This window comes from Eleutherodactylus coqui, chromosome 1 (assembly GCF_035609145.1).
Source record: "Eleutherodactylus coqui strain aEleCoq1 chromosome 1, aEleCoq1.hap1, whole genome shotgun sequence".
In the NCBI taxonomy this organism is placed as follows: Eukaryota; Metazoa; Chordata; class Amphibia; order Anura; family Eleutherodactylidae; genus Eleutherodactylus; species Eleutherodactylus coqui.
The window spans coordinates 75,321,527-75,393,615 of record NC_089837.1 but is presented as its reverse complement, the minus strand read 5'-3'; the positions used below and the strand labels follow the sequence as shown (position 1 = coordinate 75,393,615).

General features: G+C 44.3%; 1 protein-coding gene across 3 annotated transcripts; it reads left to right on the top strand.

The window, feature by feature from the left end:
* The first annotated feature begins 34,665 nt into the window (after positions 1–34,665).
* On the top strand, positions 34,666–71,364 carry GRHL1 (grainyhead like transcription factor 1). Of its 3 annotated transcripts, none has more exons than XM_066597379.1 (16): positions 34,666–34,825; positions 46,236–46,422; positions 46,504–46,574; positions 46,882–47,269; positions 47,840–47,916; positions 49,206–49,362; positions 50,391–50,502; positions 51,807–51,901; positions 59,670–59,828; positions 62,514–62,565; positions 64,147–64,286; positions 64,432–64,469; positions 65,723–65,811; positions 67,367–67,452; positions 67,900–67,964; positions 68,922–71,364. In XM_066597379.1, exons 1-16 carry the CDS (start codon positions 34,806–34,808, stop codon positions 69,034–69,036), a joined length of 1,851 nt encoding a protein of 616 aa, XP_066453476.1. In that variant the 5' UTR covers positions 34,666–34,805; the 3' UTR covers positions 69,037–71,364. The 3 variants fall into 3 exon arrangements, with proteins under 3 accessions (XP_066453476.1, XP_066453468.1, XP_066453484.1); XM_066597371.1 differs by having other exon boundaries at positions 62,514–62,598; XM_066597387.1 differs by lacking the exon at positions 34,666–34,825 and adding an exon at positions 34,889–35,044 and having other exon boundaries at positions 62,514–62,598.
* The last annotated feature ends 725 nt before the right edge of the window (positions 71,365–72,089 follow it).

Here is a 72,089-nt window from a genome sequence, read left to right as displayed (position 1 = left end):
GAAGCGCTGGGCCAAGTGCATTGATCCCCAGCCACGATGATGCTGTGTGTTTACTACTATGTACAGTAGTGATGACCTTTTAATTTCCCTTTCAATTTATACATTACGTTGCATTGTAACCTGACCCAAGGATGTTGTAGGCTTCATACCTGGTCACCAAAAGCCTCCCATGAAGATACATTGGATTACAATAGTGTGACAATAAAATAATTGCCTAGACGGTGTACAGTTGTCAGGGCGAAAACTAGAAAACAGAAATAAGATAAAAACAGTGAAAAATGCTAATGAGCCAAAAAAAACTGTGGGATAAAATCAAAAAAGAACTCTGGAACACGTTTTGGGGGGTATAGCATAACATTCCCCCTTTTTCCTAGTAGTAGTCATAAGTGTCCACATGACAGATATATATAGTAGAAGGCCAATAATGGGGAAATGGCCATTATTATATTGGCTTAAAATTCCAATAAACACCTCAAATAGTAATCTGTCCATCTGAATTGAGCGTTCCTGTACCTACTTAGATCACCAATTTTTTGTATATAGGCAGCCAGCAGAGGTCCTCTTCGACCTACTGCTGTAGGATCACCGCATTTCTAGATATATGAAGTTGGTGGAGGTTCTCCTGGACCTACTAGGATCACCGCATTTCTAGATATAAGGAGTTGGCAGAGGTTCTCCTGGACCTACTAGGATCACTGCATTTCTAGATATATGGAGTTGGCGGAGGTTCTCCTGGACCTACTAGGATCACCGCATTTCTAGATATATAGAGTTGGCGGAGGTTCTCCTGGACCTACTAGGATCACCGCATTTCTAGATATATGGCGTTGGCGGAGGTTCTCCTGGACCTACTAGGATCACCGCATTTCTAGATATATGGAGTTGGCGGAGGTTCTCCTGGACCTACTAGGATCCCCGCATATCTAGATATATGGAGTTGGCAGAGGTTCTCCTGGACCTACGTACCTCCCTGGTGAAGTAAGTGAGCTATCTAGTTGTTTTCCACTGATTGATTGGCTTGGTACATGAAGGATGGTCCTTGAGCGTTGTCCGCCTCTTTTCTTGTATTCACCCTGCTTTCTAACCTGGGCTACTGTTTTGGATCGGACGGCTGTGACTGGTGCTCTCCATGGTGGATGTCCGCATTGGACAAGGCCTTCCAGGCTGTCAGGTGTCGCGGTGCACCCTGGATTTGCACACCAAAACCATAGCAGATCCTATTTTTGCGCATATTGCATACAAGAATAGGACATAATAAACTAATTAAATTTAATTGCCCACTGAAACCAATGGGGGCATGCTTGCATGTTTTTTGCACACGCGAATATGCAGGGCATACGTGTGCAAAAATACAGTAAAATACTTCACACACGTGCAAAATCGCAACACCCATCACACAAACACACAGCCCAAATGCGCACGTAAATGTGCTTACGTCTAGGTGAAGCCAGCCTCATACTCAGAGACAAATCCTGCATTACAAATGGACCTGCGGAGCAGATTTTAAATCTGACGCATGTTAATTTATGCTGTGGATTTTCAGAGCAGGTTTCACCTCTTTAACCCTCTAATGTCGTGTGACTTAAGTTTACATTCTGGATGAGTGATACTTAACGCAACAGGATGTAAACTTATGTCCTGTGCATGGCATGGGCTTAGAAGCTGAGCCTGCGCCATCCTGCAGCGGGAGCCAGTTGTGACTGATGGCCGTCCTTCTGCTGCAACAGCGGGGATCGATGAAAACACCTGCTCAGCAAAAATTGAAAAAATAAATGAATACATAGAAAATTGGATCCAAAATGCTTATTTTGTTCATTTCGCCTCCCAAGAAAAGGGAATAAAAGTGATCAAAAAAGCTGTATGTACCCCAATATACTACCAGTAAAAACTACAGATCATCATGCAAAAAACAAGCCCTCATACAGCCACGTCAACAGAAAACTAAAAAAGTTCTGGCATTTGGAAAGTGGAGATGAAAATCCCTAAAAAATCTTTGCGCCCCTATGGTCAAAATAGGCCGCGTCATTAAGAGATTAAGGCCATTTTCACATATCAGAATCAACGTCAGCAAAATCTGTAGTGGACCTGACACACAGCTCCTCGTACAAAACGGCAGTTGAGTCGTGGCATTCTGCTCGGCAGGCAGATTTTCAATGCAATTTCTGCATCAAGAATTGCCAAATCCTTGTGCGGAAAGCATTGTGTGTCGTGTAAACTATGGCACAGATTCCCATTAAAATGAATGGCATACTTAGCGGCAGAGAATTTGCTGCGCATTTAATGTGACACCTCTTCGGAATCCATGAGGGTCGGCAGCAATATCCGCCTGCCTTCGACCTAATTGTGTCTGATCTTAGACAACTCTGTGAATTTATTCCATTTTCTCGTTTATCCATCGATAACCCTGACTCCTAATTGCGTAATGTGTCCTTTAATTTGTAGGAAGGCAATAAATCTTATATGGGCAGCAACAGCAATTACAGCTTTTACAACAATTAGACATCTGACAGATTCCAATTGTGTATCAGTCAACATTAACCTTAATTATGTTACTGCCATTACGCAAAGCATGAAGCATGAAGTCAGACATGAAAATCTGGCTCTCATAATAGAAGCCTGACAAATGCAATCATCAAACAGAAGCTGTCTACTCTATTGTCGCCGCACTGTGACAGATCCCGCCGTGGGCATGAAGCACAGGAGTCAGCTTACCACCTCTTGGATAAGCTTCACACTGATTTTCTGCATTCTCACCTCATGTTCATTGACCAATCATCTGTGATATGTTATAACACTCCATATATGTGTATAATGAATATTCTTAGACAAGAATCGAAATATATTAGTGCTAAGGGATCTTTCAGAAACCCAGAGGTGTAGCTCCATACTCCTTGGCCCAGTAGGTATACCTGTGCCTTGGTTGGCATCAACAGCTGGAAAACCTGTGCAGGGGCTTGGAGATAAGGATTCTCAATGGTCCATCAAATTCCATTGTCTAAATAGTCATTGTGATGAGATATTAGATGGAATTCCTCTTTAACCCCTTGAGTGGCACTCCCGGAAATTTTCCGGGAGGAGCTCCACTGCTCATAGTGACATAGCCCGGAAGATTTCCGGGCTATATATCACTATGGGAGCTGCAGAGCACAATGCCACAAGCTGTGACAGTGTGCTCTGCCTGCACAGACCCGGAGAGAACAAAGCAAGGGCTTTGAAAAACCAGCAGAAGATATTGCCGATATGTCGGCAACCTCCTGCTTTGTTTACAGGTTGCCATAGAGACCATCGGCTTGTCAGAAGCAAGCCGATGGTCTCTGTGGCAGGGAGAGCTTGGTGCTTGTCTGTGAGAGGACAGCTAGGTACCTGCTCTTACAGCAGAGATCAGAGAAAACCTCCGATCTCTGCTGTGTTAACCCTTTACATGCTGCAGTCTATGTGACTGCAGCATGTAAAGGGCTGTCACTGCAGCATGTAAAGGGCTGTCACCATCGGACCCCTGGAATGTGATCAGGAGTCCTGATGGGTCCCTGTGGAAGTCCCCTAAAGGGACAAAAAAAAAAATTAAAAAAAAAAAAAAGGTAAAAAATTATAGAAAAAATTATAAAAACACTTGTCTCCCTTTACTTTGTAAAAAATCAAAAATACAATCACACATGTGGTATCCATGCGTCGTAATGACCCAGAGAAGGAAGTTTATACATTATTTAACCCCTTAATGACATGGCCCCTTTTTTTCTTTTTTCCCCATTTCTTTTTTTCCTCCCCCCTGTTTAAAAAAATCACAACTTGTCCCGCAAAAAACAAGCTCTCATATGGCCGTGTCAATGGAAAAATGAAAAAGTTATGGCTCTTGAGACGCAACTGCAAAATTAGTTGAAATTCAATGATTAGACCATTTTAAAAAACCTGCCCTGGTGGGCATGACAGGGTGGTAGGAAACCCGCCACTCAAGGGGTTAAAGGGGTGCTCTTCTTTGGACAATCCCTTATGGTAATGTCTAGTTGCTTGGGGGGTGTTAAAGGGGTTGTCCATTTGTAAACTATTGATGGCCTATCCTTAGGACAGGCCATCAATAGTAGATCAGCGAGGGTCTGGTAGGTCGTCCTTGCATTCGAATGAGCTGCGCATGCACAGGCACCTGGGAAGAACATCAGCGCATGCGCAGTACATCCAAATGCAAGGATGACCCACGGAGGGTGAGTTTAGTGGAAATTCACTGGTTTTAACATTAAGGGCATGTGACTATACTGCGGATCTGTGAAATGGCACATATTTTTGATAATAAGATACAAAGATCTTCATGGTAACATAGATAGATGAATAAAGACTGGCCATGGGTCTCTGACAACCCCTTTAATTTCCTCTGCCATTGGTGAAATGAAGCACAATTGCTATTGAAATCAATGCTCTGTCTGTGTAATGCATGGGCAGGTCGGGTTCTGCAGAGCAAGAGACAATCTTTGTTGAGATTTTCCACTTTGGTTAATAGTTGAGGGTCTTGAATGGAGGACCCTCCATTTATAAACTCAAAATCCCCTATAGTAGGGTGTCGGAAAATAGTTTTTCTAAAGCAGATAAACCCTTTAAGCGTTTGTAGGAGTAAACATGCCGGCACTAGCCAACTTCTAGTTGTCTGGTTCTACCAGTTAGGAGTCTGATCTGGAGTTACATGTCCTGTTTTACTTGTAACGCTGAAATGTAATATTTGGATCCAAGGTGGATTGTGTGTTTTATGAACTTTATGTGACCTACTGTAAACCGGAATGACTCCTTATACCACAATAGCTGCCAGTTCACTCTCAGATGACATTATTATTTCTATTACTAGAATTACTGTTGTTGTCATAGTACTTTACAAAAAGGGAATACCAAGTACATAAAACGTAAGATGCCATAGATAATTTATGCCCCAAATATGCTCCAAGCAGTGGGACATGAGAAGATACTATAGAGCGCCAATTTCTAGAGAAATGGCGGTCATAAAAGACGTGCCATAGATCTCTAGTGTATGGCTAGTTTTAGTACAACCGGTTCCTTAAACTGGTCAAAAACATGAGATTTCTATAAACAGACCATTGGCTGATCCAGTTAAAGTTGCCCATATACCTTGACTTCATTAGCTTACTGCCCATGCCTAATGCTGATGTCAGATGGTAAGGAGGGCTTGTCAATCACACAGGAATGGGTGTAATTCCAAACCATGACTATATGACTCAGCACCGCTGTGCCCGTCCCAAGTACTTAATTTGCATACAAAATGGCCCCTCGTTAAACCCAGTTTTCTTCAAAAACACTAACCTGAACATTTTACCATGATCGGAATACTGTTCACAAGTCCTATTCCACCATGCCTTTGCTTTAATTTCCAAAAACGTACTAAGAAACTGTCTTAAAGGCCCTTTTTAATGGGCCATTGGCTAGGAGATGTCAACTCAACCCTCTTCTGGTGGCATCGCCTGAAGTGAGGTATATTGACCCCGGCTTCATCTGTGCATGCTTTGGATGCCATCAGAGCAGCCATGACATGGGGTATCACAGATTCTGGGATATCAAAGAAGTTATAGTGGGTGTGTTTAGGGTACAGAACCATGATTATTCATCCAAGCAGGCCCACCTCTGCAACTATGTTAGTAGATAATCTGTATACAATGCATTTTGGGATAAAACGTCTTATTTTACATAATGCAGTTATTGATAAAACAGATAGGGACACATTTAATAAGTTAAAAACCTATAGCATAAGCCAATGGGGGGTTGTTTAGCGATGTACAAGGAAATAGCAGGTTTCCTTCAAAGATTAGTTTGATTGACCTAGGAAGAGCATTCTAGAATAGTGATGCAGCACTGGAGAAATTTCTTTTATACATAAGTGGAAATTTACAAAAAAGGGGGGTAATAACTATAGGTTATTAGCAAAATGGAAGTGACATGATATATACCATACATGAGGGATACAGTAATGACTGACCAGACTGACGGTTTCTGTGCTTGCCATTCACTATAATGGAGAGAGTCTAAACATGCATGTTCACTTTTTCACCGGGTATACTGACTTGGCACCCTTCTTCTTAGGATCAAACATTATGGCATACGTAATTGATATTGCTATGGGTTCTTTCAAGAACCTGCCTCAGAAAAAATTTGGTAATTGAACAAACCTTACTGACTTTAAAGCACCCTACGATTCCGGAAAAAGATTGGTTTGGGGACCAGAGGATGGGGAGTTATATTACCTGGTGCCACCTTTTTGCTCAGTTTAGTTGCCAATCTGTTTGTTTCTGGGGGCCTTCCTTATTTTTCCAATATGGCTGCAGCTGTCCTGTCACTACTTAAAGGGGTTGTCCCGCGAAAGCAAGTGGGGTTATACACTTCTGTATGGCCATATTAATGCACTTTGTAATATACATCGTGCATTAATTATGAGCCATACAGAAGTTATTCACTTACCTGTTCCGTTGCTAGCGTCCTCGTCTCCATGGTGCCGTCTAATTTCAGTGTCTAATCGCCCGATTAGACGCGCTTGCGCAGTCCGGTCTTCTCCCTTCTGAATGGGGCCGCTCGTGCCGGAGAGCTACTCCTCGTAGCTCCGCCCCGTCACGATTGCCGATTCCAGCCAATCAGGAGGCTGGAATCGGCAATGGAACGCACAGAGCCCACGGTGCACCATGGGAGAAGACCTGCGGTCCACCGTGGGTGAAGATCCCGGTGGCCATCTTCGCAAGGTAAGTAAGAAGTCACCGGAGCGCGGGGATTCGGGTAAGTACTATCCTTTTTTTTTTTTTTAAACCCCTGCATCGGGTTTGTCTCGCGCCAAACGGGGGGGCTATTGAAAAAAAAACAAAAAACGTTTCGGCGCGGGACAACCCCTTTAATGCACATTGGTAGTCAGTCACTGCATGCTGATTTCTGATTGGCCAGCACTGATCACATGAGTAGCACTAGCCAACCAGAACAGTGTGCAGTTTCTTAGACTTTCAATGCATTACCAGTACTCAATGTGCATCAGGTAGTCTAAGAATCAATGTGGCCATGTTTGATAAATGAAGATGATCCTAAGGAATAGTCAGATCGGTGGTTGAATTTGGCAAAAGGTTGGCACAAGGTGATATAACTCATACCCACCGGCCTCTGGACAAGTTGTGTTCTGGAACCAGAGGGTCATTTTAAGCTATTGTGTCTTGGCTGGAATCATGAAGTGAAGATGCAATACAAACCTGTCTATACTTGTGTGATGTTTAGGAATAGGCAGTTGTAAGTGTTCAATTCAGGACTTTAGTGGAAGTCAGAGCAGTCGTTACATTAGACCTATATGATATCCATTTCATTATGTGTTATTAATAAAAACCCAACAAGAGTTGAGTCGTCTTACCATATTGGTAGGTGATCAGTGGGAAGAGTTTTCTGGGGCTGAACAGTTGGATTAGATTAATAATGGCTCGTTGCTTGTGAAAGATAACGCCACACCTACACTATCTTACCACTACAACCAACAAAGCGAGACCATGCCACGTAAAACATCCCCAGACCATAACAGAACCTCAACCGTACTTAACTTTTGGCACAACACACTCAGGTAAAAAGTATTCCCCAGGCATCCTCCACACCAGGTACGTCCATCTGATTTGAAGATGTAGTAGCAGGATTCATCACTCCATAGCGCAACTGTCCAATGATGATAATCCTTGCACAATTGTAGAAAGGCTGATGCATCTTCTTTGAGAGAACTCACCAGATATTTGCAGGATGGATAGAGGGAAATACCAGCTGAAGTGTATCAGATATTAGTAGATAGTATGTCACAGAGAGTATCCAATGTCATTAGTGCCAACGGAGGCCCCAGTAAATGTTAATGTATGGAAATAAATATTGCTTTTGATTCTTGCTCAGGTGTCCAATTACTTTTGGTAGGAGAGTGTATATCCAATTTTGTGAAGACCAGCTGCATTCATGTGTAAGATTCTGGGGTGATTTTAGAATACACTGTGTGAATGATCACAATTACCAGTGGCCAACATTAATGTCTGATTGTCAACAGGCAAAAAGCCGGCAATTATGGCTATGAAAAAAAGACAATGAACTTGAGTCTTAATTAGAGATGAGCGAACGTACTCGGATAAGCACTACTCGTCCGAGTAATGTGCTTTATCCGAGTACCTCTCTGCTCGTCCTGAAAGATTCGGGACGCGCTGCGGAGCGGGGAACTGCAGGGGAGAGCGGGGAGGAACGGAGGGGAGATCCTTCTCTCCCGCCCGCTCTGCCAGGCCCCCGCTGTGACTCACCTGTCAGCAGCGGAGCGCCCCGAATCTTTCAAGACGAGTACAGCGGTACTCGGATAAAGCACATTACTCGGACGAGTAGTGCTTATCCGAGTACATTCGCTCATCTCTAGTCTTAATATACATTAGCATGTTCTTTGGAATGTATTAGAGGTATTCTATAATACTTTGTAGAACAATGCAGTATAGACACTTTGGGCATTTTTGGGACACTGGAATCTGTGCTTACTTCCTGTTGGATCCACTTGCAGATTAATTATGTCTATAAGTTCCAAGGACCTTGGCACGGTGACTTGTTTTGAGGACATCAACACCCTGAAGCGCAGAGTCTCAGAACAATGGGACACTGATGCTTAGGGGGCCAAAAAGTTTCAAAACAAGTAGCATTTAATATTTCAGAAAAATAAATCTCTGGCGCTCATTATTGGACTTCGGCATTAGGCATCCTGGAGTAGTATAGTATATAAAGACTTGGCATGAAGAATAAGCTGGTCATCTTACAGTTGTCCTTTTTTTCAATTTTTTTGTCTCTCCTCCCTACTTTCAAAAAAATTCTAACTCTTTTATGTTTCCGCTAACATAGCTGTCTTTTTTTTTGCGGGAAGAGTTGTATTTTTCATTAGTACTATTTAATGCACCATATATATAATGCACTGAAAAACATTTTAAAAAATAAAGCCGACTGAAATGGAAAAAAACTAAATTTTACAATCTTTAGGGTTTTTTCCCCCTTGTTTTTATGGCATACAAACTGTGTCAATAATGACGTGATAACTTTATTCTGTGGGTCAGTACGATTACGATGATACCAAATTTACTGTGCTGTACTAGTTTAAAAAGTAAAATATCTTTAAAAAAAATTCTGTCACCATCTTCTGATCACCATAACTTTTTTATCTTTCCGTCGGTGGGATCACCTGTGGTTTATATTGATAGCATTTTGAGGCACATACAACTTTTGAGCGCTTTTTATTACATTTTTTCTTGAAGATGTAGTGACCAAAAAAACCCCTGTAATTTTGGCATTGTGTGTTTATTTACTGACAATGTTCACCATGCAGGGTAAATTGTGCATTATTTTGATATCCTTGACTTTTACGGACGCGGTGATACCAAATATGTTTTTGTTTTTATGTATTAAAATTATAAATATGGTAAAATTATGTTTTTTTAAAATTTAGAATAATAATATTTAATATTATTTTTACAATAATAAAAAAAAAATCACTACGTTTTCCTTTTTTTTTTTTTAAGGCCCCACAGTGGACTTGAACTTGTGATCAGTTAACTGCTTATAGCCTATACCGTAATACTTTAGTATTGCATAGTATTTTTGCAGACAATCTATTAAGACAAACCATAGACATATCTTAATAAGCAGAAATACATTGCAGCCCTGGGGGCCTTCAGAAGGCCTTGCGCTACCATGGTAACCACATGGCATCTCATGTTCTCATTGTGGGGGTGTTAGGGAGCCCCAAATGCTGATCGGGGGCATTTAACACTAACCATGGCTGTTGCAGCTGAGTATCAACTGTCCAAGATGGCTTACACTAGCCATGTATGGAATGGACTAGGCTCCAAAAAAACCCACACACGCAGGACGTACATATATGGGTATTAGTGTAATATGTCGACACTGGAAGTGTGGGCGTGACTGGGCTGAGTTAAAGGTAACGTCCAGGTCACGCCCAGAGCTCAGAATGGCTGTAAGAAGCATACGCAAGCATACGCATTCACTGAGCTGCAGAGAGTGAAATGGATAGCTTGGTGGAATCGATGGCAAAGCTGGATACCTGTATCTGGCGTCCTGTTGGCTTGGCGACCCATCGGCACGCCCCAATTGTTTTTATCGCAGGGGTGCAATAATGAAAAAAAGATCTGTGAAAACCCTTTACACACCGCAATCAACATACATTGCAGCATGTAAGTGGTTACCGGCGTCCCTATGATGCAACGAGCTCTCGCAGCCCGGTAAAGCTGTGTATGCCCCAGCCAATCAGGAGCTGTGGGCATGAGCTGGACATTACCTGTAGCTCAGCCGGGCCACGCCCACACTTCCTGTGTCGACATATTACACTAATACACATATACGTCCTAGGGCATTAAGGGGTTTAAAATGGGTCTGCCTTTTTTTCCCTGGAAACAGCACCACTGTTGTCCATGGGTTGTGTCTGGTATGGCAGCTCAGTCCTAAACAAGTGAATGGGACTAGAAATCTCAGACAACCCCTTTAACCTCTTCCCGCTATATGAAGTACATTTACGTCATGCAGGTGCAGGGTATGTATGAAGGGAGATCGCAGGGCGAATGCTCTTCATACAGCACGGGCGTCAGCTGTTTATTACAGATAACACCTGCAAGCAATAGCTGTAATCAGTCGTGCGGCTGACCGTGGCTATTAACTCTTTAAATGCCGCTGTCGATGTTCGAGGGTCCCGTACGGGCCCCCCACGTGAGATCACAGAGAGCCGTACGGGTCTGAAAGGCCCCAGGGCTGTCTCGGCAGACTGCCTATCAAGCCGTCTCGGTCGGGTGGCTTGATAGACTGCCTGTCAAATCGCAGTATGATGTAATGCTATACAATTATATTATACTGCAGGAGCGATGAAAGCATCGCTCTTTGTGGTCCCCCATGGGGCTAAAAGTAAAAATGCGATTAATAAAGTTTTATTAATTGTAAAAAAATTTAAAAAATTAATAAAAGTTGAAGTCACCCCCCTTTTGCCATATCTATAATAAAAAAATCTAAATCAGAAAACAAAAATACATATTTGGTAACGTCGTGCCCGTAAAAGTCCGATCTATCAAAGTAGCACATTATTTACCCCGCACGGTGAACGTTGTCCCAAAAAAATATATAAAGAACGCCAAAAATGCACTTTTTCAGTCACCCTGTTTCCCAGAAAGAAATGCAATAAAAAGCGATCAAAAAGTCGCATGTATTCTGAAATATTATGTACCAACATAAACTACAGGACATCCCAGAAAAAAATGAGCCCTCGCACAACTATATCAATGGAAAAATAAAAACGTTATTGCGCACAGAAGAAGAAAATAACTTTAAAAGATTCAATGTCTTTGAAAAAAAAAATAAAAGTAGTACAGCTAAAAAAAAAAAACTATACAAGTTTGGTATCGTAGTAATCGTACTGACCCATAGAATAAAGTTATCATGTCATTTTTGTTGCAGTTTGTGCGCCGTAGAAACAAGACGCACTGAAAGATGGCGGAATGTCATTTTTTTTTCATTTTACTCCACATGGAATTTTTAAAAAGTTTTTCAGCACATTATGTAGTACTTTAAATAGCACCACTGAAAAGTACAACTCGTCCCGCAAAAAACAAGCCCTCATACAGCGACGTCGATGGATAAATAAAGGAGTTACGATTTTTTTAAAGGGGGGAGGAAAAAACGAAAATGGAAAAATAAAGGGCCATGTCCTTAAGGGGTTAATGAGCTATATAGAGAGAGAGGGCATTTCAAGAACTACCTGGGGCAGGGTTATAGAGAGGTAGTAGGGGTGAACTTGTCACTTGATGCAATATAATGATAACTTAATACGTTTACCTGCAGTCCTATGCAAAACAGATAACACTGTGATATCATGAGTTGTACTAAATGACAAACTAAACTCTGCTACATCTATTTGCAGTTTGTGGTCTGTAACTATGGTTTCTATTAAAACTGACCCGCAGAATACAACTGGATGGTTATGAAGAGCTGTTAGGGTGGCCAAACCAGTTAAAGGCTGTAACCACAACAAACCACCTTGCCCTTAGGGGACGCCTGTGGCCAGTTCACAGTAGTGACAGTGTAAACTTGTATATATACTAATTCTGTACACAGACACAATGCGCTCTGGAGCCAGCAGGGATATGAGACAACATGTCCCATTCCCTCTGGGCTGATAAGACGTTGGTTAAACTACAGACAGATGTCTGAAAAGGTGGGTTGTAAAATGTTAAATTATGTAAAAATTTGCAGGGAGATCAGTAGGAATGCAAAAATTAGGTGAAAGAGAACTGAACTGAACTAACAACTGAATGTGTATGGGGCAGCTTGGCAGTCCCCCCAGTGTCAGTTTATAGGAGAAAGAAGGAACAGGCATGTTGGATTTCCACATATCTCCTAGTCTTATGCCCCTCGGCAAGTGTGCATATTTAAGAATGAGCTTAGTTGACCCCGATGCCGGCCTGGTTCCCCCCTCCACAGTCATAAGAAAAAAAAGCTATATATATAGCACTAATAGGCAGTCTGCCTATATGCTGCAGGTGTAGAAAACAGCAAGATTGCAGAATACCCACAACAGAACAGCTCAGTGAATACTGTACCACAACCATGTTCATACCATAAATGCAGCACCAGAACCAGTCTTGTAACATAAGACCAACCAACCTCAGTAGTTAAAATACTAGAAATTAGCTCAGCATATAAATACAACCCCAGAACCAAGCTTAGAACATAAATACAGCCCCAGAACTAAACTTGTAACATAAATATGGCATCAGAACCAAGCTCATAACATACATGCAGCACAAGCCAACCTCAACTCATAGATAAAATACTAGAAATAGGGTCATAACATAAATATAGCCCCAGAACCAAATTCATAACATAAATACAGCCCCAAAACCAAACTTGCAACATAAATATAGCACCAGAACCAAGCTCATAACATAAATACAATACAAGCCAACCCTAGTATATAGATAAAATACTTGAAATAAGGTCATAACATAAATTCAGCCCCAGAACCCTGCTCAGCACATGCGTACAGCACCAGAACCACGCTCAGCACACACGTACAGCACCAGAACCAAGCTGATAACATACATACAGCATCAGAACCAAACTCATAACATAAATACAGCACTAGAACCAAACTCATAACATTAATACAGTAGCAGAACTAAGCAATTGTGTTGTGGAGGTATCAATTGGCTACAGCGGTGCCTGGGAAGATCAGAGATTAGGAGTCAGGAGGAAGATGATTCATGAAGCTCCACAAGAACTTGACATACAGAGGAAGAATATCATCTGGCCAGGCAGACATAAGGGGGCGATCTCCCCCGCCTGCATCCACCTGGTGCTCCCCCTATAAGCTGGTGGCAAGCGCTCTGTGTGACTACATGGGTCACACACAGCTAAGGACAGCCAAGGCTGTTTTGATCTGTTACATTATTACTCCACTTCTTTAGTGATATGATAGCTATTAAAACTGTGTGGTACTTATACACGGTTATACAATGGTAAATACCCCACCACTCCTTAGCAGCATAAGTGGTTTAACAGATTGTTCTGTTCAGGCTGCTAGGAAGCTCAGGTGAAGATCTTTTTGGGAAGTGCAATGACAGCTATGTTGAATGTCAACAGAGCGGTGGCCACACATACACACTACTGGTCTATTCACTGTCAGACTGACGGTGACAGCCAAGTACAGTACTTGGCTATCTCTGTCAGTCCAGTGAATGGATTACTAGTGTGCATGGGTAACCAATGCTCCCTTCCAACATGGGACTTGGGATCCCCATTCTTGTGATTTTTTGGCGTCCCAGTGGTTGGACTGCTCAACAATCATACACTACCGTTCAAAAGTTTGGGGTCACCCAAACAATTTTGTGTTTTCCATGAAAAGTCACACTTATTCACCACCATGCGTTGTGAAATGAATAGAAAATAGAGTCAAGACATTGACAAGGTTAGAAATAATGATTTGTATTTGAAATAACATTGTTTTTACATCAAACTTTGCTTTCGTCAAAGAATCCTCCTTTTGCAGCAATTACAGCATTGCACACCTTTGACATTCTAGCTGTTCATTTGTTGAGGTAAGCTTGTGAAATTGCACCCCACGCTTCTAGAAGCATCTCCCACAAGTTGGATTGGTTGGATGGGCACTTCTGGCGTACCATACGGTCAAGCTGCTCCCACAACAGCTCAATGGGGTTCAGATCTGGTGACTGCGCTGGCCACTCCATTACCGATAGAATACCAGCTGCCTGCTTCTGCTGTAAATAGTTCTTGCACAATTTGGAGGTGTGTTTAGGGTCATTGTCCTGTTGTAGGATGAAATTGGTTCCAATCAAGCGCTGTCCACTGGGTATGGCATGGCGTTGCAATATGGAGTGATAGCCTTCCTTATTCAGAATCCCTTTTACCCTGTACAAATCTCCCACCTTACCAGCACCAAAGCAACCCCAGACCATCACATTACCTCCACCATGCTTAACAGATGGCGTCAGGCATTCTTCCAGCATCTTTTCATTTGTTCTGCGTCTCACAAACGTTCTTCTTTGTGATCCCTAACACCTCAAACTTGGATTCGTCCGTCCACAACACTTTTTTCCAGTCTTCCGCTGTCCAATGTCTGTGTTCTTTTGCCCATCTTAATCTTTTTCTTTTATTGGCCAGTCTCAGATATGGCTTTTTCTTTGCCACTCTGCCCTGAAGCCCAAAATCCCGCAGCCGCCTCTTCACTGTAGATGTTGACACTGGTGTTTTGCGGGTACTATTTAATGAAGATGCCAGTTGGGTACCTGTGAGGCGTCTGTTTCTCAAACTAGAGACTCTAATGTGCTTATCTTCTTGCTTAGTTGTGCAACGCAGCCTCCCACTTCTTTTTCTACTCTGGTTAGAGCCTGTTTGTGCTGTCCTCTGAAGGGAGTAGTACACACTGTTGTAGGAAATCTTCAATTTCTTAGCAATTTCTCGCATGGAATAGCCTTCATTTCTAAGAACAAGAATAGACTGTCGAGTTTCAGATGAAAGTTCTCTTTTTCTGGCCATTTTGAGCGTTTAATTGACCCCACAAATGTGATGCTCCAGAAACTCAATCTGCTCACAGGAAGGTCAGTTTTGTAGCTTCTGTAACGAGCTAGACTGTTTTCAGATGTGTGAACATGATTGCACAAGGGTTTTCTAATCATCAATTAGCCTTCTGAGCCAATGAGCAAACACATTGTACCATTAGAACACTGGAGTGATAGTTGCTGGAAATGGGCCTCTATTCACCTTTGTAGATTTTGCACAAAAAACCAGGCATTTGCAGCTAGAATAGTCATTTACCACATTAGCAATGTATAGAGTGCATTTGTTTAAAGTTAGGACTAGTTTAAAGTTATCTTCATTGAAAAGTACAGTGCTTTTCCTTCAAAAATAAGGACATTTCAATGTGACCCCAAACTTTTGAACGGTAGTGTATATGTATAACCTATCCTGTAGATAGGTGATAAATCTCATTTGTACACCAACCCCTTTAAGTATGAAATTAATGAATAGAATACAGAATGCATCAATAAAAGAGGATGACTTAAGGATTTCTGTTTATTGGTGACTCTATTAGGGAAAATGCTTTAATGCTTGCGATACCTGTTTAAGGATATTTCTCCAGAGAGACACAAAGTCTCTCGAACCTCCCACCCCCTTACAAAAAGCAGAAAAATAAAACCTTGCCAAGAGAACCAGCATCCAAGTTAAGGCAAGGGCGTAACTATAGGAGATGCAGAGGATGCGGTTGCACCCAGGCCCAAGAGCCTTAGGGGCCCATAAGGCCTCTCTTTTTCATATAGGAACCCCAGTACTATCGGTATAAATAAAGCATTATAGTTGGGGGGCCTGCATTGGAGCCCAGAAGCTTCAACTTACTGTCGCAACTTGTCGGTCGCGACAGCGTCGTGGCATGGTGGCCTCGATGCAGGCCAAGACCTGTCACCTTGTTATGCAGGACAAGGGTTAATGCACCATGTGCCAAGACTACTGCTGCATGAATGCACGCCGATGATTAGTCATTCTTGGGAGAAGGTTGGGGGTGTGGTTCTCTAGTTGCTCTGCCAATCATCAGGAGCTTTATATTCTTAACCCTCCCTTTGCTCACCACTGCTTATTCTGTTCCATAGAGGAGTAGTTGGAGAGGGGTGTTCCTCTGTGCTGAGTGTATTGCCACTTATCCAGATAAGTGCTGCGGTTTCCTATTCAGTTGTATTTGGTTTCATTTTTGTATTGCTTTGCTGTGTCGGTTCATCCCTCCAGGGGCTCCTATAGGGACAATCAGGGCCCAGGAAGAAGACAGTGGGGCCGCCTTTGTCGAGGCGATGACTCCGCTTTTAGGCAGGGACCCTTCACTTTCCTGCTAGGTTAGGGCCAGGCTTCCTTCTCCCTGGAGTGGTGCTACTGATCAGCATAGCGTGGTGTTTTACTATATTCAGCAGTGTGTTCATTATCCTACGCCAGGCTGAGCGTGGTACTCTTGTGCCGCACGGGCTTTACATACAGGCTTTCATATTCCTGGTGTGGCTCGCACTGTTCTACAGTGCATAGTGTTAACAACTGCAGTAAATGTGAACGTCACCCTGTGTCTGTGCTGAGCATGGTGCTCGTGTGCCGCACGGACATGACACTTACGCTTCTGAGTGATGGGTTCCAGGCACTATCTTTCTCTGCCCTTAGTACCGGCTATATGTGGTGCATGTTAATTAATATCCCTCCCCCAAATTATGGGTAGCACCTGCAACCTCGATTACCACACATAGTTTTGTTGCAGAGATTTCTTAGACAGTACCATCCCTTCTATTTATCTGGATGGGACTGTACTAGCGGCAAGCACATGCATTTCTGCACGCCCTATTCAAATCAATGCAATAGAAGCAAACATTTCTGCAATAAATCTGCCTGGTTTCAACATACCGTATGTAGCCTTAATGTTCCTGATTTATGACATCAAATGAATCTGACCTACATATTTGCAATGTTACTATGTCTTGTAAAGATCTTCTGTGACCTGAAAGTTTGTATGACCTGTACTCAATAACTGCATTAGTAACCACCAGGATTAATGACTATACTGGTACCTGGACCTATTTTTAGGTAAAAGGTCATTAGATAGCCAAGAAGTAATAACTCCAAAATGGCAGCCATAATGGATCCAAGGAAATTTGCCCATTTGAGGTTAAAGCTGTATTTTTGGTCCGTATGCTGTCCATGTAATTCCAATGACAGCACACAACCCCATTGTAGCCTATCAGGCTATACACATGAGTGATTTTTCACAAAGATCGATGGTCCTCTTGAAAAAAACATGGCATGTCCTATTCCTGAACATATTCACAGAGGAGAGCAGAGCATTCCAATGTGCTGGGTACATGAAGATAGCCTTAGCTGTACATGACCCATGTGGTTGTGCAGGGAATCAGCAGCCAGCTTGTAGGGGGGCTCCAGGCAGATGTAAGCCCTTCTTAGGTCTACCTAGTCAGATGATCTTCTTCCTCTGTGCAGCAATGTCTTGCGGAACTACATGAATTATCCTACTCCTGGCTCTGTCTTCTCCCTTCTGATGATCCAAGGTCTGCTGTCAGCCCAATGGCGCCCTTGCAATACAATTGTTTAGTTTTGTGACTTTATTTAGGCTATGAGCTTGGTTCTGGTATTGTTTCTATGTACTGAGGTTGTTTAACGTTAAGAGTTTGGTTCTGTTTGTTGTTTGTGTTTGGTTAAAAACTTCCTTTGCTACTGACATGAAGCCACCATATTCAATAAAGTGCTGTGGAGTTTTAAAAGTTAAGGTCCATTTACACTCAAAGATAATCTTCCAAACAATTGAAAGTTTTTGCAAACTTTTTGCATAAAGTGTTAATGGCTACTGATGGCCATTAATACTTTACTTTCTTCATTTGCATGTAAAAGGGCCTCCATGAGCTGTTTGCAGAGCCCAGTTGGTGATTAATTACTGTGCGCCCAGCTGCATTGTTCTCCTCGCGGGTGTCGGCAGAATACAATGTTACCTGCCAACTCCCCATGGAGATAACATCCTGCGGTCCCATGACAGATAAAGGTGTTTGCTTTATCTCCAGTAGCTGAACGATGGATTCGAAGTTCACCTTAAAATCATCGTTTTAACAAAGAGTGCCTGATGCCCGCGTTTACATGTAAGGATTTCGCTCAAATTCGGTCGTCTGAACGACTTTTGAGCGATAATCATTGCATGTGAATGGGCCTTTAGCTGTTGGTTGTGATGAGTCTGGCCAGCCTGGAGTCTGCTGAACCGCGGCTCGTCCACACTTGACATTTCGTGGGAAAGTAGGAGCTTTAACCCTTTCCAATCCAATTTTGGATTCAGGGTTTCCTAAAAGGCTTTCTCTTTCTACTGTTATACAGCAGTGCCATCTGCTGGCCAAAGTCAGTGTGTGTGCGCCAGAGAGGCTCCGACAGCGGAGTGGCTGGCAATAAACGGTAAGAATACCCTGTTGGACGTCTTCTGAAATTGGAGCTGTTCAAGCTTCAATCAGAATGTAGGAAGACGTCAGACAGTGGATTGGAAAGGGTTAAAAGAAAAAACCCTCTACTGTGCATGTGTGGCAGCGCGCCAACTGGCATTTCCACCCACATCCGCAGTAGAGAAAAAAGAAGACCCGGATGGGTAAGCAGGGTTCGCGGGCAGGGTCGGATCTGCTGTGGGCACCCACATGTGGAATTTGACACGCCCGTGGACATGAGTCCTAAAAGATTTCAGATTGTTTTTCAACAGAATTGTACCGATACGGGTCACACTGAAGGTGGAAATAAATCTGGAATAATTCATCTTTGTTGCATTTTTTAACATGACAAAGCCTGGCATTTTAACAGGGGTGTGTAGACTTTTTATATCCACTGAATATAAATTAAGATATCACCCCAAAAAATGTTTGCAGAGTGTGCCATCAAACCTAAGGCTGGCATCGAACACATGCGCAGGTATCTGCATGCTGTCTAATGCGAATTATGTCAGAGTCCCTTGGGCACAACTTGCAGTCATGGCCGTGTGCTTCTAGCCTAAGATAATCTCTGTGTTATATGTCAAGACTAGAGATGAGCTAGCACCAAAATGCTCGGGTGCTCGTTACACGGGATGAAAATTTTGCGATGCTCGAGGGTTCGTTTCGAATAACGAACCCCATTGAAGTCAATGGGCGACCAGAGCATTTTTGTATTTCGCCGATGCTCGCTAAGGTTTCCATTTGTGAAAATCTGGGCAATTCAAGAAAGTGATGGGAACAACACAGCAACGGATAGGGCAGGCGAGGGGCTACATGTTGGGCTGCATCTCAAGTTCCCAGGTCCCACTATTAAGCCACAATAGCGGCAAGAGTGGGCCCCCCCTCCCAACAATTTTTACTTCTGAAAAGCCCTCATTAGCAATGCATACCTTAGCTAAGCACCACACTACCTCCAACAAAGCACAATCACTGCCTGCATGACACTCCGCTGCCACTTCTCCTGGGTTACATGCTGCCCAACCCCCCCCCCCCGCACGACCCAGTGTCCACAGCGCACACCTAACTGTCCCTGCGCAGCCTTCAGCTGCCCTCATGCCACACGCTGGCCTCATGCCACACCACCCTCATGTCTATTTATAAGTGCGTCTGCCATGAGGAGGAACCGCAGGCACACACTGCAGAGGGTTGGCACGGCTAGGCAGCGACCCTCTTTAAAAGGGGCGGGGCGATAGCCCACAATGCTGTACAGAAGCAATGAGAAATAGAATCCTGTGCCACCGCCATCAGGAGCTGCACACGTGGGCATAGCAATGGGGAACCTATGTGCCACACACTATTCATTCTGTCAACGTGTCTGCATGCCCCAGTCAGACTGCGTTTTTTTATAAATAGTCACAGGCAGGTACAACTGGGAATCCCCAACTCCACAATGGGAATTCCGTGTGCACCCACAGCATGGGTGGCTCCCTGGAACCCACCGGCTGTACATAAATGTATCCCATTGCAGTGCCCTGGACAGCAGAGCTAACGTCAGATTAAATGCAGGTGGGCTTCGGCCCACACTGCTGCCCTAACCTGACCGGGCTTTTTAATTCATAGACGCAGGCAGGTACAACTCCCTATTGTGAAGTCCCTGTGGACCGACAGCATGGGTGGGTGCCAGGAAGCCACCGGCGGCACATAAATATATCCCATAGCATTGCCCATCACAGCTGAGGTAATGTCATGTTTAAAGGGGTTGTCCCGCGCCGAAACAGGGTTTTTTTTTTTTCAACCCCCCCCCCCCCCCCCCCGTTCGGCGCGAGACAACCCCGATGCAGGAGTTAAAAAAGAACACCGGACAGCGCTTACCTGAATCCCTGCGCTCCGGTGACTTCTTACTTACCTGCTGAAGATGGCCGCCGGGATCTTCTCCCTCGGTGGACCGCAGGGCTTCTGTGCGGTCCATTGCCGATTCCAGCCTCCTGATTGGCTGGAATCGGCACGTGATGGGGCGGAGCTACACGGAGCCGGCATCCTGCACGAGCGGCCCCATTGAGAAAAGAAGAAGACCCGGACTACGCAAGCGCGTCTAATTTGGCCATTAGACGCCGAAAATTAGGCGGGCTCCATGGAAACGAGGACGCTAGCAACGGAGCAGGTAAGTGAAAAACTTCTTATAACTTCTGTATGGCTCATAATTAATGCACAATGTACATTACAAAGTGCATTAATATGGCCATACAGAAGTGTATAGACCCACTTGCTGCCGCGGGACAACCCCTTTAATGCAGGTCACACTGGGGTTCTTTAGAAGTGGACACATGTAGTTACAACTCCGTGTGGACCGACAGCATGGGTGGCTCCCTGGAACCCACCGGCGGTACATAAATATATCCCATTGCAGTGCCCAGCACAGCTGATGTAACGTCAGCTGTAATGCAGGTGGGCAAAAAATTAATTGGATTACACTGTAGGCGAGGGCCCCAAAAAATTGGTGTACCAACAGTACTAATGTACCTCAGAAAAATTGCCCATGCCCAACCAAGAGGGCAGGTGAAACCCATTAATCGCTTTGGTTAATGTGGCTTAATTGGTAACTAGGCCTGGAGGCAGCCCAGTTAAAATAAAAATTGGTTCAGGTGAAAGTTTCAACGCTTTAATGAGCATTGAAACGTATAAAAATTGTTTAGAAAAATTATATGACTGACCCTTGTGGGCCTCAGAAAAATTGCCCGTTCGGCGTGATTACTTGAGGTTTCAGGAGGAGGAGCAGGAGGAGGAGGAGGAGGAATATTTTACACAGATTGATGAAGCAAAAATGTCCCCGTTTTTGATGGTGATAGAGAACGATGCTTCCATCCGCGGGTGCAGCCTACGTATTGCTTAGGTATCGCTGCTGTCAGCTGGTGGAGAAGAGAAGTCTGGGGAAATCCAGGCTTTGTTCATCTTGATGAGTGTAAGCCTGTCGGCACTGTCGGTTGACAGGCGGGTACGCTTATCTGTGATGATTCCCCCAGCCGCACTAAACACCCTCTCTGACAAGACGCTAGCTGCAGGACAAGCAAGCACCTCCAGGGCATACAGCGCGAGTTCAGGCCACGTGTCCAGCTTCGACACCTAGTAGTTGTAGGGGGCAGAGGTTTCATGGAGGACGGTCGTGCGATCGGCTACATACTCCCTCACCATCCTTTTACAGTGCTCCCGCTGACTCAGCCTTGACTGGGGAGCGGTGACACAGTCTTGCTGGGGAGCCAGAAAGCTGTCAAAGGCCTTAGCGAGTGTTCCCCTGCCTGTGCTGTACATGCTGCCTGATCTCCGCGCCTCCCCTGCTACCTGGCCCTCGGAACTGCGCCTTCTGCCACTAGCGCTGTCGGATGGGAATTTTAACATCAACTTGTCCGACAGGGTCCTGTGGTATAGCATCACTCTCGAACCCCTTTCCTCTTCGGGTATCAGAGTGGAAAAGTTCTCCTTATACCGTGGGTCGAGCAATTTGTACACCCAGTAATCCGTTGTGGCCAGAATGCGTGTAACGCGAGGGTCACGAGAAAGGCATCCTAACATGAAGTCCGCCATGTGTGCCAGAGTACCTGTACGCAACACATGGCTGTCCTCACTAGGAAGATCACTTTCAGGATCCTCCTCCTCCTCCTCCTCAGGCCATACACGCTGAAAGGATGACAGGCAAGCAGCATGGGTACCCTCAGCAGTGGGCCAAGCTGTCTCTTCCCCCTCCTCCTCATGCTCCTCCTTCTCAATGCGCTGAGATATAGACAGGAGGGTGCTCTGACTATCCAGCGACATACTGTCTTCCCCCGGCTCTGTTTCCGAGCGCAAAGCGTCTGCCTTTATGCTTTGCAGGGAACTTCTCAAGAGGCATAGCAGAGGAATGGTGACGCTAATGATTGCAGCATCGCCGCTCACCATCTGGGTAGACTCCTCAAAGTTTCCAAGGACCTGGCAGATATCTGCCATCCATGCCGACTCCTCGGTAAAGAATTGAGGAGGCTGACTCCCACTGCGCCGCCCATGTTGGAGTTGGTATTCCACTATAGCTCTACGCTGCTCATAGAGCCTGGCCAACATGTGGAGCGTAGAGTTCCACCGTGTGGGCACGTCGCACAGCAGTCGGTGCACTGGCAGATGAAACCGATGTTGCAGGGGGCGCAGGGTGGCAGCGTCCGTGTGGGACTTGCGGAAATGTGCGCAGAGCTGGCGCACCTTTCCGAGCAGGTCTGACAAGCGTGGGTAGCTTTTCAGAAAGCGCTGAACCACCAAATTAAAGACGTGAGCCAGGCATGGCACGTGCGTGAGGCTGCCGAGCTGCAGAGCCGCCACCAGGTTACGGCCGTTGTCACACACGACCATGCCCGGTTGGAGGCTCAGCGGCGCAAGCCAGCGGTCGGTCTGCTCTGTCAGACCCTGCAGCAGTTCATGGGCCGTGTGCCTCTTATCTCCTAAGCTGAGTAGTTTCAGCATGGCCTGCTGACGCTTGCCCACCGCTGTGCTGCCACGCCGCGTGACACCGACTGATGGCGACGTGCTGCTGCTGACACATCTTGATTGCGAGACAGAGGTTGCGGAGGAGGAGGAGGGTGGTTTAGTGGAGGAAGCATACACCGCCGCAGATACCACCACCGAGCTGGGGCCCGCAATTCTGGGGGTGGGTAGGACGTGAGCGGTCCCAGGCTTTGACTTTGTCCCAGCCTCCACTAAATTCACCCAATGTGCCGTCGGGGAGATATAGTGGCCCTGCCCGCCTGTGCTTGTCCATGTGTCTGTTGTTAAGTGGACCTTGGCAGTAACCGCGTTGGTGAGGGCGCGTACAATGTTGCGGGAGACGTGGTCGTGCAGGGCTGGGACGGCACAGTAGTGGCAACTGGGAACTGAGTAGCGCGGGGCCGCCGCCGCCATCATACTTTTGAAAGCCTCCGTTTCCACAACCCTATACGGCAGCATCTCCAGGCTGATAAATTTGGCTATGTGCACGTTTAACGCTTGAGCGTGTGGGTGCGTGGCGGCGTACTTGCGCTTTCTCTCTAACACTTGCGCTAGCGACGGCTGGATGGTGCGCTGACAGACATTGGTGGATGGGGCCGAGGACAGCGGAGGTGAGGGTGTGGGTGCAGGCCAGGAGACGGTAGTGCCTGTGTCCTGAGAGGGGGGTTGGATCTCAGTGGCAGATTGGGGCACAGGGGGAGAGGCAGCGGTGCAAACCGGAGGCGGTGAACGGCCTTCGTCCCACCTTGTGGGGTGCTTGGCCATCATATGTCTGCGCATGCTGGTGGTGCTGAGGCTGGTGGTGGTGGCTCCCCGGCTGATCTTGGCGCGACACAGGTTGCACACCACTGTTTGTCGGTCGTCTGCACTCTCAGTGAAAAACTGTCAGACCTTGTAGCACCTCGGCCTCTGCAGGGTGGCATGGCATGAGGGGGCGCTTTGGGAAACAGTTGGTGGATTATTCGGTCTGGCCCTGCCTCTACCCCTGGACATCGCACTGCCTCTTGCAACCTGCCCTACTGCTGCCCTTGCCTCCCCCTCTGAAGACCTGTCCTCGGTAGGCGTAGCAAACCAGGTGGGGTCAATCACCTCATCGTACTGCTGCTCTTCCTCCGAATCCTCTGTGCGCTCCTTTCTCAGACTTACTGCCCTTACTACTACCTCACTGATGGACAACTGTGTCTCATCGTCATCGTCCTCCTCACCCACTGAAAGGTCTTGAGACAGTTGCCGGAAGTCCCCAGCCTCATCCCCCGGACCCCGGGAACTTTCAAAAGGTTGGGCATCGGTCACGACAAACTCCTCCAGTGGGAGAGGATTCGGAACCCTTGCTGCCCATCCTGGGCAGGGGCCAGAGAACTGTTCCTGGGAGTCTGCCTGCTCCTCAGAATGTGTCATTGTAATGGAGTGAGGAGGCTGGGAGGAAGGAGGAGCAGCAGCCAGAGGATTCAGAGTTGCAGCAGTGGACGGCGCAGAACTCTGGGTGTTCGATAGATTGCTGGATGCACTTTCTGCCATCCACGACAGGACCTGCTCACATTGCTCATTTTCTAATAAAGGTCTACCGCGTGGACCCATTAATTGTGAGATGAATGTGGGGACGCCAGAAACGGGCCTCTCTCCTAATCCTGCAGCAGTCGGCTGCGATACACATGGATCAGGAGCTCGGCCTGGGCCCACACCCTGACTTGGGCCTCCGCGTCCTCGCCCGCGTCCACGTCCACGTCCTCTAGGCCTACCCGTACCCCTCAGCATGGTGTATTACCAGTAGTGCAGAAACAGAACGCTGTAATTAAATGTGCCGCTTATGGGCCTGTGGTTGGAGGCTGACTTCGCTTACGGAACGCACAGCAGAGCCAGGAAAGAATTTTGCGCAAGCCTGCTGTAACACTTAGCTGGCTGCGTATGAATTAGGACAACTACCCCCAGCACAGACCCAGTACACTGAGGACGGTCACAGTCACCCTAAATAGATTTTTTTTCCCAAATGTTTTTGGAAAGGCCCACTGCCTATATACACTGTATATGTCTTCTCTCTCTGCGTCACGACTACTGGCCCTGGAGTATGTAAAATAACTGCAGACTGTTGCACTGTGGACAGGAAGACAGCGGTGATGTAACAGCCAACACAGAGCCAGGAAAGAATTTTGCGCAAGCCTGCTGTAACACTTAGCTGGCTGCGTATGAATTAGGACAACTACCCCCAGCACAGACCCAGTACACTGAGGATGGTCACAGGCAGCCCAAATAGATTTTTTTCCCCAAATGTTTTTGGAAAGGCCCACTGCCTATATTCAATAAATATGTCTTTTGTCCCTGCCTCACCACTATTGGCCCTGGACTATGTATAATTACTGCAGAGCGCAATGCTCTGCACGGCCGATATACAAAAAAAAAAAATGTGCAACACTGCAAAAAGCAGCCTCCACACTACTGCACACAGTTAGATGTGGCCCTAAGAAGGACCGTTGGGGTTCTTGAAGCCTAAAATACTCCTAACGCTCTCCCTATAGCAACTCCAGCAAGACAGCACTTTCCCTGATCTCTGTCAGAACGCATCTGTGGAGAGCCGCGGGAGGGGCCGATTTATATACTCGGGTGACACCTGATCTCGCCAGCCACTCACTGCAGGGGGGGGTGGTATAGGGCTTGAACGTCGCAGGGGGAAGTTGTAATGCCTTCCCTGTCTTTCTATTGGCCAGAAAAGCGCGCTAACGTCTCAGAGATGAAAGTGAAAGTAACTCGAACATCGCGTGGTGCTCGTCTCGAGTAACGAGCATCTCGAACACGCTAATACTCGAACGAGTATCAAGCTCGGACGAGTACGTTCGCTCATCTCTAGTCAAGACCCCTTCTGTTAGCATGAGTGGGGAGCACCTTCCGCTCTGGAAGACATAACCTATTCATATATTACATGTTTGCCCATTTATTTCTGCAGTTTCCATATAATACAGAATTTCCCCTGCAGTGGCCCAAAGTCAACAAATGGACCTGCAGAGATCAGCTGATTGTCATCAGCATCTTATGGAAAAAGGGTTAAGCAGTTGGACTAACCTCTAAACCTTTAAGAATGCAGCCATTTTTAGTTTCAAGTATAAGACAAATTTTTAGTTTTTGCATTTTAGGCCTCTTTTTCACTGAGCTTCTGAATTCAGCTGTTTGGCTTTATCATGGAAGTTGAACAATGAGAATAGCGGTGTAGTGACCCAGAGTAGGGTCCCTCTATCCTTTGTAAGTCTGTTTGCATTTAAAGGAGATGTCCCGCGCCGAAACGGGTTTTTTTTTTTTTTAACCCCCCCCCGTTCGGCGCGAGACAACCCCGATGCAGGGGTTAAAAAAACCACCCGCACAGCGCTTACCTGAATCCCGGCGGTCCGGCGTCTTCATACTCACCTGCTGAAGATGGCCGCCGGGATCTTCTACCTTCGTGGACCGCAGCTCTTCTGTGCGGTCCACTGCCGATTCCAGCCTCCTGATTGGCTGGAATCGGCACGTGACGGGGCGGAGCTACACGGAGCCGCTCTCTGGCACGAGCGGCTCCATAGAAGACTGCTGAAGACCCGGACTGCGCAAGCGCGGCTAATTTGGCCATCGGAGGCCAAAAATTAGTCGGCTCCATGGAGACGAGGACGCCAGCAACGGAGCAGGTAAGTATAAAACTTTTTATAACTTCTGTATGGCTCATAATTAATGCACAATGTACATTACAAAGTGCATTATTATGGCCATACAGAAGTGTATAGACCCACTTGCTGCCTCGGGACATCTCCTTTAAGTAAGTTTGTTTGTCTCTCTGTCCTATGAGTGTGTGGCAATTGGTAGTTTGGAAGAAGGGGAGGAGCTATGAGTGCGAAAGTTGGAGGAGTGTGTCTTGTGTGTGGTTGGAGAAGGAGGTCTGCGCAGGAGAGATTCTTCTGCCGCGGCTAGGCCGCGGTTATGTCTCTGCTGCTAGAAGGCTTGTTTCCTTCTGCATGTATGTGAAGCTCCTGGTTTTCAGTTGGTTCTTTCAGGCTACAAAATATCTCTCCTGTGAAAGAACTCATTGGAATCCATGGGCTTCACGTACAAGCGTTTTGTAGTGGTGATTTTGTAGCCGTGTGAAACAGGCCTAAGAGTTGATTTGGGAATGCAAGAGCCACACGCGCCCCCGCTGAACTGCATCTAGAGGGGAAGCGCAGAAGCCCGTAACAGCCCACAGCCAAAGTAAGAGTGATTTGAAAGACCGTGTAACACAAGAAAGTGTCCTTCAGATAACAGCGACTGAGGATGTGTGCGTTTTGGGAAAAAGTCAAGTGTGTTCAGAAAGGTAGAGCTCAGAAATCTGTTCCGAAGCCTGTATCTTCATGTTGAGAAGTACGAGTAATTTACCTGTGTTGGAAAATCAAAGTTGGATCGTGAGTAAAAAGAAACATTGTGTCCACAGTTTTGAAAAGCATTTTGTGTTTGTGTACTCATTTATTTATTGCGAGAAACTTATGGCTTATATAGGGACACTGGCGTCACGACAATAATTCAGGACTGATCTGTGGTATTTAAGTCTGCTAAAATCTAATCTCCCTTTCAGATGACTGAGCTGGGCCATACTTCAGCCTATGGGAAAGGAGACGGTAGCGCCACCGTGAACCGCTGCCATTTTGTACCTTGCTGTCTCCTCGGCTAAGGGCCTGGTTTCTGGTCGCTGGTGGAAACACCAGATCCAGCACATACTGAACCTAAATAGCACCTGATGGATCCCATTGGCTACAATAGGGTCCACCAGGCTTCCCACATGTTTTCTGGTATTTTTCCAGATGAAATAGTACAGCATGCTGCACTATTTTGTCCAGAATTATATGCCAGCAACCAACTGGTGCAGATGTGAACATGACCTATAAAGTATATACGAATTGAATATATATATATATATATATATATATATATATATATATATATATATATATATATATATATATGTGTGTGTGTCCCAGAATATCATTCTGGACCCCTCCATAATTGTCATACATGTTTGTCTTATGTAGATGCACTGTGCAAAACTGTCATGTCTAATTTTCTGTATGTATGTTGCACAGCTGCAGTGTCTGAAGGTTTACCTACCTTAAAATCATTGCTGTGAGTTTGGTTGCATGTACGTTGTACCTATCTTGCTATGTCATGTGACGTGGTGTGCATGAATCTATAAGTATGAGTGATCGGGTTCCAGAGAGCAGATCCATCTTGTCTGCCGAGGAGCAACCATCTACCACCTGAGGGTTTTCTACCACAGAGGCGCATGAAGGCACCATCAGCGCTTGTGCAGCTGAAGATGGAGGAGAGGGAGAGACTGTAGGACAGTATGTAAAGCGCATGGGAGCAAGTGAGCCTAAATGTTTTCCCCATGAAGTCCCCACACAAGAGAAAGCCGTAATGAGTAATTACCCTTGCAAACGACAAGAAGTGATACAGTTATATAACAGTGCAGAAGTCTACTGAACCTCTGAAGATAATACTGAGATTTATTGATGATTCCTATGCGGCCGTCTGGAGTCTAGATCATCGTATAGTGGTACACCCGTAACTGACCTCTATGCGTGCTGAAGTCTATGAGAGCGCTGTGATTATTATAGCCATTCTGTGGCCATTGACTTTCATGTTCAGTAATTGCTGAATACGTACTAAGTTTTCCTGCACCGTAAACTCTGCATACTGAAGTCTACTGTTTGATATTGAGAAGTCACTAGTAGAGATGAGCGAGCGTACTCGCTAAGGACAAATACTTGAGCGAGTATTGCCTTTTGTGAGTACCTGCCCGCTCGACTCAAAAGATTCGGGTGTCGGCGGGGGCGGGCAGCTGTGGGGGAGAGTGGGAAGATCTCTCTCTCACTCTCTTCTCCCCGCTCCCCTCTGCTCACTCCTGCAACTCACCGCTCACCCCCGCCGGCACCCGAATCTTTTGAGACGAGCGTGCAGGTACTCGCAAAAGGCAATACTTGCTCACATATTTGCCCTTAGTGAGTACACTCGCTCATCTCTAGTCACTAGTAAAGTCTTACCGGGCTTCCCCCATTCCGGAGGACCCGAGGTACTATGCACTTGTCCAGTGTCATTAATGCGCCAAATGTGGATGTCGGTGTATCGAACGGTGGCATCATAAACTGACAACTACAACCCTCATCATTGCCTGCCGTTACAGGTAATAAGAAGATTGTATATAGTTTATACCTCGGCCCCGTGTACAATTCTTGGCAATCACGAACAGGATTTATATATATTTATATTTGTAACCTGCTCGTTACAAAAGTTGGCGTCATCTATAGGGATATATGTATATATTTATAATGCACGTTGCATATATATATATATATATATATATATATATATATATATATATATATATATATATATATATATATATTATACTTTCAAATGGTACGTGAGACAGCACATGTGTGTGTTTACAGTAATTTGTATACACTAAGTATACTTATTATTAGTGTTTTTACTATCGCAAAGATGCCAGATGGGAGGGTTTCTTTATTAAACATTCAGTATATGATTTTTTATATTGCTTTGTGTCACTTCTTTTACTGTATTTACAAAACATTTGAGCATTCTCTACTACGCTCTTTCATTTTTCCATTTAAGAATATAGTTGTGGCTCTACATAATTTTTTTTGCAGACCTGTGTGATCGGTCGCTTTTCGCTCATCATTCATTTTATCCAGGCATAAAAATTATTGTAAGATTATTCACTTATGGTTCGGTTTAAACAGCGCTCGTTCAGGCCCTCTCATTCACTTATACAGCGAATGTGAAACACTGAACAGTTCTGAACGATTTCTCCTTTGAATCAGCTTTGCTTGCTGTGCTGGCCCTTTTCCTTGTACAGTGTGCAGCCTTGTTTGATTAGAACTCCAAAGCTGTTACCTGTCTGGACTGGAGTATTCTTCTATAGCGGCAGTAGTGGCGGGGGCAGAGTGGTGTATTACACTTGTATTTATGCAGCTGATCTCCTGGGTACACTGGCAGGAAAATGGTGCATCAACTGCCTATGATGTACATTTTTGTTATGGGATGTGAAGAAGTCGATCATTTTGGCTTCTTTTCATGGTGAATATGTATTCAGGCAGGAGATTGATTTATACCATGGTCTAAAGATGTGTGCTCATTAAAGGCATACCTAAACACACTTTCACGCACACCAGAACTTTCTGCAAGACACTGCGGAATATTCCACTATTACACCGTCAAAAGTTTGAGAATTTTCTAATATGTCTTGTGTTTTATTTCTTCACCATTTCTAAAATATCTGATTGCTGTCTGTGGATTGAAACGGTCTTGTGTACATGCAAAGGGCGCATGAGACGAAAAGCTTTGACACACAAATGTGTTAGTCGGGCATGATCAAGAGTGATTTTCAGCCTCTAAGGTCACTCTCACACATGCATTCAGTTAAACGCCGCTTGAAAGCTCAGCATTTCACAGCGATTTCAATCAGCACTTTTGAACGCATGTCAAAGCGCTTGACAGCACTTTTTAAGCACCCCATTGAAATATAACCCCCCCCCCCCAAAAAAATAATACATGACTTTTGAAAAAAAAAAACTAGTACATCAAATGGGAAGCACTGTCATCTCCAGCGCGTCTTCTTGCAGGTGCCGTCACTCTTCTTCTCCTTGTCTTCCGGCCACGAATCTAAAAATCCCCGCCCTCTGAAAGCGCTGCCTGTGATTGGCTGAGCGCTGTGGCCAATCAGAGGCAGCACAGAGCTGTCATTCATTGAATAAGCGCTGCCTTTGATTGGCCACAGCGCTCAGCCAATCACAGGCAGCACTTTCCACCGGTAAAACAAGGAGGAGTAGAGTGTCGGCACCTGCAAGAAGACACGCTGGAGAGGACAGTGCTTACCAGGTGATGTATTAGTATTTTTTTTTCAACAGTCATGTATGTAAACACCTTGCATCCAGGGCTTCAAGAAGGATTGCGAGAGCGATATTGGGGCATCAATCACATCCCGATATCGCTCCCGCCAGCGCTGCTGCCGGCCCCATTGAAAGCAGTGGTTTTGTGGCAACCCCCACAGCATGATTTTCGGGGAAGGGCTTAAAATATAAGCCCTTCCCTAAAAATCATCGCTAGCTAGTTAAAAAAACCAAAAAAACAACTTTATTAACCTCTCCGCTGCTCAAGCGCGTCCTCCGGCTGGTTCCCCTGCACTGCTGTCCAGCACTTTCAGCAGGCAGGGATTTAAAAATCCCCGCCTCCTGAAAGGGATGTGCTGATTGGCTGAGCGCTCAGCCAATTACAGGCAGCGCTTAGCTATTCATCAATTTTTGGTGACAAAGGTGGCAACTTTAGGCACCAGTGGCTTATTATGTGATATTCATCAATGAATAGCTAAACGCTGGCTGTAATTCGCTGAGCACTCAGCCAATCATCACAGCCCTTTCAGGAGGCGGGTATTTTTAAATCCCCGCCTGCTGAAAGTGCTGGACAGCAGTGCAGGGGAACCAGCCGCAGGGCGCGCCTGAGTGGGGAAGAAGTGAGTAAATTTTTTTTTTAACCAGCTAGGGAGAATTGGCAGCAGCACGGCCCCATTAAAAGCAATGGGATAGCATCCTGGACTGCTGCCACATCTGGGGCACAGGATTCCTTCATCCACGTGGTCCCCGTGGCAGAGGTCCGCGATATACTCGATATTTTCAACGGGGCCATCGCTGCTGCCGCTGGCCCCATTGAAATCATTGGCGATATCGCTGCGATTTTTGCGCTACGAGGGGAGTGTTTTCACGCGCTCTTGCAGCGCAGGAAATAAAAACGCAGGTGTGCAGGAGCCCTTTAGAAATAGGATTTATATGGAGCTGGTCCAGGAATCGAGCCTGCTGCATAAATGTCGCAACAGCTGCAATCTGAGATAATTCTGATTGCAGCTGTTAGCCATTTAGCTGCTGCTGTCAAATCTAACAGCGGCATTTACATGGCCCGACAGAGGGAGTGACCTCCCTCTGTCTCCCAAACACCGCCCTCGGCAATGAGATCATGGGGTGCCATTTAGGTGTCATGGCAGCCGAGGGTCTTGTGAAAGACCCCAAGGCTTCTATGTATTTCTGCCTATTAAATCTTCCATGAGGCAAGTGTTAATAGAATGCCTGCAGAAATATAGTACAATACTAAAGTATTGCAGTATATTGAATAAGCAAGCAGATGATCACCAGTTCGATTCCCCTTTGGGGACTGAAATAAAAGTAAAAAAATAGCAGCTGTGGCAGTTGGACTGGCCCTACTTCAGTTAGTAACTACTTGCTGCCATTGTTGTTGTTCAGGGGTGAAAAGGGCCCAATATTACTATTGGGGCAACTAAAAGGGGCAATATTACTTATGGGGCCACTAAGCAGGTGCACTATCACTATTGGGGCCACTAATAGGGGCGCAATATTATTATTGGGGTCACTGATGAGGGCAAATTATTACTGTTGGAGCCACTAATAGGGGTGCACTATTATTTTCAGGGCCACTTTTACATTGTCCGGTATTTTTTGGTGACAAAGGTGGCAACTTTAGGCACCAGTGGCTTATTATGTGATATTATTTATGCCTGTGTCCCAGTGTGATTCGCTCTATGCCAAAGTCCACTTGATATGTGATATTTTGTTGGCATGCTGCAGGTGATCTCTAGTACTGAGTTTCCAATTATAACATTATGTATTGGCAACAGATTTCTTTGGTGGTGATGGCAGGTTGAAATTTGATCCACTATGTGCCTCTGCCTTAGTTTCTAAGTAGCTTGCAGTGCCAGTTTATAGATGAGATGTCTGACTCCAAACTGCCAATGTGCTTTCAGTTCTCATGCTTTGTCTTATGTGCCAATGTCCATTTCTCTCAATGCCAAGCTCTCTCAAAGCTGAGGTGCACTAGAATTACAATGACTCTAATTCCCTATATACTAATGTCCATTAGAGTATGATGCCCTACATGCCAGAGTCAATCTCTAATTGCCTATGTGCAGCTGAACTGTGATGCCCGGAATGCCAGTGTCAAATCTGAGTGGCAATACCTTGCTGAAATGTGACTTTCTTAATGCCAAAATCCAGTTCTTGTAGTGCAAATGCCCAGATGAGATGTTATGTCCGAAATGCCAGTGTTAAAGTGACATCACCTGGATGAGATGTGGCTCCCTAAATACGGGAGTTCAGTTCTCTCAGTTCCAGGGTCCAAGTGAAATGCAATGTTCTGAATGTCAGAGTGAATTTAGTTCTCTTTGTGCCAATATCCAACTGAGAAATAATGCCCTGAATTCAAAGGCCAGTTCTTTCATCGTCAATGTTTAGCTGAGATGTGATGCCCTGAATGCCAGTGTCCAGGTATCTTGGTGCCAGTGACCAGTGGAGAAATGATGCTCTGAATGCTATAGCCCAGATCTCTCAGTGCCAGTGTCCACCTGAGATATCAAATCCTGAGTGACAGTGTCCAGATGAGACACATGGGAATACTATCGCTATTGACCAGTTCTTTCAGTGCCGGTGAAACCCTGAATGCCAGTGTACTTTCTTCTAAGTGCCAGTGTCCAGTTGAGAAATGATGCTCTGAATGCTATACCCAGTTTTCTCTGTGACAGTGTCCACCTGAGATATCATATCCTGAAAGGCAGTGTCCTGTCTTCTCAGTGCCACCGTCCAGCTATGATATGATACCCTGAATGCCAGTGTTCAGTAGAGACATGATACTCTGAATGTTAGTGCAAAGTTCTCCCAGTGGTGATGATGCCATGAATGCCAGTGTCCTTCTCAGTGCCAGTGCACTGTTGGGATATGATGCACTTAATGCCAGTTTCCAGGTTTCTCAGTGTCAATGCCCAGCTGAGATAAGTTGCGTCCAATAACAGTGTCCAGGCCTCTTAATGCCAATGCCAAATAAAGAAACGATGCCTTGAATGCTGATGAGCAGTTATCATAGTGTCAGTGTGTCCACAATGGATAGCATATCCTGAATGGCAGTTTTCTGTCTTCTCTATGCTCAATGGAGACATGCTGCTCTGAATGCTATTACCAAGTTTTCCCAGTGATGTCCTGAATGCCAGTGTCCTATCTCTTCAGTGCCAAACTGAAAGATGAATCCCTGAATGCCAGTGTCCAGGTCTCTAAATACCAGTACCCAGCGAATAATACTGCTCCTGCCCACTTCTTTCAATGCAAGTGATGCCTTGAATGCCAGCGTGCTTTCTTTTCAGTGCGAGTGCACAGTTGAAATATTATGCCCAGAATGCCAATGTCTAGGTTTCTCAGTGCCAACGCCCAGTTGAGATCGGATGTCCAGATGGCACTGTCCTGCTCTCTCAATGCCAGTGCCCAGTTAAGAAATGATGCTCTGAATGCTACCGCCCAGTTCTCTCAGTGCCAGTGTGTCCACCTGGGATGTCTTACCCTGGATGACAGTGTCTTCTCAGTGCCCAACAGGTATATGATGCCCAGAATGCCAGTGCCCGGCGGAGATGTGATAAGTCCAGGTTCGCAGTCAGACCCGCACACCTCTTCCAGGTCTCTGACAGCGCGCTGCAGGAAACACGATCCCCTTTGGAACGTTGCACCGTTCTACCTGCGTCCACGACCAATCAGCGCGCAACACAGCATCCCCGCCCCCTGCAGAGGGGAAGCCGCCGGCCAATCAGAAGTTTGGCAGTCAGTAAACCTCCCTCTCAATCACAGCCAAGCTCAAAAAGCGAGAAAAGCCGACTAAACCCGTTTGTGCGGCGCCCGGGCTCCCCGTCCCCAGCACACATCTGTCCCAACTAGAAAGTCCAGTTCCACCGACGCGGGCGACAGCATGACACAAGACTACGACAAGTAAGTGATGCGGGCCGTGTGTGCCAGCTGGCCGGGGATGATGGAGGGGGACGCGCACCGTCCTGATCAGCTGCACCTGCTGCAGCTTACTGACAGCGCCGGACTCCGGCTCCTGACATGCCGCTTCATGGAGTCCAGGAATGCAGCCGGAGTTCTAGATCGGCGGGGGGCACGGCAGATCTGTAGACACTGTGTGCTGTCTTAGGGGCACCATGGATGGTGGGTGATGGCTGCTGGTTAGGTGTGTCAGTGCTGGCAGGTGGCTGTTCCTAGTATGGGATCCGGCATTGTGGTTAATAGGTCTGGATGCTATAGATCTTCAGTATGTCCAATGACTCTCTAATATGTGTAATATGCCTCCATATACCTATAAGTGGTGCAATATATCCGATAGATCTGTAATATCTTTCTCTACTAGGTGTAATACAGGATGTCTCATGAATCAGAAATGTCTCCATGCACCTATAATGTCTGCACTATGTCCCCATGTATCTATACTAAGTGTAACATGCCCCATATATCTAACAGGTGTAATGCAGTATGTCCCTTAGAGCTACAATATGCCCCCATATATCTATAATGTGTAATATAATCCTATATACCTTTTTAAGCGGTATGTCCTATATAGCTATAATCGCTATATACTTCTATACTAGGTGTAAAATATCCCACGTATCTGCAATATGCTCCCATAGATCAATAATGTATGCATTATGTCCTATAGATCTGTAACATGCCCCATACATCTGTAATAGGTGCAATATGTTCCATAGAGTTGTAATATGCTCCTATACACCTGACAGGTGTAATCTGTCTCATAGATCTACAGTATACTCCCATATAACTATAATGTGCATAATATATCCCCATACACCTTTTTAGGAGATGCAATATGTCCCATAGATCTATATCTTTCCTTACATCTATAATAGGTGTAATATGCCCCCATACACCTAGACTTTGTAAATTATGTCCCATAGATCTGCAATATGCCCTCATATGTCTGTAGCAAGTGCAGTATATAATAACTTTATACATACGAGATGCAATATGTCCCTTAGATCTATACTTTCTCCATATATCTATACTACATATGTCCCAATATACCTAATAAAAGGTATATGTTCCAACGAGTTGCAATATGCTCCAATACATCTATAATGGGTATAATATGTCTGTGTAATGTGTGTAATGTCCCCCTATAGCTATAAGAGATACAATATATCCAAAGGATCTACATTGTTCTGGATATCTATACTAGGTATAATGTCACATAGGTCTGTAATATGTCTCCATACATCTGTACTAGGTGTAATATGTCCCATAAATTGTAACATGCCTCATGGGATAGACTACTAGAGTATCTAGATCTTTCTTCCAAATTATGTGTGACTGGAGATTGTTGAAATCTGACATATCTTCCAGTAAATGCATGTATATGTCTTTCTTTGCAACCAGCTGTTCTTTATCTAGCCCTTTATCCCATCTCCTTATTACGTGCACACTTTCTGCTCCTGTCATATAACTGGCACCTGCAGTAAAGGAAAGATTACTGGTACAGATGTCAAACAGGTAAATTCCCTATAAAAGGAAACTCCTTCAAAACAACTATTACTGTGTGCGCAATAGATCAGTTTACCTGCAGTCCTATGTAAAACCACAGATACCTCGAAATGATATGATAAGGCTATAAACTCCTCTCTGCGGCTGCATTGTTTGTCCTTTTACATATAGTGCATGCTGCATCGGGGATGTTTTACCAACAAAGGGTTCACATGCAAAGTAGCACATTGCGGTTGGTGTGATGTGGGTGGCGCAGTTGTGAATCACAGATTACTAGATTGCAGAAGGATCCCATTCCCCCTTAGTGGAAGTGTCTTCAGGGTTGAGAAAGTTAAATGAAACCAGAGCCCTACAAGGCGTTAGTCATAGAAGAATAGTGGTGAAACAATAATGTCTGCCATCAGTTCTTAGTCCCCCAAATACGTAGAAACTGGGACAAACAAAGACTCCGAAGGGGTGTGGGCTCTTTTATTTCCATGTAAGATCTTGTTTTAGTCTAGTTGTTTACATTGCTTTCTAGTGAAGGGATCTGACAGGGAAGAGGTGGGTCTAAGGTCTTCCAAAATCAAAGGCTTCTAGAAAAGGGTTAAAATAGTCGTAACACAACGTATACATATATTCCACATTTATATTTCATAAATCACACCGAGATATAGATATATAGCAGGCTGCTCTATATTTCAATAAGTGACAGTAAAATGGGCAGAACAAGAAGGGCTACTAGTCAGAATAACAAATATTGAGTATGACAAGGTCATAAATACAAGTGAAAGGTCAAATATATACAACAAATAAGTGAAAATTGTAAATAAAAATAAGTTTCATGTTTTTTATGTACATGGATGAATATACAGGAAAAGTAAAATGAAATCTGATTTTATTTTAATTAGTGCTATAATTTTCTCTGCTTTGCTTTATAAAACTTTGTATAAATTCCATATTTTAAAATGTAATTGATTCTAAAAAGTCGACACATTTTATGTAATTTTAGAATGAAATAAAGACTACAATAAACTTAAATATTTAGATTTCTAAGAATTTACAAGCTGTATTCCATAAGTGTAAATAACTTGTGTTATATTGTATCTACTTGATGTCCGTAAGTCAACAAGTGTCTTTAGAAATAAACGTTACTGGATGTATATAGTGGTTTTAAATAATATACTGTAGATTTCCGGCGTAGGTTGTGATTACTAGAAACATTTAGGGTGCTTTCATGCAGGTCTAATAAATCTGTATTATGCACGAAATTCTGCATCTTAATCCATTGCTGCAAATTTCGCATCACTGCAAGTCTCCTTGCAGAATTAAGCCATCTTCAATTCTGCATCAACATCCATATGGAGCTGTGTGGAAATTACAGCGGCTTGCGATTGCACCCATTGGAAGAATAAAAATGTACTTTTTGGAATCTTGTATTCTAAGGATTTAAAGGGGTTGTCGGTGGAAAGAAAATAAAAGGTCTGCTGTTTAAAGAAACACTGCCTGTCTTGTCTGTAGGTTATGTTTGGTATTGCAGCTTGGCACCAGTTAAAGGGGTTGTCCCATGAAGAATGTTGTTTCTGTTTACATCTAGCCCATAACATCAGCATTGGGAAATTTCCGTTTTCCTGCTGAACGGCTTGCAGCGCTAGTTTGTCCTGTTTTCTAGCGGAAATTGGCGACAGCGGTTCTTAACAGAACCTCCAAAGCTGATGTGAACAAACTCTCTTATTAACATTCTCTTGTATTTATAGATATTGAAAATAGTGCCACCTTTCTGTGCCCACCTCAGCAAATGTTCCAGGGTGGTTCCAGGTGCTCAGTCTTGTACATGGTTACACCTGCTCAGTCTTTCTTCCCTCTCTGTTCCACTGGGGGAGGGATCCCTGGTACGGTGAGCGGCTGCTTCTGAAGTTGCTGTGTCTTCTCTGCTGTCAAGTAAGATACTTAGCCATTGATAAAGGAGTGGGACAACGCTACTGCAGAGAAGCAAGACTGAGCACATCTGACCACCTTGGAGGAATGGGACACAGAAAGGCTCTTGAATAGAAGCAGCAGGTGGCGCTAGTTATGCAATATCTAGCGACAGAAACCTGTATTTTAACAAGTGTAAAACTAAAAAAATGTTAAGAATTATGAGCTGGATTTAACTATAAAGACTAGTTTTCATGGGACAACACCTTTTATTTAATTGGCGATGAGCTTTAATATCAGACACAACACAAAATTTTTTTAAAATTTTTTTATTTTGTTTCTAATCTCAGATTACGACTCTGCCCTGTATACTGGAGCATTTACAATCCTCTCTCCTAGTCAATCAGTTTAACACAATATTCAGCGCACCTCGTGTTTTATGACTTGTTCCCTTTAAATTTCATAAGCTTTGCTGTGCATATATGTGTGGGAAAGGACTTTCTGGCAAGCCCTTGCTCTTGAAGTGATCATTCTGGCTTGGTGTACACCTTTTAAGACAGCAGATTACCTCCAAGGCATTTGTGCGTTTCAACTGAATGTTGAAATGGGAGGGTACGCAAGACAAACACCTGTTGTTTCTTCAGCTCTTCCAATGTCTTGCAGAGGAACCTGTGTGCAAACTAAAAACAGAAGTGCAGTCAAACTTGTGGTTTCGCCTTGGAGAGCACACTTTTTAGCATCTGTATATATAATATATATACTTATTCAGCATTAATTCTCCGTACTTCCTTTCTTGCATCATACCTGTGTCAGTTTTTACGCTAGTCCTAACATTCTGTTCATGGACCAGGATGAACAGTAATGATCACATTTTGATAGGAGTGGAGGATGGATATAAAATAGCTTGAAAGTTAAGATTATTGTTTTTTGGTTTTTTTTTTTACTGTTAAGTAGTAAGGAACATGAAACTTCATTCTATGGATTTCCTGAAAGAGGTTCTTAAGGACTCGGTGAGGGATTTCGTCCTGCTTGTAATGCTGATATCAGTACAATGAACGATGTGAATTGCTGCCTCTATTGTAAGATGAAATATTAAGTTTTCACTAGAAAACTTCATTACCTCAGTATTGGCTAGGGTCATGTATACGGCATGGCGTTGTTATACAGGGATCACTTTACTTCACGTGTAAGATGAACCGCTAGCTTTTAGTAGGTATTCAATGCGCACTGGATTGTATTGCCATAATAGTCCCGGGTAGTGAATGCAGCATATAGCGTAGGTTCCTGGACTGGTGTGGATGTTATTCCCTCAGTGTGGCTTTACATGGGACAACGATCGTCGGACTAGTCGCACGAAATAATCACTAAAGTGTATGAATGACTATTGGTGTGCTTATACGCAGAGCGAATGCGGTTCGAGAGCGGTTAGCAAATTGTTGGGAGAATTTACATGGGCCAAAATATCGTTCATGGAGTAGTTGGGAGGCGTGCGGTTCTTTAGTGGACGTGTATTCGGAATTTCCACCCCTCTCCAACGCATGCACACTGCTTACCGAGTCACTGAACACACAAATACGTGCGAGTGGTCTTCGAGTGAGAACTCGCTACGGCAAAAGCCATTCAGCGTTTGCTGAGGTATGCGGCTCCCACCAAAGTTGTTGGCTAGTCGTTGAAAGACAGGGATTACGTGTTTACCCCCGACTATAATGAATCAAACAGCGACTGTTTTTAGGTGATCTGAAACTAATGGCCCATTAACGCGTAATGATTATCGCTCAAAATTCGTGCGAACGAACGATTTGATTGATGATCATGCAGTGTAAATGCAAAAAAATCGCTCATTATTCGTTCACCATCACAGCGTTTCAGCTAGCATAAAAACAATCGCTGGATCGCGGGCTTCTCGTTCCGTGTAAATGCTCCCTGCTTCACATAGAAGTTAAAGCGCAGAGCGAGAAGACCACAATCCAGCGGCGAAGTCTGTCTAAACGCTCTGCAGTGACGTCTGCGCTCATGTAGTTGTTTAGCCGACTGTCGTCCCGTGTAAAAGGGCCGTAAGCGTCTAGTGAACAAACTCTCACTGGTCACACGGTTGGTGGCCATGTTTGCACGGAACAATTTAGGTTCTCGACTAATCGGACAATAGTTGTTCCATAGTATTTGCGCAGGGCATGTTCATTTGCGTGCAGGACGCAAAGATACACCGATTCATCTAATGAATTCCAGATGTGTATGTCCAGTGGAATTAAGCAGTGTTTCTCCTTGTGCACATTTGCGCACCTTCATTGACTTCTATGGGGACTTAATGGTATGCAAATAATCAGAAAAATAGAGAATATTCTATTCGTGTCCCTTTTTTTTTTTTTTTTTTTTTTGCTCAAGCAACATGTTCGCCCGAAATACGGAAATGTGAACGCACCCATTGAAATCAATGAATTCTATTCTCTGCATTTTGCTCGCAAAAATGCGTCCTTTCTTTGGTGCATATTACGTGCTTAATTATCATTCTAGTCTATGGATACACAAAATGCACTCGGCATACGCATGAGCCAAAATACATTCGTGTAAAGTAAGCCCTTAGCCCTTATGTCCACAGGGAAAATCAGGCCCGCGCTGAAAATAAGAATTTACTCACCTCTCCGCACGCTCCGGATCTTCCCTTCTTCGCGGCCTGATCTTCTCTCCGTCGCGGACAGATCTTCTTTCTTCGGCCCGGCGGATGTGCTTGGCACGCCGGCGCATGCCGTGCCAAAGAAAGAAGATCCGGCCGCGAAGAAGGGAAGACCCGTACCGTCCGGAGCAGGTAAGTTTAATTCAGGTGCGTGGATCCAGACTGCTTCCATAGGCTGCAATAGAAGCCTGTGGGAGACCCGCACCTAAATGGAGTATGGTCCGGACTTTTTCCTGCACGCAAGACCCGCACCTGCAGGGAAAAATGACATCCGCAGGTATTTAACTACCTGCGGGTGTCTAATGCATCCCTATGGGGCACGGATCCGCGTGCAGGAAAAACGCTGCGGGTTGTAATTCCTAATTTGCCTGTGAACATGAGGCCTTAGAGCCTGTTGGATTTACCTATGAAGCCGCTATTTTAATTGCACTTATACATTTGTGCAGCACAGCAATCTTCTCTTATAAGCACTATTGCACTGTTCTCTCTGGTTTAACCAGTTTATGAATATAATGGAACAACCGCAGTAAAGACTGACACATTTCTTGCTTCTTTTCTGATGCTTCTCTGCCTGAGTAAGAGTCCGTTTACACCAAATGATTTATAACATTCATAACATGGATGCATTTTCTTTGGTGATTTAACTTTGGCGCAGGTATTGTGGCCTAGTCAAGTCAGCAAAGGCGTGAATATTAGGAAATCTGTGATGTAAGAATATGGGGTGCGAGATAAAATGAACCCTGGTAATTACACAGCTCGCTCTACGGTTCATTGAGTTACTGTGTGTAAATCCTATATCCTACGTGATGGCGTCCGTGCTGGGATTTTGCATCTAGAACATTCAAGTTTCACCTATGTGGCCATTACAGGGTGGACCACGGAAAAGTAGGCCGGCACCTCACTGTTATGAAGGCTATCTGAAAGAAAACCTGTTGCCCATAGCAACCAATCACAGCGCAGCTTTCATTTCCTATACTGCTGAGGTAAAATGCAAGCTGTGCTGTGATTGGTTGCTACGTGCAACAGATTTTCTCTTGGACAGCTTTCATAAGTGTGGTGCCCATAGCAACCAATCACAGCGCAGCTTTCATTTTACCCCGGCAGTGTAAGAAATGAAAGCTGTGCTGTGATTTGTTGCTATGGGCAACAGACAGTTTTTCTTTTCGGCTACTTTCATAAGAGAGTGGCCTACTTTTCTGTGGCCGACCTGTATTTTAGACGTTGCCCTAAAAACCGCCATCTTGACTCCAGTTTAGAAAAATCTCAGTTTGAAGTGGTTCGTCATGTTTGAACACTTTGGATTTGTTGTCCTTTTTGTGCCAGTCCCTGGATCCAGTTAATGTTTTGCTGTGATCTGCGGATAACCATAGGCGGCGCTTGTTGCTGCGGGAGGACTGGTGACCGGCGTGGATTAGATGTTAATGTCGCTATCGGCTTCAGCATCTTTCAGCTGGCTGCATTTTATGGCTCACAGTACTGCTCTGTTTTTGATGTGCAAATGACCCAAACATCAAATGAACAGTTAAGGATTGCAAGAGAAGGACATGACGGTAGTGACTGCACAATGCAGTCTGCACGTGTCCATACAGAGACCATTACACACTGCTGCTTTATTAGGGACACCCGGCTCGTAGTGCGTTGGACCTCCTTGTGCCTTCAGAACCGTAGCTATTCGTCATTGTGTCCACCCACAGATATCGGTGTGCAAAGAAAGCCTTCCCCACACCATTACTGCACCAGCCTGAAGTCTTCACACCTGACAGGAAGGGTTCATCGATTCATGCTGCTTGCGCTAAATTCTGACCCTCCCATAGAATTGTGACTCATGTCAGAAAAATACTAGCCAGGGTAAAAGGGAGTGTGGTTATATTTAGAGATGAGCGAGCATACTCGGTAAGGCGATATACACGAGAGAGCATCACCTTTTTTCGAGTACCTGCTGGCTCGTCCCTGAAGTTTCGGGGGGAGCGGGAAGGAGAGTGAGAGCGATCCCTCTCCCTCCCGATCCCCTCCGCAAACCCCCTGCTCACCCTCACGGCCCCCCTGAATATTCTGGGACGAGCCAGCAGGTACTCAAAAAAGGCGATTCTCTCTCGAGTATATCGCCTTACCGAGTATGCTCGCTCATCTCTAGTTATATTATTACCGCAATTGGTAGCGGTGCCCCCAATAGTGGTTTCAACGGTAGCGGTGCTCCCGGAGCTTTTTGTATATCACTCACCCTCTCTCTTCGGCTCCCATCCTGACAGTCATTGGAGCTGTGCCCCCTGACCTCTCCTCCCGGCAGATATGCACAGGACCCAGACACCAGGGAGAGGTCAGGAGTCATGGCTCTTTTACTGTGTCTGGACGGGCACTAGAGAGTGTGAGTGATGCTGTGAGGTCGCTGCCCATTGTGCTCACAGCTGACAATTATATTTTATCGGCCATTAATATGGCTGCTTAAAAATATATACCGGCACCAGCCTTTAGACATAATTACCATCCAAGACAGTGAGTAATCAGCCGGGTGGCACCCTCCCCTCCCATTAGCTTAGTTTAGCAGACATCTGGATTCATCTGACCAGGTGATGGTTTTCTGCTGCTCCTGACGCACTTTTTTGCCCTCCTCTCTTACACAGTAATGGCGCTGATACTCATTGTCTGCTGTTATAGCGCATTCATGCCAAGGATCGACAAGTTGTACATTTGGGCACCAGTTTCTGCACCCAACATATGTGGTTGCAATTTGCTTGACACTGCGCTACCTGTTCATCAGAATAGTTCTTGTTGACTAAAGGGGTCACAGGGGGATGACGAGTTCTTTACATCCACAGGATCCCCTTTCGCTGGATGTTTTTCCTTCATATCCCCATTCTCTGTATATTCTTCACACCATTACATGAGAAAAGGAGGAGCGTGCGTGGCCATTTGAGTCTCCTCACGTAGTTTATAGTATATAGTTGCTCTCCCTAAGGAGAAAACAGCGTTTCTGACCCCTGTCCCAGGCCTCTCACTAGCAAAAGCCAGACTCCTACTGTACACTGATGATGGGCAATAACCCGGAAACAGCTGTATGTACATGGGGTCTGGCTTTGCTTTTGATTCCCAGTCATTGTAAGAAGACTTGTATAAAAAGTCCCACTTTGACTCGAAGGAATGCTGCCTTTCAACAGGTGGCACTGTGGAGGATTTATTCCATCTCCCTTATGAGAAAAAACCTCACAAGGTTGGCAGTGCATGAAATCCTGGCCCCGGCTAGATGGCCGGGCCTTGTTGGAAGATTGCTGGATTTTACCAGTTAGTGTGGACTCACAAAAAATGATCCTCAGAAAACTTGTCACGTGATATTATGCTGTAGTCTGGGGTCAGTATGAATTTAAAAGATATGAAGAGGAGCGAGGGGAATTGGACTGTCTTAATGTTAATCTACGGGCAGAGTGGAGTAGTTATCTAGCCAGAAGCCCCATATCTCCAGGAGCTTACCTGGGCAACTTCTATTCTGGAAAACAATTTTTTCGTAGGGGATTATGGTGATTACCAACTGAACCCAGTGTAACATTGAGGGTGGTTCTGCAGCCATCCAGTGTAAAACTACCACTTTACGCACTAGGAATAGTACTTTTGGAGGAAAATACGTGTGCATCTGGGCCAGAACTCTTCTGACAGTAGGCTGAACAGAATTATCTTGGGGTCTAAATTTATATTGAAAGGAGGCAGTAGAATTGAGTTTATGAAGGTTACAATGTTAGACCAAAAGTCATTAACAGTAGGACAATCCCAGATCAAATGCCAGAAATTGGCTCCTGGTTGGCGACATCTATGACAAGAATTTGAAGGAGTATTACCCATTTTATATAGACGACTAGGAGTGAGATATCCTTGGTGTAATTAATATATATTAATCTCAATTTGTTATTTACAGTGGGGGAAACTAAAAGATGGGATTCAACGATGTCCAACCATTCTTCAATTGTTAGGGGTGGAATAGAAAGTTTCCACTTATTATAAGCAGGGTACGGGTTGGGGCCTAACTTTGCCGAGAGCAGATGCGTGTAAAGTGTTGAAATTAAACCCTTGGGCCCTTGAGATTTAAGGATACCAATTGTGGGGAATTTGGAGATTTGGCTAGAGGCGGGGGGGATTGGGTATTTAATGCGTGTCCTAATTGAAAAAAATCTAAATAATTGAAGTTGCGGGAACTGTAGCGCAGTCTGTGGTCATGGGTCACTTTAACAAATTCGACCCTGCTACACCTATATTGGAGCGCTATTTACATGATTATTAGGATGTAACTTTTGCAAGCTAAATTCAGTTGTTCCCAGCCCTTTCTTGGGGCAACCCACAACAATCCACCATTGCTTGCAAATTCAAGTCATGAACTACTCAATGAGTGCAGCATTGGTAGCCACAAACATTACCAGCCACGTTGGGAGTCCCTTTGTAATGAGCAGCAAAGCCAATTTCACTGGCTTGTCATTCGATTTCATTTGTATGATAATGAATTCTCATCGGGAACCAAAATTTGGTAGGCGGTATGAAAAGTGATGAAGACAATAAAGTTTCGGCATACTCCTCTGCCTTCTATACTCTAGGGTGGGATACTATGGAAAATGGGGAAGGGGGTTAATTTATGTGTGGTAGTAAACAATGCTATTGTCCATGAGGTTAAAGCCGGTTTCACATCTGTGTCTGAACCAACAGCTGGAGGATCCGTCACAAATCCTCAAAATGCTGGAAGAAAACGCTATGCACACAGCGCTTTTTCTTCCTTCCAAAAGCCGGGCAGCTGGGCAGAACCGGGCGTTATGCGATGGAGACGTATGGTTGCAGGGATTCCCCTTTCCTGTTTCCCGAATGCAGCAGGAAAGAGGAATCCCCAATGCAGATGTGAGACCACTCGTATCTGCCATAGAACAAAAATTCCCAACTGTACCCCTAATATGATTCTATATAATATAGCCCAATATAATTGGGTGATATGGTGAAGAAGAGGAGTGTGGTAGAACCCATCTGCCCAAAATGATTGGTGATCATTTTTGATGGCATCCTCTCCCCAAATGTATTATCTGATATATACGTTTTGTTATCGTGGATCATCAAGCATTTTTACTTTAGCCGGCTTGTTTTGATCTGAGCAAATACAGTGGTTTTATTCTTCTGCTTTCACTACAAGAAGTTTTTGTTATATGGAACATGTTGCCTTTTGGTCACTTTGCATGTGTAAAATGACTATTGTCTTCAATGTCTTCTATTTGTACTTTATTATAGTTGTTAACAATGTGTTCCCTTTCCTTCCAGTAAGCGGCCTGTGTTGGTGCTCCAAAATGACTCCCTTTACCAGCAGAGACGCTCGTACACCAGTGAGGATGAGGCCTGGAAGTCCTTCCTTGAAAACCCCCTGACTGCAGCCACCAAAGCCATGATGAGCATCAATGGAGATGAAGATAGCGCTGCTGCGCTTGGTCTCCTCTATGATTACTATAAGGTACTGATATCTTTACACCAGTTGATAAGTCAGTGGTTGCCTGTTTGTCCAGATTTGCTTAAAGGCTCTTGTTTCTTACAGGTTCCCAGAGATAGGAGACATTCCTCAACCAAACAAGACCATGACCACACCGAAGTAGAACACCATAAAAGGTTGGTTACGCATTGGTTTTGATATTCGACCAACTGTTCTTTTCCGACACCCCTACAAACAGTTGCATCTGGTGTCTTATTTGCCAAGGGAATGCTGAGGGCTCTTGCCATTGCAGTGAAATCACCATTATTTTGACTGAGTTGTTTTTTTTATAGTTGGCACCAAATGGCGCACAATGTCTGTCTCTCTCTGGAGGACCGTAGTCATCCAGTCTTAATATAGACATTACTTGCCGTGCCATTTCCAAGCTGCAACTTTCTGCTGATCTTAAACTTGGTCATAAAATGCTCTTATGTCTCCCATTAGGAATGGTCTTCCCCAAGTGAACGATTCTCCGTTGATTTGCAATGGTGAAAATAGAGTTCAAGTTTTGAAAACCAACATGCCTTTTAACATCTTGCTTCCTGTGACCAATCACCTGGACAAGAGAGGTCACTTGGCTGCTCCTGATACCACTGCCACAGTCTCTATTACATCCATGCCAACTCATGCCATCAAAACAGAGTCCCATGGCCATGCCTTCGCAGTGGGCATTCCACCAAATGTCTACCACTCTGAGGCTGTGGAAAGGATTGTGTCCTTTGATCGTAACGTCCCTTCTGACCACTACAACTCCAGCAGCCAAGCGCCCAACTCTCAGAGGAGGACTCCTGACTCCACGTTCTCTGAGACATTCAAAGATGATGTTCAGGAGGTAAAGGTGGACATTTCTTTTTCACTAAAAGAGGCTATTGACTTAAGAAATGCACTAGTTTATATTTTAAGTTTATCACCTATTGTATCTGCTAAATAGGTCTTTGCCCTACAAACAGTAGAAGGGGTTGTCCAGCTGTAAACTGTTGATGGGCTATCCAGGAAGTAGACAGTTCCATTTGCACTGTAGTGGTGGGGATAGGTATTACAAGTAAAGTTCCCACTAAAATGAATGGCCTGTAAGACCAAGTCTGGCCACTGCAGTTTAAACGAAGCTGTCTGCTTCCTGCAGAAATCAGCTCAGTGCACGAACACTGCGACCCACAGAACAGCTGATCATAACAGTTCCCCATTGATTTACTATTGGTGGCTTATCCTAAAGATGGACCATTAGTGGTTTTCTAATTGAACAACCGCTTCTAAATAAGCCCTATTATTTGGGGGGCAAAGCTACTCTTTTGATTCTTAATCTCTGTTTTTTCTTACTTTTTAAATTTTTAGTTTTATTCTATTTTGTGTATTTTTATACTATTGACATACTTAGAATTTTTTTTCTCTTTTTATATTTAAGGTATTCTTTCCAGCTGACTTGAACTTGCGGATGGGCAATGTAAGCTCGGAAGACTACGTTTTTGATCCTGTTTCTGGGTAAAATTATTTTTGTGATTTTTGTTTTTTATTAGATCATATCATTTTGTTATTTTTATTGTATCATTTAGACTTAAAGGGTTTGCCCCACATTTTAGCTGTTTTACTGCAGGAAGCAGCCAGCTCCATACATTGTGTAGTGGCTCAGGCTGATATTGCAGGCTGAGTCCTAAATAAGTAAATGGGACTCGGCCTCCAGTACTAACCCGGGCCACTGCACAATATATGGTGCTGCCTTATTACTGCAGCAAATAGTGAAAATTGAGAGATGCCCTTTAACCCTTTCCAATCCACTGTCTGACGTCTAAAGACATTCTGATTGAAGGCTGTACAGTTTCCGATGTTGGAAGACGTCCGGCAGGGTATTCTTGCTGTATATTACTGGCCGCTCTGTTGTCAGGGGCCTCTCCAGCATGTTCAATACTGCAATACTGGCTTTAGCTAGCAGGTGACGTCATTGTATAATGGCAGAAAGAGAAAGCCCCCTAGGAAACCCTGAATTCAAAATTGGATTGCAAAGGGTTAATGCGCATCATTGTATGATTGTTCCCTTGTCATTGGTCAGCTGCACATGCTCCGTTCATGCGAGGTGATCTGCAACCGACTAGCAAGCATTTTTATGCTTAAAAAAATAGCTAGTCAGCTGACACAAGTGTTTGCTCATTTGTTCCCTGATTGTTGGCATGTTTACTCGACTCAACAAGGGGCAGATGAACATTAGATGGACAGGTGATCTGCCCATGCAAACGGGCACTGACAGTGAGCATGTCTGTCAGCACTTATTTCATATTGTTCACATGGGCAGATCTACTGTATGGGTCAAATGATTGTTAATACAATTGTTCTCCCCGTATAGCCGCCATTGGTTGCCTGAACATCTCCCTGTTTACACAGAAAGATGTGCCGCCAACCAGCAAGTATTTTTATGTTCATGGAAAAGATACAATTAGCCAACGAACAAACTTTTTCATTCGTCGGCCAATAGTTTTTCACATGCCTTGATCGTCGGCAGATGTTCTTTCCCTGTAATTGAGTTGTGTAAGAGGTCCTTTAGACTGTTCTGAATTAGTCAAGTGCCTGAAAAGCTGCAGCTTGTGGGGCTTTGGCAGCGGTGTGCCTGGATGCGGGTGAAGTAGTGAAGAACCTGGTGAAGAGACTGGAAACGCTTCAAAAAGTCTATTTTTCATATAGTATTGTAATAGCCTTAGCCATTGCTGGTATTTCACATTTTGGGGCATCATGTCTAGTTTTATTAGTTTTTAACTTAATGTATTTTATCTTGCATACAGGAATAATTTTGAATATACACTTGAAGCCTCAAAATCTCTCCGACCAAAGCCGGGAGACAGCACTATGACCTATCTGAACAAGGGTCAGTTCTATCCAGTCACATTGAAGGAAATTGGCAGTAATAAAGGGATCCATCATCCGATTAGCAAAGTTCGGGTAAGGGCTTTCTTGGCGTTTCAAAATCCTTGATGCCTGATGTTTGTTTCCTCTGTTAGCTGCTGCCTAGAAGTCAGTTGGTGGGATCAACATTCATTAAAGGGGTTGTCTAAGATTACAAAAAAGTCTTTCTTTTTCTTTTTCCAGCAACAGCGCCACTCTTGTTCATGCACTGTGTCTGATTTTATGGCTAAGGTCAGGTTCTCTTAACTAGATACAAGAGTGCTGTGCACACAAAGCATCCCAGAAATATTGATGAACAAACAGGATTGCGGGGAGGGAGGAATGGTGCAAATTTCATTCTCATAGTTGTCCAAATCTTATTTGTAGAAGCAGGAATGTTTGTAGGTGATTGCTGCTAAAGGGGAATATACAAGTTTTTAAATGCAATTGTGTGTGTGTGTTTCTCAATATTATGCAGAAAAAAGAAACCATAAGGCTAGGTTCACACAGGGCGGATTTGCCGCGGAAATTCCAGCCGGAATTTCGCCGCGACAAATCCGCCTGTGGCCGCTAATCCCGGGATTAGCCAGCCATGTGGACGAGATTTCTCAGAAATCTCTTCCACACGGGACGGCAAAGCCTGCGCTGCGGCGCGGATTAGCTGGCCGCAGCATGCTCGTTCTTTCTTTTTCTTCCTCCGCTGCGGCCGCGCTCTCTATGGGAGTGCCGGCCGCAGCAGAAGAGCTAGCGGCCGGGCCGCTTCAAAACCCGCGGCTAAGTGCCGCGTTTTAAAGCGGCGCTTCTCCCGGCAGAAATCTCACGGTTTTTCGCTGCGGCCAAAGCGCGAGATTTCTGCCGGGATTCCGCTGTGTGGGAACCCAGGCTAAATGGTACAACTATGTATGTTAGTTTAGTTAGATTGTTATCCATGTCACAGTTATAGACAAACACAATCAGACCACATATTAGTAGCCAATGCAGAAATTCAGGTAATTCCAAAGGCATCATTTAATTTTTTTTTTGCAACCGCAAAAGTCCTTAATATATTTATACTGATGGACCTCCGTAATCACTGTGTCTTTCAGAGTGTCATTATGGTTGTGTTTGCTGACGATAAAAGCCGGGAAGACCAGCTTCGCCACTGGAAGTATTGGCATTCTAGACAGCACACTGCTAAACAGAGATGCATCGATATAGGTGAGAAACGTTACCTATAGAAATATTTTGATTTACATTCATCAATACTGAAATTGCAACACCAAGGAGGACAAGGCGTAAGGTTATGCAAATCGAGGAAGTAGGTGTCGCAATAATATGCAAATCATATTGTCAAGCATGTAGCTCCAATATGTGGGAGGGGCTTCAATGGTATCCAAACCAGATCGAAAGGCACATGAAACCTCACAAATTGGATAGTCTTGTGTATGATTGTGTGATGCCTCCTTTTCGTCAATGTGCAAGCTATTGCCACTTGTTGCCAACTGGGAGGTACAGAATGCTTTAACTGAGAGCTTGCATGTCCCAGTGGTTGGGAGAAGGACGACTAACTCGAAAGACAGCAAGGGGCGATCCTCTGCACAGACAGATGGTCAGATTAGAAAAATGTTGTGTAGTGATCCATTCTGTACTGCAAGAGAAATTGGACGTAACCTTCCAAGTTTAGAGTGTTTAACAGGGTCTACAGAAACCTCAGAAGGTGCTTGCATGACACTGGGCTACTAGCCAAATGTCCAGCGACATGTCCATACCACTGATCTCATGATGCAGAGCAAGACTGCAATGGAGGCTGGAATGGAGGTCTGTTCTCTTTGACGACGAGTCCCGCTTTTGTCTGATAGCCAGAACTTGGTCTGGAGATCATGTGGGCAATTCCATAAAAAGGCCTCATGACAAAATCTCACACTGGTCCTACTCCTGGGATTTTGATGTGTGGCCACATAATATATGGTAACCGGATGTCTGTAGTGGTCGTTCCTGTTATACTGATTTGGTCATGGAACTAGTGGTACGGCCATTTCTACGAAGTGTCCCAGGAGCTGTTTTTCAACACCGCAACGGCAGAGCGTAGATTGCTCGTGCAACTGAGAGCAGCCAGAGTGGCCTAAACATGCTACCATGGCCTGCAGTGTCTCTGGGCTTGTTGCCCTTTAAGCAAATCTGGGATGTCATCGGTTGGCAATTGCAACCATTTAGACAACCATTAATGACCTCCTAGCATGCCAAGGCATGTAAGTGTGTGTACTGCTGTGCATTGCACTTATACGCCATTTTGAATAAATCGATTTTTGTTTTTTCATTATTTTTGTTCCCTCCCCCCCCCCCCCTTTATTTATTTTTTTTTTTTTTAAATTTCATCTTTTCATCATTTGCATATCCTTAACATGTCTATCAATCCTGTGATTTCCATAAATCCACCACTTTTCCTTTCCTTTTCAGTGTGGATGAGTGTATAACTAAAATTTCCTCCAGATTCTAGCTGACCCATTTGTTAATTTTTGCAGCGGACTACAAAGAGAGCTTCAACACTATTAGCAACATTGAGGAGATCGCTTACAACGCTATCTCCTTCACCTGGGACCTGAACGATGAAGGCAAGGTATGTGTCGGGCTTCATTTATATTGCTACATCTGTACCATAATTAAAAGGGTGTGTTGTGTTTTGATAATCATCCTACGCTTTAATTACCTGCTATGAACTCCTTCATCGATATGTAATCTGATTTATTGTGGTAGCTACCTACATGAAGGATATATATTAAACTGACAACTGGGTTTTGGTTTTTTTTTTTTCCTGCTGCAAACTTCAGAGTTCATGAAAGTTAGTTGATGATCTTCTTGAAAGCCATATTGTTTGCCCATCAGTTTTCCTAATATCAGAGGTGTGACTGAAATCCAAGGATGGCCCCATCTAGTAGCACGTTGGCACTCCTTTGGCCTTCGTAATTGCAGCAGTTCGTCTTGGTATAGACTCCACTAGGTGTTGCAATCGTTCTGTAGGAATATATGGACTGGAAGCTTCTTGCAGTTACCACAGATTACATGGAGGTACTGACATGTTCTCAACAGTTGACAGAAGGGATTCGCCCTACTTGCACCAAACTTTGACTCTCCTATCTGCATAGTGTAACAGAAATCTGGATTCATCTGACCAGGTGTTGTTTTTCCACTGATCAGTGATCCAACTTCATGTTGTGCTCTTCTGCTCACTGGAGTCTGTCCTTTCTGTTTCTCTAAGACAGCCGTAGCACTTGAATGGTTTGTCTTCTGTTCTAGTCATCTGTGCGAAGTAGCGATGAGTTGTCCATTTTGGACACCTTCATTGGAGCACTAGAATGGGTTCTGTGGTCTTGGCATGTCACGTGTCCTAAACTAAGTGTGCTACTGCATATACAGGTTATGCTTCTGCACACAAGCCGTCCATGCACCATTGTAGACAGGCCAATACATTGCACTTTGTGATGGAGTATCATCATTGGCCAGTTGAGCAATGGAAGAATGTTTTTATGGAGTGATGAATTGTGCTACTTCATCTTCAAATCAGATGGATGTACCTGGGTGTGAAGGATGCTGGGTAACACATTTTGCCTGAGTGTGTTGTGCCAACAGTTATCTATGGCAAAGGTTTTACGTGGCATGGTCTCTGTTGCTTGTAGTAATAAGAACCATGAACCCAGAGGTATACTCTGCCATACTAGACAATAATGTGGTAATACTCTGGGAATGGTCAGCAAGATGTCAAACAAGGCAACGCGCCTCATCACAAATCAAACTCTGTTTTACGTTGTTTTGAGGATATGGCTGTTTCATGATTGAACTGGCTGCACAGAGTCCCAACCTGAGCCGTACTGAACATCTTTGGGGTGAACTGGAACTGTCAGCTCAAGAAATTCTTCCTTGAAAGAACTGGCCAGATGTTTGCAGGATGAATGGAGGGAAATAACAACGGAAGTGTATCAGAAGTTAGTAGAAATTACCCCACAGAGAGTATCTGATGTCATTAGGGTCTAAGGAGCCCCACTAAGTATTTAACATATGGAAATAAATGCTACTACTGATTCTTGCTCAGGTGTCCAATCATATTGGGAGGATAGTGTATATACCGTACTGTATTTTAGTTGGAAAAGTGATTTGTCAGGGCAGGTCTTTGCACCGTGCACAATCTTTCGTTGCTCAATGGAAAGCTTCTCGGGAGATGTCTTTCAGAGTTCAGAGTCATTTGTTTTCTCTTTTTCACATGGAAATCCATTTGTTTGTGTATAATACAGTATATTATTCCGTGCTGGCTATGTACACATGAGCTCAACGACCCAAGTTTCACTCTCCATGAATTAAAATGCAGTAGAGTTGACAGGCTGGAGCATGACAATAGCACAGTGGCAGCTACATACATCTCGGAGGGTGATGTCTTGAAAGGAGACTCCGTTTTTTTCTTTCTTTCACTTGGTTAATTCCTGCAATGCAGATGCTGAACTATTGTTGGCGGCCGCTAAGGTGAAGGGCCCGGCAGGTAACTTGTAAGGAGCCGATGAGGTGAATACCTGGGAGAGTTCATAAACAAACACTGCAAGGATTGTTGAACTTTCTTTCCCATCAATTTACCAAATACAAAGAGAGGGGGGCGAGAGGGAAAGTTTATGCTATAGGCTGGTAATTTAACCCCCTGCTGACACAATAAATGAATTTTAAGGGCCTTCCACAAGCCACTTGGGACTTCTATCTAGCATCTAATTCTGTTCTGCAATTTGTACGTTCTGTCTATGACGTTGGAACCAATATGGCTGCCATTATAAAGGATGAACACTATAGGCATCTGTTAAAGAGCCCTTGGAGAGGAGGCCCCACCACCGAGTCCCATCGCCTTTTCTATTGCATGGGAGGAACATGTGCAGGGCTTTTTTTTTTCTACAGTTAGTTGACAAGCAAGGAATGGACCCAAGGGTCATGGAAAGAATGTAAAATGATATCCAGCACTATGAGGGGCTATTTCCGCCAGTGGGCATTACAGTTCCATCAGGGCTTGTCATTCAGGAAAGATTATTGAATAGCAGATATGTCCAATCATCCATTGATATGCCTCCATATTGGTGTATAATCTAACAGGTTGACCATCCAGTAGTCTGGGAAAGTGACAAGGAAGTGTAGTGGCAGTCATATTGGTTGTTGCCAAGTTTCTCAACCCCCAAAAAATGATATTGAGGGGTTTCCTGAAGAGATCGACTTGGACTCGTATTTAAGATTGACTTTTTTTTAATGGAATTCCCATAAATGGTTTTAAAATATTTGGCCTTATTCAGACCTAGTGGAATTCAATAAAAATGGCAGCTAACCATGTAGCCTGTGGAAACCTATCCTAGGATTGGAAAATGTATGTGTCTAGACCAAAGCAGAAAGGGGCGCAACCTAAAGCTGCAGTATTCAGTCCTGCTGGTCTTTGCATTCAGTTGAGCCTTTGGGCCTGGACAAACAAAGATGGCCACACTAGGCTCTGACTATGTGATGTACACTGATCATTAGTATGCTTCATTAGTCTTAAGACACGACACCTTCTTTGATTAACCAGCACTGCTCAGGTGAGCAACCCTGACCAATCAGAGCTACATGTACTAGCAGTTTGTCAGAGAAGCAGTGCCGCAATCTTTGTCCAGGGCCAAAAGGTCTCTTTCAGACTAACAGGATGAAACCCTCCTATCTTAGGCTGCATTCCCACGAACGTGGCTCGGTTTTCACGCCAAGCCGATATAAGTCGTCCTCATGTGCGGGGGGGGGGGGGGGGGGGGAGGATGGAAAAGCAAGGAGCAGGAACTGAGCTCCCGCCCCCTCTCTGCCTCCTCTCCGCCCCTCTGCACTATTTGCAATGAAAGGAGGGGAGGGGCTAAGTTCCCCAAATTAGCCCTGCCCCTGTTCCGCCTCTCCCCATTGCAAATAGTGCAGAGGGGCGGAGAGGAGGCAGAGAGGGGGCGGGAGCTCAGTTTCTGCTCCTGGCTCTTCCATTCCCCCCCCCCCCTTCCCCGCACATGAGGACAACGTATATCGGCGTGAAAACCGAGCCAATATACGTTAGTGGGAATGCAGCCTTAGGATGAGCTGTATAGTAAGCAGCCATTATTGTTGAATTCCTGAACTATCAGTTTAATCCAATTACAGTGATTTTGTATTAAAGGGGTATTAAAGTTGGAAGCAGTTATACCCTATCCATGGGCTAGGGATAACAAGTTGATCAGTGGCAGTCCTGCCACTGGGACCCCCACCAATCCTGAGAACTGGCGTCTGGCCGGACCCTAAATGAATGGAGTAGAGTTTGCACAGGCATGCCACCGGTCCATTCAATTTAATGGTTCTGGAGTTTGCAGAGCACTTGAACTTTGCAATTTCCGGCTGTAAACGAAGGGTGCCTTGCCTACGCCACCTCTGCTCCATTCTTTTGAGGAGCAGTCGGGCCCTTGTTGGATAGGGCGTAACTTCTTCCGACCGGAGTATTCCTTTATGCATTGGCCCAAATACAGGTGGTGACTAAAGATGGGATTCACTTGGTCTACATGCATACAGAATAATGATCCAATGGCCTTTGACTCGTTGTTGTCTTATGTAATACCAATGGCATGTGTGATTGGGATTTGTGACCCAACTATTAAGGCCATAGCTATAAATTTTAGGGTGCAGTGGACTCCTTTGCATTTCTGTACATAATTGACGCCCATCCATCACCTGAGATTAAGGTTGTGCCACAAGCAATTTGTGAAATATTTTTAGCATATAATTAATCTTGAAATCTTTTCATTCTTCGTCATCCCATAATGAGCACCTGTAGATGAAGCAGTTAACTGCTGTCAGATGTATCACCCTGCATTCATTGCTTTTCATTAGCCACTAATTGGCTTGGTCCTGTGACTAGGAACATCAAGGTATGTAATTTTAAAGCAATACCGCACCATTGAAACGCCCTTTCTTAAAACAAGGCGTTGCCTGTTTGTCTGTGGTATTATAAAGGCTGTTGCGTAGCTCATTGTGAAACTGAATGGGAGAGGCTGTACATGGGTGATTGTACCTAATAGGAAGGCACAATAACATCTATATGTGCTGGGATGTTTTGTATGTATATATTAGATTGACAATGCAAGGAAGAACTGAATGCCAGCAACCTATCACTTTTGTGCCGCTCCCATATTTGAAAACTCTGATGGGAAAGGGGCCAACCAAAACTCTGCCCCCCCCCCCCCCCTTTGGCACAGAGGCAGCCCCGATAGTTTCCATTTTTGGGAGGTTGGGTGATGGGAGCCAAGTAGGGTACCTAGTTGGCTAGCATTACATTCAATGGCTTTATCTATTCTGCATGTTGATATTTTGGCTCTTGTAGATGGGCTCATATACAAATTTACCATTTATTTTGGTCGTACATAGAGTAGGCCCCATAATAAAATTAAGTTGACTGGTTTATGTGCTGGTAAACCCCAACCAACTTGGAAGAGAACTGCCTGAAGTTTGTCAGTGCAACCCTTGGGCAAGTTCACCCTTGTTCACTAGAGTTACTAAGGAGAGTAGGCAATGTGAACGGAGTCCGTTCCTTCACTCATATGTATTGCAAGTAGCAATTTGGAGTGTGGTTGCACAGGACAACAACCACCAGCCTTCAGGGGTGCACCAGGCAGTTAATCCGTCCATCCAGATGATCTTCTCTTCCTTTTGTGCAACAGCATTTTATAGGACTACATGAATGCTCCTCCTGGCTTTGTCTCCTCTTTTCATATATTACAAGGCATTGCTGTTAGCCTATCTGGGACCCCTCAACCCAATCCCTTAGTTCTGCTACTGTATGTTATGAGGCTCTGTCTGGTGCTGTATCTATATACAGAAGTTTGTTCTGGTGCTGTATTGCTTTACTGAAATGTTCTGATGTGGGTGGGCTGCTATCTTGCCTGTCCGTGTAATAGATGTTGCGTTTTTTACTTATGACTGCATACAAGTTCTGCACTGGATGCCCTCTAATCTAGGGCCAACATTGTACATGTCCAGTGTTTTTGTAATAGACGTAATGTACATGGATGAACTACTCTAACACGATTGGGCAGATTTCTATATTTATTTCACTCAGCCGGAGGAATGAAGATGAACCGGGTTATTGTGCTTTTGCTGTGTTCTTTTTGCTTTTGTTAGACTTGCAAGGAAGAATCTTGCCAAACAAGCTGAAGATACTTTGAGGATTGTTTTGTGGGGTTGGGCTTATACTAAGGCAATGGCTTATTACCTATAAATGTCACTTACAGATGACTTCACTAACCAGTTTTACCACTTCTTGAAATCTGTCCAGTGCGCAGATTGTTTTATCTCCAACACAAATAAATAAACTTTTTAAAAAAAATTACTGTGTATGAGTGTGTATTAGAGATGAACGAGCACGCTCGCTTAAGGCAGTTACTCGAGCCAGCATCGGTCTTTTCGAGTAACTGCATACTCGTCCAAGAAAATTCGGGGAGGGCAGCAGGGGGGGAGGGGAGAGATCTCCCTCCCTCCCCCCCCCCCCCCCCCCTCCCGAAGGGGGGAAAAAAGGAAAAAAAAAAAAATGTATGTATATATGGAGATTCAAGTTGAACCTCTTTACTGATATAAACTAGAATTCACTGAGAACCAAAGACTGATCAATGGAAACCAGAATCAACCAAGTGAGAGCTGGATTCCAAATTGCCCAGAAAATCGATCTGCATGAATTTTGTTATGGCCACTCCTAATGTGACTCGGTAGTACGCATGACCCACATGTACCTGTCTGTACTCCTGATTATGTCTGGACATGCTGATGTAGAAATAAGCACAGTGCCACAGCTCTCTCCTGAGCACTTGCAAAGTGGGGCAATTAATGCAAAGTTACCAGAATCCATGGATCCAATCTTAAGGCAAAATGGAAAGTGAACTGACGGCATATTGGGTATAATGGGGAAGGGGGGGTGGTACCGTGTTAGCCAGTAGAGCAGAATGTGATTGTACCCAGCAAGAAAAAACAAGTAATCTTGTAGATATGATAGCTTTTAATGGCCAAAAAAAATACATGATGTAGCGAGCTTCTGAACCAACACAGGGTTCTTCAGGCTTAAATGAAATGGATCCGAAGAGGAATGCATATTTATACTTACATACTTATGACAAGGCTCATGGGGTGCACAGTAGGGGGCAGTGTCAACTTGTAATGGATTTTCTTGATAAGTGACACTACTTGGATTGCTGTCATTGCTCGCTTTGCTTGCTTCATCTTCTACAATGCTATATAATGAGATGCACATGTCCACTTGTTTTTAGTTGGATAGTACAGAATGAGAGTTGTCCTTCTACATATGGCAATGAGACCATATTTAAATATCTGCAGATATGTTACTCTGTCGCTGTTCCAGTTGTACGAGTAGTTCCATTATGGATAATTGCAGCATGAACAGTACATTCTCAAGTTATTCTATGTAAAGTCTGCGGATAATGCATTTTTTTCCTTGAGGGCAATGTAGGTGATTGGGGTGGAGGATCGTGCAGTATTCTGCTGATGTAGCAAGTATTAGAATGCTATTATACACCAGCGCTTCGCTCTCTTGCAAAATGCAAGTAGAAAAACTCAATGCAGTCAGCACCTGTACTTGCCATAGTCATTGAACTGAAGCTCAGGTGCCGACCACAGTCAGCACCGCTCCACCTGCTTTTTCAAGGAAGATACCCTTTTGGGAAGTGAGTGGAACCAACCTAAATGAAGCAGATGCTATTTCAGGTGGCCTTCAGACGACCAACTTTAATATGCCCGTGTTCAGGTGACATTTTATCCCTCCCAAACCCATCCCTCCCCACCTACACATGCTAAATAGGAAGGGAGAACAGGGATATAAGCTGCTGATAGACCCCCATGGTGGAAACGTTTCTCCCCTGGAAACAAAAGGATTGGGCATATTGTCATCAAACAACTAGGACACCTTCATACACATTAAATTGTTGGCTTGAAATCGACAGGTTCAGCCTACATTAAAGGCGGTGTCCGGACTCTTTAATATTGATAAACTGCCCTATAGATAGATCAGCAGAGGTCTGTTGCTTTAAATCCCCCACCAATCAGCTGATTGCTGGGCAGCTATCAGTGTGGACAGCACTGGAAGTAGATAGATCTGTCAACATTGTACCGTAGCATCCTGGGTTGGTACTGCAGGCACGGCTCCCATTGAATTTAATGCGAGGCGTGCCTGTAGTACCAACCCAGGTACTACAACGAAAATAGGAGTAGGGCTTATTTTCGGGGAAACATGGTAGCACATGGCTTTGAAAAGTATACCTGTATTTGTATAGTACTTCTGAACCTGTTTGGTGCATTTTTAACTTTAAATGTCTTTTTCTATCATCCAGGTCTTTATATCTGTGAACTGTCTGAGCACAGATTTCTCCTCTCAGAAAGGGGTGAAGGGTCTGCCTCTGAATATTCAAATTGACACCTACAGCTACAATAATCGGAGTAACAAGCCCATTCACAGGGCCTATTGCCAAATTAAAGTCTTCTGTGATAAGGTGAGTCAGATGTGCAACTGTCACAAAATTGACTTTAGCTCAAATGCTCCCTCTAGTGGTCAAGACTAAGGTATACAACTTGCTTATATATTCGGGCTGCATACTGCAGTCTTGTTTCCACTGCACTGAAACAGCTGCTCGTCTGATTTTGGCTTAGTTTTGATTCCTCCAGTTAAAGGGGTTGTCCCGCGCCGAAACGGGTTTTTTTTTTTTTCAAACCCCCCCCCCCCCCCGTTCGGCGCGAGACAACCCCGATGCAGGGACCTAAAGAAAGCTTACCGGAGCGCTTACCTTAATCCCCGCGCTCCGGTGACTTCTATACTTACCGGTGAAGATGGCCGCCGGAATCCTCTTCCTCCGTGGACCGCAGCTCTTCTGTGCGGTCCATTGCCGATTCCAGCCTCCTGATTGGCTGGAATCGGCACGTGACGGGGCGGAGCTACACGGAGCTACACGGAGCCCCATTCAGAAAAGCAGAAGACCAGGACTGCGCAAGCGCGGCTAATTTGGCCATCGGAGGCCGAAAATTAGTCGGCTCCATGGGGACGAGGACGCCAGCAACGGAGCAGGTAAGTATAAAACTTTTTATAACTTCTGTATGGCTCATAATTAATGCACAATGTATATTACAAAGTGCATTAATATGGCCATACAGAAGTGTATAGACCCACTTGCTGCCGCGGGACAACCCCTTTAACTTGCCTGATAATAAAAGGAGAGATTCCTATAGTAACCGCTTAGCATCCCAGGACATATATTTACATTCTAGATTGGTAGGGAGCAGGAGCTGATCTCACTCCATACAGTTTGGCTATTTTTGACAGCTGACACCTGGTTGCAACAGCCGAAATTGCCTCTCTGATTTCCAATTCATTGCAGCTGTTAACTCTTTAAATCTAGTTGTCAGTTCTGACTGCAGCAGTTAAAGGGGTTGTCCGTCCAGAAACATTGCATGTCATTACTTCTGTTTGCCCATTTCCATGCACTTTGTAATATACATTGTGCATGGAAAATGAAGCAAACAGAAGTTTTGGACTTACCTGAAGGGGTGCAACCCCCCCCCCCCCCCCCCCCGTGTTGCTCCTCCGTCATCCCTGGTTACAACAAGAATCTTCTCTTCTTCTTGTCGGGCCGCAGCAGCTCTTGTTGGCGCGGGTACGAGCCTCTTCGCCTGCGCAGTTCTTCTCTCTGCAGCCGGGACCGATTATACGAGCTCCTTGTGTGCAGGGGGAGGGGGATGGAAGAGCGAGGAGCAGGAACTGAGCTCCCGCCCCCCTCTCCGCCCCTCTGCACTATTTTCAATGAGGAGAGGCGGGGCGGGGCTAATGAGTGTACCTTACCCCCCCCCCCCCCCCCCAGTATACTACATGGAGCATTTAAATAGTGCTATTTGAATAATACAACACATCCTGCAAAGAAAAGAAACCCTTTAGGCTGCCTGTCCATGGGCGATGATCCGCTGGCGATAAATTGCCCGCAATCACGCTCTGTAAAGCTTTCCATAGGATTACTATGGAAAGTGCAGCATCAGCGTCCACGAGCGGAGAATCCAAATCGCGGCATGTTGCGATTCTCCGTGGTGAGCCTATCTATTAGATAGGCTCATCTCGAATACCTGTCAGTGCTCCCCCATTCTTCTTCTTGGCAGAATATCGCTAGCGATATTCTGCCTTAGCCATGGACAGGGGGCCTAAGGCCCTTTTACACACTAAGGTGATTGCTCAAAAGATGGCTTTTGGATGATCATTTTGCATAAACTACTAATTGGTATGCATGCCAATTAGTAGCTTACTAATGCGTGTTAGCCGCTGGGAGCTATATTCAGAGAACAGCGGGTGATCTGTTCTCTGAATACATTCCCTGTGTTCTGCCGCGGGGCTGACAGCTGAGACCATGTTATCAGTGCTCCCAGTTGTGAACACAGTGTGAAGTCCCTGCTACCGTGTTTCCCTGAAAATAAGACCCTGTCTTATATAAAGAGGCTCAGTGTCTTATTTTCGTGGGGTGTTTAATAATACTCGCTTACCACTGGCTTTCCGGTCCTCATGCTGGTCTCTGTCGCTACTGCAGGCTGCTGGGTCCTCCAAGTTGACAGAGCAGTTCTTCTTGGAAGCGGGGCTTCAATACTTTGCCTCCAGCAAGCTAATGCTCTGATTGGCTGATGTGGTGCTCGATTAACCAATGAGGGCCGGTGCTGGATTAACCAATCACAGCCATTCAATGACATCATAAGAGCATGCGTTTTTTTTTTTTTTTACTAGCAATTATGTGGGGGGGTTTTTTCTCACCCATGTGCAACCACCTTTAGAGCTACATTGACAGAAATTTTTTTTTTTTTAATATATATATTTTAATGGGGAGGAGAAACTAAAAATGGGCATGTCCTTAAGGAGTTAGAGTATATGGGTCAACTCCTTTAAAATATAAAGGTGTGTCCTATTCCAGCACATGGACATCCTGTGATACAGTAAATCCCCTCTATAACCAGAGAGTCTCTCGCTTGGGAACAAATAATCAGATTGCGCCTTTCATTTAATTAAAGGAATCTGCAAAATCCTGGAATTTGGTTGCATCTGCTCTACTTCTCCTCTTGTACCAGTATTGATGCCTCACCCCCGCTGTATTCTTTGAATGTTCTGATTAGTCATATCGTATATAATTATACTGTGTTTATATCTGATCCAGGGTGCTGAACGTAAAATAAGAGATGAGGAACGTAAACAGAGCAAGCGAAAAGGCAAGTGCACTGAGCCCACCTCCCAGATGAACTGTAAGTAGGAATGATACAGGAACAAGAAATCCTTTATGCACTCTTGCCCCATGCTTCGACCCTGATGAAAGACGTAGGAGGGGTCTCCTCCATAACTCCTTAATAACCCTTACAAGATGGTTCACCCTTTTAACCCTTCCCGCTGTAGCACTTTTTTACGTATGCAATTACTTTTTTCTGGTTTAATCCCCTTCCTTCTCACACCCCCCTCAAGAAATCCTAACCAATTTAGTTTTTCCAACGACACAGCACTATGAGGGCTTGTTTTTTTGTGGGGCAGGTTGTACTTTGTACTTTTTCAATTTTACCATTTTAAGGTAGCATCTAATATATTGCAAAACTTTTTAAAAGGGCTTTGAGTGGGGAGAGAATGATTCCGCCATCTTGGTGGGTTTGCTTTTACATTGTTCACAGTGCAGTGAAAATTACACGTTTTCTTTTTTTTTTTTTTCTACAGTGTTGCCACAATACTGATTTTATGTTTGTTTTTTTTAATTTTTTAATTTTTTTACATTTATTTTGTAGTACCACTTTAAAAAAATAAACTGGAATTGCTCGATCGGTCGCCATCTTTTGATTCCCATAACTTGATTTTTCCACTGATGGGATGTTGTCGGAGCTCGTCCTTTTTGCTAGGTGACCTGTAGTTTGATACTCTTCTGTTGTACAGAAGTACGGTGCTTGTCGGGAAGGCGTTAAATTGAACCTCCATTCTTTATCGTTGTCTTTTAATTTCTAAATTCTGTGCCCATTAACTGCTTCCTGACCAGAAGCTTTACCCCTTTCCTTACTAGCATGGACCGACCATAAGACATTTATAGTATAGCGGCACTCAGAAACGGGTTAAATTCTTAATATATCTTTAAAGTGTTTGGAGCTTAGTTTTTTCTTTTTCTCTAATACAAAGCTCCAAATCCTCTGTATAGACCTAAGCTAGAATACTGTGGCTGCAGCCACCAGGAGCTTGGTGCATACGGTGTTAAAGGGGTTGTGTCACATTTAAAGATCTTCCCTATCCACAAGATAGCGGATAACTTTATGATCAGTGTGCGTGTATGCAGCCACTTGGCGAGGATTGGAGTTGCAGCATATCAAACTGGAGATTTGTAGCTTTTTTTCTTCTCTTTACCAAATTTTCTAGACAATAAAAAAGTAAATATTTTCACCAACCCCTTTTACTATCGCTATGTGGAATGCTGGTATTTCGTCATGGAAATGTTGGTGATGGAATAATCCCCAACAGCTCCTTCTATTATAAGGTAGCTACCCTATGAGATAATATCGGATCTTTTAACAGGCTTTGTGGTATGATTAGCGATGTGAACCTGGTGGCTGTGCATACAAGGGATGACTATTGCCTGAATTCGCTGTTTCCAGTGACTATTCGGACAGTAATCGCCCCGTGTAAATGTACCCTAAGACTACAGACCAGGATTTGTATGATAATGATGACCTATTGGGGGTTTTGTTACTGTACTGTTTATACTCCCATTGTATTTAGGCTTTTTGCTTCTATGGTGAGCTAACTAATATACTTGTTTTCTACAGTTACGGATGTGAAGGGAGCTCTGCTCCCATCCCACAAAAGGACGGACATCACAGTGTTCAAACCCATGCAGGACATGGACACCCAGCCGGTGCTGTTCATCCCCGATGTGCACTTTGCCAATCTGCAGCGCACCACTCATGTAGGTACCTGGTACTGTGATAAGGGTGCTTGTACATTGTATATTTACATTTCTTTCATCCATTCATTCAACTAAATGTGACAGAAAATGTATCTTTTTAAAGGGTTTTTTTTTTCAACTTTTACTTTTTTTTTTTTTTTTGTAGGTTCTCCCACTGTCTTCAGATGAAATGGAAGGCGAAAGGTGAGCTTAGAGGTTTTACTTGGGACCTTTCTTTTCATTGAGACATGTTAGGAAATTGTATAGTAAAATTCATCAGCTAGATTAAAAGGTATCAGAGTTGGTTTTTTTTTTTACAAAAGACTGTTCACATGAGTGTCAGGGCTCGTGTTTACAACAGCAAAGACAACTGTGGTGTATCCTGACAGACCCTACTAAGGCCTCATGTCCACGGGGAAAATCGGGCCCGCTACGGATTCTACATGTAGAATCTGCAGCGGGTCCCTCCTGCCCCGCGGACATGAGCGCTGAAAATACGAATAAATAAGAATTTACCTATCCGTAGCGGGCGGCGAAGCTCTGCTCTTCCTCACGGCCGGATCTTCTTTTTCGGCCGGCGGATGAATTCCTGACGCCGGCGGCACGTCGTCGACGTGCCGCGCGCATGCGCCGGGCACATCCGCCGAGCCGAAGCAAGGGAGATGCGGCCGTGAGGAAGAGAAGAGCTTCCCGGCCCGCTGCGGGTGAGTAAATGCTTTAAATTCCTATTTTAGGTCTCCCGCGGATCCGGACGGCTTCCATAGGCTTCAATAGAAGCCCGCGGGAGCCGTCCCAGCGGGAGACCCGCACGAAAATGGAGCATGGTCCAGATTTTTTTCATGCTCCCTTTTTTTTAAAAATCCCTTTTATTGACGATCCGCGGGTATTTATCTACCCGCGGGTGGTCGATGCATCCCTATGGGGTGCGGATCCGCGTGCAGGTGATCCGCTGCGGATCCTAAATCATATTTTCCCCGTGGACATGAGGCCTAATTCTAATGTGGTCTATTGGGATTGTAGCATTTTTGCCTGCTAGACTAGCGTTGCAGACAGTGCTACTCATGTAATTGAAAATACCAGAAAATCCTATAACCGTCTACAATGATACAAGGATTGTCGTCACTGGACAGAGCAATGAGCAATGGAAGAAGGTTCTCTAAATTGAGAATTTGCAGGATGAATGGAGGGAAATGCCAGTGGAAATGTATACGATGTTAGTACAAACTATGCCACGGATAGTATCCAATAACCTTAGGACCAAAGGAGCCCCACTAGGTATTACATATGGAAATAAATACTACGTTTGATTTCTGTTTAGCCGTCCAATTAGTCTTGGTAGGATAGTGTATTTATACACAGAAGTTTTGTATTAGTTGTGCTGCAAACATAACCCGCTATCCTCTAATCTCACTGATGTACAATGTGTTCTGAAATATATTCATAATGTTTGTTTTTAGTTCGGGAATGAAGAGAGTACCTTTCCAGCCCGAAGAAGACTTCACAGCACCTCCTGCCAAGATACCAAGAGCGGACGAACCAAAGAGAGGTAGTTGTATACCTTTTTTTTTTTTTTCTGATATGAAAGCTCAAGTCCAGTCAAACCTGCACATTTGGGGTTTGTGCACCAATAAAGGGTATTCCAGCTATCAAGAACTATATAAGTGGGCGTCCGATTTTGTTTATTGGGAGGTTTGGAAGTTACGGAGTGATCATGCTTGCTTTTCTCCATACTTCCCTTTAGGGTATGTTTACACATGGCTGATTTGCAGCAGATCTGAACAAAATCTGCAGCAGATCGGCCACGTTAAACATCTCTTTAGAGTTGTATGAAGTAACAGAACATATATTCTACATTCACTCCATACATCTCATTCTGTCAAGGAACAATGGAGAAGGGAACTCCTTCTATGAAATCCTTAATGGTGCCAGAGGTCGGATCGCCACTGATCATGTGGTTAGGTGATGCATTCTAATGTGTCCTACTTACTGGGGTCCTGAAAGTGGGGATGTGGCCTGTTGTATGCCGGTTACTCCTACTAGTGAGCTGGTGGAGCTGTCCTTGTATACAGGAGAAAGGTTGTAACTAGTGATTCCTTCCCTGACAAGCAGTCCGGTCCTACAGTACAAGGACCCTGGATACAGCCGTCCAGCTCTATTTTTCCTGTCCTCCCATGAGTAGGACCTATGTATGAGAGGACGGTAGGCTATTGAGCTTAATCTTAATCACTGTCTGTTGAAATACTGTGCAACTCTCTAATATATTTCAGTTCTTCAGTTTTCATGGTGACAGTTTTCAGTGAATAGGAACATTGGAGGACATTTGAAAAGGCTTCTACACCAGTTTTCTGGCGCAGAAAAGTCGTATAATTGGTGTATGGCTTGCTTTAGCAAAAATTTAGCTACTTTTCATTCTTTGTTGGCCCCACCACCTTCTCAAAAAGTGTGTGAGGCTTGTGTGGAGGGAGTATGGCCACCCCAGTCCGACAGATTGTGTATAACTGATGTTAGATGTACACCTGGTCAGGGCCAGCCATACATTTCTGTCAAGGCGCACGGATCTGCTGAGGATGCGCTGAATGCACTTTTTAAAAAGTTTTTCAGTACATTATGTGGTACATTAGGTGGATTACTAAAAGATGCAAATTTTCTTGCAAAAACAAGCCTCCTACAGCTACGTCAATAGAAAAAATAAAGTTTTATGGATTTTGGAAGAGGGAATGAAAACCAATAATGGCAAATTTGGGTCTTGAAAAGGTTAAACTATTCATAGGAAGGCTTAGAAGTACAATGTTGTAACTAGGCTTTCTTACACATGGGCTACATCTACAGTTGGCTCCTTTAGCCCTGTATCTAACTACTCTAGCAGAATGGCTTGTTGCCGCCCTCCAAAGTATGCCGCTGAGGTGATGGCCTGTTCTGGCTCTCTGGGCTTTAGAATGGCAAATGCAGATATATTACTACATCAGGCAGTGGTTAGTGGCCAGAATGACTGTTTAGGGCTTTAGAAAAGCTGAGTGACAAGTCCAGACCGTGTGACTGTTAAGAAATTGGCAACAGGTGGCCCTTGCAAATACATATTCTTCCTGTCTTCCCATTTTCAGTGCTGTTGTATGTGAGGAGAGAAGCAGAAGAAGTCTTTGATGCCCTCATGCTGAAGTCTCCATCTCTAAAAGGGTTGATGGAAGCGGTAAGTGTTGTAACTTCATGCCAACTAATTCTCCAGAAAGGTGCGCCAGCCAATGACACGTACTTGTTTGCTTTTATTTACACTCGCTCAACCATTGCTAAATAATCTAATAATATTTGAAGTTGTTCTATGGTGGTTTGGGGTAGAAGTCAACAACCAAGTAAAGTTCGGGGTTGAACTTTTTTAACAGTATCAGCATGTGGCTGGATAAGACTGTTGGGATACAATTTTTTTTTCTATGGTTTGAGAATACTTTTTGGCACTTCCTAAGTTTCACCAAGTGCAGGTTGTTAGGGCATGCTGGGAGTTGTAGTTTTATAACCTCTGGAAAGCCACAGGTTGGAGATCTCTGTAGAATACTTTTTCTAGCTAATGGCGACTTCTTTAATTCAGGTGTGGGGGGAGAAACAGAGTTCATTTTTCTTTATCTTTTTTGTTCTTTCCCAGATCTCTGAAAAATATGAAGTTCCATTTGAAAAAATTGGAAAAATCTTTAAGAAATGTAAAAAAGGGTAAGTGTTCCGGTGAGCCTGTTCTTGAGGAAATTTGAAACTTTTTACATGTTCTGACATACAGTTTGCTGTGGCGTAACATAGTCTCACAGATTGTCAGCCCAAAACGAAGATCTTGATGACCTGTGCTTGGGATAGGTCATCAATATCAGATCATTGGGGGTCCACCACTCAGGGGACACACTGATCAGCTGTCTGAGGTGGCTGTGGTGCTTGGGTGGGCGCTGCTTCCACTGCACTGCTACTAGGCACTGTGTTGGGCATTTCAATATGGAGAAAGGTGATGGCTGAATATTAAAGCATTGCCATGACCTTCTCCCTGTTTTCTCCCCTGTTCTGTTCTCCTTCACCCTACCTTTTTTCTCCATACTGTTTCCTTTTCCTCCTGACCCTCAATCCTTTGTCTGCTTCTTCAAAGGCTCTGAGGGCCTTGAACCTGCTCTAGCAGACCCTTCGTACTATCGTTAACTTTGTTTGGATCTACTCATAGCTTTCAATAGGATTATCTGGTTGACAAATGAGCAGATCACTGCTACAAGAGTATCTCTCTCTCTCTGAAGGACCCAGCTAATGCTTGCATTACATCACCCATCATTTAATATTAAATGGGAACAATGTAATACCTACTTGCTCCTGTGGTGGCACTGTAGGTAAATTAAACACTTGCTACAGATCATTGGGGATCTCAGCAGCTAGAAATCCTGATCAGCTTATGGTCAGGATGCAGTATCAATTGGAAGGGGGTTTCCAAAAAGGGCAAACCTGTTTTCAGCACCTGATGATGATTTTAATTCAAAACCCATTTGCTTAACTAAATCTATTGTTATTCATGACTCCGAACGAGATTGACTCTTGGAATAAAGTGACCTACACATTATTCTGTTCTTGTATAGGGCGACCTGGTTATCACTTTCACATTAAATCATTACTTACCATCTTCCTCTCTATTTTCTACAGAATTCTGGTTAACATGGATGACAACATAATCCGGCATTACTCAAATGAAGACACATTCCAGCTTCAGATAGAAGAGTCTGGAGGATCATACAAGCTGACACTTACAGAAATTTAACTTTGCACTCAGTGCCCTTAGACTGGACATTAAAGAACTGAAATTCATCGGGTTGGTTTCCATGTACGAAACTGGACTGTTCTCGAATCTCCCTCAAAATAGTTGTTGCTGTGTTTTGTATTTTTTTCTCTTTCTTGTCCTCCCTTCTTGGACTTCATACTCTGCTTCTATTCCTGGTGTGACTGCCACCAACGTGAACTAAACATGTCCATCTGGGCAAATGTTAAGCCAAAAGATGTCATAGCCAAGATTGAGCTGTACGTCTACGTCAGGATATGACCGTTTTTGTAAACATTTTAAGGTGTTCTGTCAAGGAGAAGGTCAAATTGGGCAGAGAAGAGCCTACAGCACAACGCAAAGAGGCAACAAGGGGCTTTACACCCTTAACCCTAAATTGCCTTTGCATGTGAAGAACAAAAATGGGCTTGGTCTGAGAACCCAACAACTATGTATATAAGAAGTGCAATATATTTTTTTTGTAACTTTTTTTTTTTTTTTTGTATATATGTACATACTCACAAGCTTATTACATATATAATATATAGAATTCTAGTATGCATGTGGATATGGGTGAGGAGATATATATATTTTTCTAGATGTGTGGTGCCAAATGAAGGGACTATAACTTATGGTATATCATAAATGCACTACAAGATGAAGCATCCATGTTCACAAAAAAAATCAAAAAGCCCATAACAAATGAAGATTTTAAACAATCCCTAGGCAGCAATTTGATGTTAGGCACGTTTGTACAAAGGAAAATGACTTTCCAGAACAAGGTGAAGCCAAATCTGTCATTTTTAAAAAGTTTTCTGTGACCAAAAGGTTTGTTTAGCTTATTGCTTATGGATTTTTAAAAAGTCTCCAGTCATATGCAAGAATGATGGCCCTTATTCTCCCCTGAGATCTGTGCCTTTATTGGGGAGTTGATCTACCTATGTTGAAAGCCTTAACGCCTATTTACACGGGGCGCTGATCGTTTGAGTGACAGCTTTGAGCGATCATTTTGCATAAACTATTAAGTAGCTACTCAGCTACATAATAGCTATTTAGCGTGCAAATAAAGCCTTTAGCTAAATGCAGTTAATAGCCGGAGGGCTCCTATCTGCTTTCAGTTTTTGTTCTCTGACGGGAAACAATGCTATCAGCACTCCCCGTAGAGAACTGCTGATGAGGCTGAAAGACTAGTTTTAGGTTTGCCTGAATATAACGATCAGCTAGCAGTGCACGATGGGCGCGCTTTTAGATGCAACAGTGATCGCTCAAACTATCGTTTTTAGCATTTTTTTTGAGCGATCATCGCTCCGTGTAAATGGGCCTTTAGTCTATGGTTGGCTTTATCGACCATGACCGTGTTTATAGTAGGGTTCACATTCCACAAATTGCTCTTCTTTCATCAGTCAGTGATACTATGATAGTAGCACTGAGGGGGGTATCCATGTGTTCATCATGGGCTCGGACTGGCCTACAGGTGAACAGGTGAAGCCTCCTGTGGGCTCTGAGCCAGGGTGGTCCTCCAGCTGCCTACGAGTTGTGCACAGGATCTGCACCTATTGGGTGAATGGGAGTCTACCAATTCCAGCCCGCTGCTTTCTCCCTCTACTTCAGTGGAAACGGAGCCGCACGCAAACTCAACCAACTTTGTATTGAAGTATATGCAGAATGCTGTGGTGAGAAATTTGTCAACTGGGATCAGGTAATATCTGCATATAGTGGGGCCTCAGAATGAATTGTCCTAGTGGGCCCTCGGCACAAATCAACTTTTTAAGCAGTTGTATAAGCTTTTTTCCATTTTCCTCAACTCTTAAATTGGACTAAGATGCAATATGATTCGTGACCTGTGGACTAGGAGGGGTGCTGTTTTGTTCCTAATCTCATACAACCAACCACTTTAAACCGTACAACCAAACACTAAACCATACAACCAACAACCTTAATCCAATCTCAACGTCAGTAGAGCATTGGAAGCTTTCTGCTATCCAAGCAGGGCAGCAAACCTCCCAAGCCCTTATCTGTATTGTATTTCTGGATGTATAGATCCTGGAACTTTGTATATACATTTTATATTTGGATATCTTAAAAGGTGAACTTTTTACTTTGACACACAACTGAATAATAGAGAAAGGGTTAACTTTTCTGCTTCAGGGATATTAATTTAGAAATCGTGTGTAAATGTGAAAATTGTTTTTTTTCTCCTGCATTGCATTACATTGTATGAGGTTTAGGTAAATTGGTAAAAGTGCAACTTCTTCTACATTCTGTTTTCTGACATGTCTGCGATGTATGATTTTTATTGAAATAATACATTTTATATACTTTTTTCTGAAATATGGTTTCTACGCTTGTTTTTCTGAAAATTCACACACAAAAAAAACAAACGCGAAGGTCTTGAATACACTGACAAGCCGAGTCCTGGGATAGCAGTATGACAATTGACTATAACGTGGCATTACCTTAAGTGACTGCTTGGGCACGCTGCATTATCGGAGTTGGCATGTCCTGTCCTTCTGGCACCCACTATCATGCCTCATTCCATTTCCAAAGTTGTGCGGATATTTAACGTTCCTTGATCCACAGTATGACGTTTGGGTGGTAATGCCTTCTATAATGTATTCCTGGTACATAGTGGACAAGCACAGTGGCTACCCAAGGATGTGTAAAGGTTTTTTTTTTGCCTATTTTTCACTGATTACCTAGCCTCTGGATAGGCTAGTTGTAGTTGATGAATGGGGGTCTGTCATTGGGACCACTGTCCATCAGCTGATCCTCTGGCCTGCTGTCCAGTGGAGAAGGCTAGATGTCAAAAGGGGAAAGGGGAGGAAGTGCCTGTTTAAATCAATGGGAGAGCAACAATGCTCTGGCCCTTTCTGCTCTTCTTAGTCTGGAAGACTGAATGTGACGTTCCACCCAGCAGAAAAATCAGAAGTGCCATAGCAGTACAAGCCTCCCACTGCCTTCAATGGAAGTGAAGTCTGTAACTCCATTTCCTCCCTGGTCTGCTTCTGCCAGCATCTGGCCTACTGCAATGAACAGCGGGTCACATAATCAGCTGA

Excerpts from the sequence above, each read along its gene's own strand:
- GRHL1 (XM_066597371.1), top strand. The coding sequence starts at position 34,806 with ATGACACAAGACTACGACAA. Across the intron at positions 64,470-65,722 it reads GATGAAATGGAAGGCGAAAG|TTCGGGAATGAAGAGAGTAC; the intron begins GTGAGCTTAGAG and ends GTTTGTTTTTAG. Across the intron at positions 67,965-68,921 it reads TTTAAGAAATGTAAAAAAGG|AATTCTGGTTAACATGGATG; the intron begins GTAAGTGTTCCG and ends TATTTTCTACAG.